This window comes from Triticum urartu, chromosome 4A (assembly GCF_056163025.1).
Source record: "Triticum urartu cultivar PI428250 chromosome 4A, HENAU_Tu73, whole genome shotgun sequence".
NCBI lineage: Eukaryota > Viridiplantae > Streptophyta > Magnoliopsida > Poales > Poaceae > Triticum > Triticum urartu.
In genome coordinates this window covers 534,379,459-534,445,092 of record NC_141876.1, presented here as the reverse complement: position 1 = coordinate 534,445,092, position 65,634 = coordinate 534,379,459, and the positions used below count along the sequence as shown (strand labels likewise).

Genomic DNA, 65,634 nt, shown 5'->3' with positions numbered 1-65,634 from the left:
TTGACGATGACGACATCGAGATCCTCCGCCAGACACGGCGGCTGCCAGGCAGGGACTTAGTGCGGGTCCGCCTCGCGCCGGAGGGAGAGATATCGTCGGCGCCGGAGGAGGGCGAGCGGGTCATATTCCGCTCGCACCTCATGCGCGGCCTGGGACTACCGGCGAGCGGCTTCTTCCGCTCCTTCTTGGAGTTTCACGGGCTCCAGCCGCACCACCTTAATCCGAACACGGTGGTGCTGCTGGCTGCCTTCGCCACCCTGTGCGAAGGCTTCGTCGGCGTTCTCCCCACCATCGAGCTCTGGGGTGAGTTCTTCCAATCCAAACTCGGCATACACGTCGCCGGCATGCCGGCCCAGTGCGGTGCATTCATCGCGATGCGGAGATCAATGGCCGACAATCCATTTCCCACCATCGCACTGATTAAATCGGTGAAGATGTGGCAGCGGTCATATTTTTATGTGAAGAACATCGCCCCAGAAGGCGACTGGGTCAACTTGCCGGCTTACGAAGCCGGCGCGCCGGTTGGAAGGCTCCCCAGCTGGTCACACCGAGCCAAGATGCTGTCTCCCGCTGGTGCCGCCGCCGTCGCGCGACTCCGAGTGCTGACGCAGTCAGAGGGCCTGACTGGGGCCGACTTGCTGGCCGCCTTCGTGGCGCGCCGAGTCCTCCCACTCCAAGGCCGACCTCACCTGATCTGCCAGATGAGCGGTCACCGGGACCCGAGTCGGATGTGCTCCAAGGACATGCCTCACGCGGAGGTGGCGAACACGGTGAACTACATCGTGAACTGCGGTCTCTCAGTGGACTGGCGGTTCGGCAAGGAGCCGTATTCGCGCGCCAACCCCCCGCCTATTGTAAGTCGTCTTCCTTCTTCTTCTGTTTCTTTGCTGCCGAGTCAGACTTGTCAAGTCTGACCGTTTTTGTTTTGAATCAGAATCCTCTCGTCCCTCCTTCGACCGGCACCGCGGGGCCGGCTCATCAGTTTGTCCCCGATCGGGCGGAGAGCGACGTCGACGATCCCGACTTGGGGGCGGCGGCCATGGAAGCCGACGCCGAGGGAGGAGGAGGAGAAGCAGGCGGCTCCAGGCCTTCGGTCACTTTCGCCGACTGGCCTGACGACGAGGCCGAGGGAGAAGAAGTCACCCCGCGTCGTCAGCCAAAAGCCGGCCAGCCAAGCGCGAGTTCCTCCGCCGGCTTGGACGCTCAAGGAGGTGCAAAGAAGCGCCGGGCCGGGCCGAGTACGCTTGGTGGCCGGTCGAAGAAGTTCAAGGGAGCGGCCGCCGCGACCAAGCGGGAAGAGGCGGCCGCAAAAGCCAACCGCTTCCCCAAGGAAGTGAAGAAGCCGTCGCTGGTCTCTGCGTAAGCGCCTCCATCCCTTATCTTTACTTTCTCTTTGTTGATCTTGTCTGAGTTTTTCATATGCTTTTCTCGCCTCAGGGCTCCCCTCACTCTTGAGAGGGTTGCCGCCGCCTCCGTTATGGGGTCGGTGGAGACGTCTGCCACCACTCGGCGGATTGACCCCGCCGCCGACCTTCGGGAGGCGACAGAGCGGAACGCGTGGGAGAAGCACGAGGAGGACGAGGCCGCCCGCCGGGAGAAAGCGGAGGCCGAGAAGGCGGAGGCCTCCGCCCTGAAGAAGCTGGAGGCGGCCGAGGCCGCCGCTGCGGCAAAGCAGCCGGCTAAGGAAGTCGCACCCCGGCGATCGGCGGTGTTCGTCACCCCTTTGAACCCCGCGCCGCCGCCTCCGGAGTTCACAGGGCAGTCAGGGGAAGCCGGCAGCGAGTTCCCGATCATGGAGAGAGGTAGTGGCGACGCCCCCATGCCGGACGTGGTCGCGCCACCACAGCCGCCCCCGCCGCCGTCTAGAAGCGTGCAAGGCAAACAGCCGGCGGATCCACCCTTGCCGCCGACTGAAGACGAGGCCGTGGCAAGGCTACTCCTTCAAGTCGGCTCGCCAACGCGCCGTCGTCTTGAGAAGGCGACCTCGGCGTCACGCCCCTTGGAGACCGGTACTGCCAGCTCGACGATTCCAGACGCCGAAGCGATGAGCACCGCGCCCACTAGGTGGGTGCGAGGAGGCGGCACGGGCCCGCCGAACCAGGCGCTTCTGGATGTCCAGACGAAGCTGCGAGCTGAGAGCGACGCCATCCAAAACTGCACCAAGGCGCACCTAGCGTCGCGGGCCGCCATCCGGGTATGCTTTCTCCTTTGTCCCTATTTTCTTGTTCCTCTCTATGGGGGCGCGCCAGCGCACCCACTGGGTGTAGTCCCCGAGTTTTGGGCCGGCTGCTGAGCAGGCGGCCTGGAACTCCAATTGGTAAGTTCCGGGTACTAACCTTTGTTCTGAAATACTTGTTGCAGGACTATCACAACCTCCGTGTCACCGCCTTCAACCACAATGTTGAAGAGCTGGGCAAGCGGACTGCCGACTTGTCGGAGAGCCGGAGTGAGTCCTTTTCCTTCTTTGCGGGGGCGCGCTGGCGCACCCGCGGGCTGTAGTCCCCGAGATTCGGGCCGACTGCTGAGCAGTTGGGCCGGATCTCCCCGGCGACCTTCTTCGTTGATGACTTAACACCTTCTTTCTTCTTTCTCTTCAGAGGCCAACACTGCTCTTCAACAGCAGCTGGGCGAAGCCAACTCCGCGTTGCGCGCCAAGGGGGAGGAGTGCAGCAAGCTCGCCGCAGAGCGCGATCTGCTGGCCGCACAATTGGCAGAGCAGAAGGAGCTGCTTACGAAGACGCAGAAGGAGGCGGAAGCCGCCCTCCTGGCCGAGTTCGCGAGCGAGCGCTCCTCCTGGACCGACAAGGAGGCAATGCTGGTCTCCGGCTTCCATGAGATCGAGGACCTCGTCGACGGTGAGCTTCTTTGCTTTCCTTCTTCGAGCCGCCGACTATATGTCGAGCCGACTCCTGGTTTTTTTGACTTGTTCTTCATTCTTTCCGTCTTGGCAGACTTCTTCCCCGGCCACTCGCAGGCCGCCATTCAAGCTATCGAGGCCGGCCGCGTGGAGCGGAGGGCGGGTGGCGCGGAGATCGCCGCTGATGCCCCTCGGAGTCTTGACGAGCATATTCTGAGCATTGGGGCTCGCCTGCGGCCGGCCCACCAGATGCTGCCGCGGCTTCAACGTGTCGGCGCCCAAGCGATCGCCGCCCTATGGCCAGACGTGCAGGCTCCGCGCACCCCCAGTCGGACTGCCGACTGGCTGGAGGTCACGGCTGGCCGTCTTGAGGCCTGGAAGGGTTCCTCGGCCCGGGACGGAGCACGCCGAGCCTTGAAATTTGTCAAGGCGTGGTATCCGGGGCTGGACCTAGACCGGCTGGCCACACTCCGGTCAGAGGCCCAACCGGAGCTGGCAGCCGCGGAAGATGCCCTTGTCAAGCGTGCGGCGGCGATCGCCGAGTACACCGACACCAGCATCTTTGTCCCCAAGCGGGCTGAAGACGGCGAGGAGGTGTCGCTGGAGTGGTTGGGGCTGAACCCCGACTACGGCGAGAACTCGGCAGAGGTGATTGGCTCCAGCGTCGAGGAGGAAGACTAGGCGGAGGACGGAAGCGAGACAGAGGCACCGGAAGACGGAGCGGACGGCCAGCCTCAGCTCGACCGTGCCTCCAGCAACGAGCCGTGCCCGCCCGAGCCGACTGCTGCCGGAGGTGATCAAGCCGAGACCGCCCAGCCGGCCGCCCCAACATCCAACACCGTCGTCTCCTCCGATCCTCCAAACCCGTCTGCCGCCCCCTAGGCTGCCACCTTGTCTTTGTTTTATCTGTTCTAATAGTTTTTGAAGAACTCGTTAATCCGCACAATTCCACCCGCGGGGTGTATTTTGAAATTCTGCTCGAAGATTCGGCCAAGGGCCTTTGTTATGTAAATATTCATTCGACTTCTATATTTCTTGCTCATTGTTCTTTTGGCTTTTTCCTTTGCCGTCTTCCCTCAGTTGTCGTCTTTGTCAGTCAGACAGCCGCTCTGCGGACTACTGCTGGATCAAATTCTTGGTCACTTTGGGAAGGCAAGTACTTAGCCGTTTTTAGAGTTGTTTAACAAGTCGGATAGAAGGCGGCAAGCCGACTATTCAAGAGTCGGTTTGTGAAAAAAGGCTGGAAGCCGGCCTTAAGCTATGTTTGTGCTTTGAGTCCTTAGCCATTTTTCATGTTGACGCCCATTCTTTCTTACTCCTTCCCACCAGGCAGTCGCTCTGCGAGCTGCGGCTTCTGGCAGGAGACGGTTTAGACGCCGCACACTACTTGTCCAGCTGCAGGAAGCATTTCATAGCGCACGACGACAAGTCCCCGAGCCGACTAGTCGAACCCGGTGCCAAGCGGCATAACAAAGAGTAATATACTCGAAGGCATATTTCTTATCATATAGATAAAAGAGGGCAGTCCCCGAGCTCTTCTCGGGGGGGCCGAAGTCTTGATACTTTTAATACAAAAGGTAGCGTGATACATACTGCGTTTAACTGTAAAATTTTCGGAGGAGATTTGCATTCCATGGCCGCTCTGTCTCTTTGCCGGAGTCGTCCCTCTTGCGTGCTCGGGGCTTCTGAGCGTCGATCAGGTAGTAGGAATCGTTGCCCAGTACTTTGCTGCTGATGAAGGGGCCTTCCCAAGGCGCCGACAGCTTGTGCTAGCCGGCTATTCACTGGATTAGTCGGAGCACGAGGTCGCCCTCCTGGAAAGATCTCGGCCTGACCTTCCTGTTGTAGTATCTGCGCAGGCTCTGCTGGTAGATGCTGGACCGGCTGAATGCCAACAGCCGGCCCTCTTTCAGCAGGTCAACACCGTCTTGTCGTGCTTCTTCTGCTTGTTCCTCGGTGTACATGGTGACTCGCGGGGAATCGAACTCTATGTCCGTTGGGATGACGGCTTCAGCACCGTAGACGAGGAAGAAAGGCGTGAAGTCGGTTGACTTGTTTGGAGTCGTGCGCAGACTCCAGAGGACGGCTGGCAACTCGTCGAGCCAGCAGCCAGCCGAGCACTCCAGAGGCTCGATCAGTCGGGGCTTGATGCCGGACAGGATGAGGCCGTTTGCTCGCTCCACCTGGCCGTTTGACTATGGATGGGCGAGGGATGCTAAGTCCAGTCGGATGCCCTGTGTCGCACAGAAATGGGCCAAGGCGCCTTTGGCAAAATTCGTGCCGTTGTCGGTGATGATGTTGTGTGGTATGCCGTACCGAATTGTGATGTCGGAGATGAAAGTCACGGCAGTCGGACCGTTCAGTTTCTTGATTGGCTTCGCTTCTATCCACTTGGTGAACTTGTCCACCGCGACAAGTAAGTGAGTTAAGCCACCTCGTGCCGTCTTGAATGGTCCCACCATGTCTAGATCCCAAACTGTGAAAGGCCAGGCAATGGGGATGGTCTTGAGTGCAGAAGCTGGCTGATGCGGCTTGGAGCGGAACTTCTGGCATCCTTTGCATTTTTGGACCAACTCCTTGGCCTCTTCTAAAGCCGTTGGCCAAAAGAAACCGTGTCGGAAAGCTTTGGCGACGAGTGCTCTTGAAGCCTCATGGTGACCGCACTCGCCTTCATGGATGTCTTTGAGAATTACTTGGCCTTGCTCTGGCTCTACGCAGTGCTGGTAGACACCAGTGATGCTGCGCCTGACCAGCTCTCTGTTGACTATGGTGTAGGCTGCCGCTCGGCGTTGTACTTGCCGAGCTAAGGTCTCATCAGTCGGCAGCTCTTTGCTCACCAGAAATTTGAGGATGGGCTGGGCCCATGAGGGTGCTGCTATTTCTTCGACCGCCAGAACTGCGACTTGGACGAGGGCGGCTGGGGCTGGGAGGCGGCGGGCTGGAGTCAACAACCGCTTGCTGGATTAATGAAGTCCCCGGGCCGACTGGCGCAACTCTTGGGCCGAGTTCTGGAGTCTTCGGGCCGGCCGCTGCAGTCCCCGGGCCGGTTTCTGCAGTCCCTGGGCCGGCCTCGACTGTGGCGGCTTTGGAGCCATCTGCCAAAATCCCCGTACCGTCCGCCGGGGCTCTGGAGTCGGATCTGACTTCTTCGGGAGGAGCCGGCACAAAGATGGAGTCTGATTCTGGTGAAGGCTTGACAGACGGCTTGAGGAGGCGTTGAAGGGCGACGCCGGATGGTATTGCTTGGCTGGTAGAGCCGATTCGTGCCAAGGCGTCTGCTTGGTCGTTGTCGTTTCTTGGCACATGAAGGAACTCGCACCCCTCGAAATACCCACTGAGTTGCTGCACGAGGAAACGGTAACTCGCCATGTTTGCATCTTTGGCGTCCCAGTCGCCAGACGACTGCTGGACCACTAAGTCCGAGTCGCCATAACACAGGATCCAGCGAATGCCAAGTTCTTTGGCAAGCCGGAGCCCGTGAATGAGCACCTCGTACTCGGTGACATTGTTGGAGGCGGCAAAATGGATTTGTAGTGCGTATTTGAGCTTGTCGCCTTTAGGAGAAGTGAGGACAATGTCATCTCCCAAACCGGTGCGCATCTTGAAGCCGTCTAAATGCATCCGCCAATGGGTGGAGTCAGGCGCTGAAGGTAGGTACTGGGTCTCGGCCCAGTCGACGAGAAAGTCGGCCAGTGCTTGTGACTTGATGGCGGTGCGGGGCTGGTAGTGGATGGTGTAGGGAGCCAGCTCTATGGCCCATTTGGCCACTCGGCCAGAAGCATCTCGGCTTCCGATGATCTCGGCAAGTGGGGCCGTGCAGACCATAGTGATTGAATGCTCTTAAAAGTAAGGCTTCAATTTCTTGGCGGCAAAGTGCACGCCATAGCACATCTTATGGTAGTGGGGGTAGTTCTGCTTGGAGGCCGACAGTACTTCGCTCAGGTAATATACCGGTCTCTAGATAGGTAGTGCCTTGCCTTCCTCCTTGCGTTCCACTACAATGACTGTGCTGACTACCCGGCTGGTGGCGGCGATGTACATGAGCGTAGGTTCCTTAGGAGTTGGAGCCGCCAGAACGGGTGGAGTAGTCAGCATCCTCTTCAACTGGAGAAAAGCTTCGTCCGCCTTGTGGTTCCACTCGAAAAAATGGTCTTCTTTATGAGCTGGTATAAGGGGAGAGCTTTCTCGCCCAGCCGACTGATGAATCGGCTGATGGACGCCAAACAGCCGGTGAACTTTTGCACGTCCAGCAGTCGGCTGGGTACCTCCATCCTCTCAATGGTCTTGATCTTTACAGGGTTGCACTCTATGCCGCGTTCAGAGACCAGGAAGCCAAGGAGTTGGCCGGCTGGTACTCCGAAGACGCACTTCTCAGGGTTAAGCTTGATCTGGAATCGGCGCAGGTTCTCAAAGGTCTCCTTGAGGTCTTCCAGCAGTGTTCCACGCTTTTCCGTCTTCACCACCACATCGTCCATGTAGACGTGGGCGTTTCTGCCAAGTTGCTTGAGGAGGCACTTCTGAATGCAACGCTGAAAAGTGGAGCCGACATTCCTCAAGCCAAACATCATGGTGAGGTAGCAGAAGGCTCCAAACGGCGTGATGAAGGCGGTCTTCAGTCTGTCAGCCGGGTTCAGCTTGATCTGGTGATATCCTGAATATGCATCCAAAAAGCTGAACAGCTCGCATCCGGCTATGGAGTCTATCACCTAATCAATTCTAGGTAGAGCAAACGGGTCCTTGGGGCAAGCCTTGTTGAGGCTTGTGTAGTTAATACACATTCGCCACTGCTTGTTCTTCTTCAGTACCAGGACCGGGTTGGCTAGCCACTCTAGAAAGAATACTTCCATAATGAAGCCGGCTGCTAGGAGTCGGGCTATCTCTTCTCCGACAACTCTTCTCTTTTCTTCTGATAGGCAGAGCAAGGGCTGCCTGACCGGCTTTGCATCAGATCGGACATGTAACTTGTGCTCGGCAAATTCCGCACCTGGCATGTCTTTGGGGGACCATGCGAAGATGTCCGATTCTCACGGAGGAAATCGACGAGCTCGCCTTCCTATTTGCTGTCGAGGTTTGCGCCTACGACAGCGTACCTCTCTGGGTGCTCCGGATCCAAGGGTATCTTCTTTGTCTCCTTGGCCGGCCTGAACAAACCCTCAGCCTCTGACTCCTTTGGGTTAGGCGACACCTCTAGCTGCTTGCCGGCCATCGCCACAACCCGGTCAAGGAGCCGCTTCTCGGCCGCGATCACCAGGGACTCGGCCAACCGACTACTCTCAGCCGCACAGGCAGACGACTTCCGGTAGTCGCTGGCTACGGTCAGAATCCCCTTGGAACTGGGCATCTTCATTTTAAGGTAGGCATATTGGGGGACTGCCATGAGCTTGGCCAGGGCGGGTCGGCCAAGTAATGCATGGTATGGGCTCTCGAGGTCCACCACCTCAAACCAAACTGACTCTCGGCGGAAGTGATCTTTGTCTCCAAAGAGGACGTCCATCAGGATCTTGCCGATTGGTGAGTAGGAAAGCCCTGGAACAATGCCGTGGAACACAGTCCGGCTGTTCTGAAGCTGTCTTTGCTTGATTCCTAACTTTTCCATGGTGTCCTTGTACATGATGTTGATGCTGCTGCCTCCGTCTATCAGAACTCGCGAGAAACGAGCAGCTCGTCTATCCGTGGCAAAGGTGGCATCCAAGACCAAGGCATAAGAGCCCGGACTCGGCATCACCTCTGGGTGATCAGCCCTGCTCCAGCTGATAGGCTTCTCGGACCAGTGCATGAACTCTGGCGTCTCTGATGCTACTGCATTCACCTCTTGTCGCTGCAGCCGCCTGCTGCGTCGATCATCAGCCACGCTGGTAAATATCATGTAGGCTCCGTGCTCTTCGGGGTACTCGTCTTGTACTGCGCCGACTGGCCTGACAGCCGGCTGCTGGGGTGGAGGCGGAGGCTGCTGCCCAGCAGGCGGGGGAGGTAGGAGGCCGTCTCCTTTGGTGATCCTGGTGAGCCAGTGGCACTTCCGGGTGGTGTGATTCGACGGCTTCGCGCCGCTATGGAACTTGCAAGGACCATCCAGAGTCTGCTCGTATGAGAAAGCCGGCAACCAGTTGAGCTTGCCACCTTTCTGTCGCTTGGGTGGAGGCTGCCCATCCGGCTGCTGGTCTTCAACTGTCGCGACCTGCCGGCTGCGGGGCCTTGCGCTTGTGGTCGTTCTGCTGTTGCCGCCAACTGACGTCTCCTGCCGGAGTTCTAGGAGCCCGAGGGGCCACTTTGCCAGTCGCGCTAACTTGAATCTCCGCCTTCATGGAGGAGTCGGCCGTGGCATACTTGTCTTCTATGATCAGCAGCTCGTCGAGGGTTTCTGGCTCGTCGCAGAGGAGCTTGTGCTTGAGGAGGGTGCCTTCTCTGCACCCGACGGTGAAGTACTCGATAGCCTGCACCTCGTGCACGCCCTCGCAGGAGTTCCGAAGCTTGGCCCAACGTGTGAGGTAGTCGCGAGTCGACTCGTTGGAGCCTTGCATGCACAAGGAAAGCTGACGAGGCTTGGGAGGACGCTTGTACGTGCTTGTGAAGTTGCGGACGAATGCATCGGTGAAGTCGACCCAGCTGTTGATGCTGCGGGTGTCGGGGATATACCCCGCGACGTAAACCGGCCGGAAGTATAACCCGGCCGGACTAGGCGTTTCATTGGTAAACCGCCAGAGGATTGGCGGTTTACGTGATTGGCGGTTTACATGTCTGGCGGTTTACGTGTCTGGCGGTTCACTGGTATGACGATTCACGAGCCTGAAGACTCATTGATGACCCGACGCGTGTTCCGGACGGATGACAAGGCCCAAGGCCCAGCATGCCGGTTTATGTTAATGGTGGGCCGGTTTAAGAGGAAAGGCATGAGGAACATTATCTTACAAGGAGCTAAGACCTGGACTTGTATCCGGTTTCTATTAGAGATAGACTAGTCCTAATCCTAATAGGACTCTACATGTAACCCGCCCCTCCAACATATATAAGGAGGGGCGGGTCTCCCCAAAAGGGACAAGATTCACAAGTTTCACAAGTTGGACAAGTTAGGTTTAGACAATAGCTCTCGAGATAGAGCACTCTTGTAACCGTGATCATCATCATCAATATCAATGAAACAGGATGTAAGCTTTTACCTCCACCGTGAGGGGCTGAACCTGGGTAAAACATCGCGTCTCTCGTCCCGCTCAACCCCTATCAAGCTACCACATAGATGCGTTGGCCTCGCGACTAAGTCCTGACACTAAGGACATCTGCTGTGACAATTCCACGACAGTTGGCGCCTACCATGAGGCTTACGCACGGTGGTGTGGAGATTCTCGGAGGGATCCATCTCAGGGATTGAGAAGTTCGCGATGTATTGGATGAAGAACAGCTGGCGCAGAAGACGTCCGACGAACAGTCAAAAAATTAGGGTTGCAGGTTCAGTGCCCGTTACAAGCGCCATGATAATCCGCCGAGTCTGAGACTAATTGGGGTAGATCAGAACAATTATTGTTGGTAATAGCGCTTGTCAAAGGAAAAGTGAGGCATGCATGTACGCACATATTTTTGATGGGATTAGTAGTACTCCTTGGTCTTGGGCTCCACGATCGGGCATCTGCGCCGCGACTGCCGGCTTCGGCCCTGCCGTCTCCGCCGCAGCACTTCTGAGCCTGCCTGCGCAAAGCCGCCTCCGTCCCGGTCTCTGGCCTGCGCGTCTCCGACCCGGCCTCCGGCTCATATGCCTCCGTGCCTCGTCGACTGCGTCCTTCCTCCTCGTGGCCGCTCCACCGGACGAGCCGCCTTCCACGCGCACCGGTTTACTGCCAGCACCCGCGCCCTTATCCTCTTCTGCCGTGGTTGACCCACCGTGGTCGATCCGTCGTTGCTCCGTCCGAGTCAAACCGACCTGCTGCCGCCTACTCCGAGGCGCCGTCGTTCCTGCGGGCCGAGTCCGCCCGCGAGCCGGCCAACCTCCGCCGTCGCCGCTTCAGCCTTGCTCTGAGTCACCGGGAGGGCTTCGTGCTGAGTCGCTTCAAATCTCCGACCTGCGAGTCACCCTCGCTCCGTTTCTCTGCAAACCGACTCCGAGTCACTAGTCTTGGGGTTGAACCGCCGCCTTGGGCTTGCCTTGACTCGCCGTCGTCACGTGGTCTGGTTGCCTCCGTTGCCGCGTGTCAAACCGTCCTCACCCTCGTCACCTCTGCGGCCGCGGCTGTGCCTTGCCGGCGCGCCTCTGTTGCTGAGCCGATGTCGCCTTCTCACCTCCGCGGCCGAGCCACCGGCGCTCCTCTGCCATGGCCGCTGAGCTGCCTGGGCTTCGCCTCAAGTTGAGAGTGCGCTGTTTGCAGAAAAATTTCAGATCCCAGCTGAGGTGTTACGCTGCTGCTGCATCACGTGAAGGCCAAAAGTTTAGTGCTACTAGTTCAACTTTTGGACTTTTCATCTTTAATTACTACATCTGCTTAGAGCATGATGCCAACAAGACCTCGAAGGAGGCTCTCACGTGGTCACAAGGGACAAGCCATCACATCAAGAGTCAAATGACAGCAAGCATCAAACATGTACTAAGACGGAAACGTGGTCGTTGCAGCGCCGAGAAGTTTGCCTACTGGCCATATTCGGCGGACACATCGTGTAAGAAACAATCTGCCCAAGCCAACAATTACGGAGATGCAAACAGGGCGTGTGATCAACCACGATCAAAGATCCATATTTTTTACATGAGAGCCGGGCGATCCTCTTGCTGCTACCATCGCTCCGTGCACACACTCCGGGCAAGTCAAACCAGCCAGAGGCATGCCATCAACTCATGAAGAGAAGTCAATCCCGTTTCTAACATTAAAAAAAAAGAGGGGTGGATGTGGGTTAAGTCATCATTCACGTTGCTGTTGGGCTCCGTATTCCAGCTAAATTATGGACGTGCAAAGATCATTGGTTATACCGATGCATCAGGTGATATCTTTCCTCTATGTTTTATGTTTTATCAACATGTAAATTCGTCTGAGAATAATTACTTGGGCATGTGATATTTTTTTAACGCAGGACAATCGTTCATTATAAATGAGGCGTTATATTACGGGCAAGGAGCACACGCTAGCAACGTTCTGCACCAGTGTTTTGTCCGTGTCATACCACCCGGTGAATGAACGTGCGCAAGTCGTCGTCCCTGTGGCCCGGTTAACATCAACGCGCCGACCGACTCGCCCGTCCGCACCACCTTACAACGCCACGGACGACTCGCCCGTCCGCCCTCGCCGCCGGTTCATGCATCCGCGCCGGATTACAACGCGGAGGGCAACTTGCTCGTCCGCACCGGTTTACAACGCCGCGGCCGATTCATCCGTCTGCTCGCATGGCCGACTCGTCCGTGATTGATTTCAGTTTCACCGTGGTGATCATCAATTCTATGGTGGATGTTTCTTGGCTAACATATCAGGTGAAATCCATCCATTATATTTTCATATTATATATTGCTTTCTTTAAAAAGAGCAATTACTCTGGCTTCCAAGTTTTCCAATGCAGGACAAATGGTCTATTGCAAAAAGGGATTACTATATCACTGAGCTATTGGATAACCCATGCCGGTCTATATCGCGATCCAGTCCGCATCAATTCGTCAGGACCGTGCGAATTACCCAATAAAGCGTGCACAAAGCTGCCGCCTCTACGGACCCGGTCTACGTTAATTCGTCTGTCCGTGCCGGTTTACAACACCGGTACCGATTTTCCCCGTCCGCACCGGCTTGCAATGCCGTGACATGCGGCTGACTCATCTGTCCGAGCTGCCTCTGATACTGTGGTCGTCTTTGCTGTCCGTCTCTCGTGGCCTGGTCTACATCAACATACCGGGCCGCACCTGTCTGCATGAGCTGTTTATTGGGTATGAACAAGTCACAGCTTGGGTAGCCCGGTTTTCTTTCAAATTGGAGACAAATTATCATCAACCGCCGTTTGCACTGGATGGTTCAATGGGCAAGCGCACAAGTCGCCGCCATTACAGTTTTGATTAACTTCAAATCGCCAGTTGGAAGGAACCATTGGCCGAGTTGCTGACACGGCTCATATGGGATCATTTACAACCCGCCGCAGTCACCTCAACCTTCTATGGATTCACATCGTGCTATCAACACTAATGATATACAAGTTATGCCGGTTTATATCACGGTCAAATATGGAGAATCTCAAGCCAACTCCTCGAGTCACCTTGAGACTTGGGGGCTACAATGATATGACTTAGCAAACGTTGCCGGTTTTCAGTGAAGTTAAGAACCCCAATACGTTGGAGGGAAAGATAACCCGGTCCCGGATTCACATCGTGCTGTCAGAAGATTTCCGGATTAGAAAGTATATGACAGTTACAAAATCCCGGCTCAATGAAAAAGTTTCGGGTCATCAGAAAAGGATTCCGGTTTACAATCTGGTACAAGGGAAATTTGTTCTCCGACAAAGCTCTGAAGCTCTCAAATCCGGTTTAAAAATTTCCGGTTCAAAAAGGAATTAACTTCTCGCAATTTCGAGTTTAAAGGCCGTTAGAAAATTTCCGGCTAAAAATGAAGATTCCGGTTTAAAATCCGATTCAAGGGAAAGATGTCTCCCACAAAGCTTTGAAGCTCTCAATATCCGATTCAAGATCCCGGTTCAAAGAAGAATTTATCTCTTGCAAAAAGTTAAAAATTGCCGAAGAGGACCTGCTGCCACGATGCGCGGTTCAAACATGGATATCCCGCCTTACTGGCCTGACATATTATTGATCACATGGGGGCGTCTGGTTCATAAAGCGGGGTCTCTGTTCTTTTACATCATGCGTGGTTACACGGAGTTGTTCTGTCTTAAAGCGGCCTCCGGTTTACCCCTTGAAAATTTTATAAACATCACTTGGGGGCTTGGTCGTGTCCGAACCGATGCAATACCTCTTGATGGGCGAGAGCCACCAGATCACTTGGGGACTTGGTCAAGTCTGAACCAGTCATGCCTCTTGATCGGCCTAAGGCCACAGAATCACTTGGGGGCTTGGTCGAACCTGAACCATTGCCATGCCACTTGATCGGCATAAATGCCACGGTTTCATTTGGGGACCTGGCTGACTTGAATCATAGCTACACCTATCGGGAGCTTGGTCGTGTCCGACCATGGTAACGCCATCTGATCAGCTCAAATAAGCCTCTTTTTGCAAACGGTTTTGTCATTGCCTTTGCTTCACATTTTTCTTTGAAAGATATTTCTTTCTTTTTATTTCTTTTTTTAAACCGACAAAGTTTTAAGCCGGTTCAAACTGTCAATTGACGGAACACAGTCCATTTTAATCCGGAGGCTATCTGCCCGGTTTGATTTTCTGTTACCATCCTATTATGGAGTAAACCGGTGTTTATCAACCCGGCTCGGCTTTCAACTACAAGTTGTCAGTACACAATCAAGTTATAATCCGGAGATTATCAGCCCGGTCTGGTTTGACTACGAGTCGCCAGTATTATATGTGGTTAAACCGACGTTTATTACAACCCAGCACGGTTTTATCATAAACCGGCATAATATGGAAGGATTTATCAGTACTCAAGATTTGGGTTACCACCCTTACTACAAAAAGTTGGTAAAACCAACAATGTGATTCAATGTCACAGGTGTGATATATTTCATATTTGATTATTCTTAAGTGCAGCCTTGGTTATAAACCCGGGTTATATGTTGCGCATTATGACCCGTCCGGCGGTAAACCGCCAGGACACTTTAAACTTGTTGTATGCAGAAACAGGTTTGTTAAACCGGCCTGGCTTTGGACTATAAGTCGCCAGTATATATATATTTGGATTGCGCCATTGGAATCATGCGCTTATAAATCATTGGATTATATTATTCAAATAGCCAAAACTTGGCTGAATTTTCATTATGATATTGAATGAATAAAGTTTTCACCGGATTATATTATCTTGAATAGCCAACATGGCTGGATTTTTATGGTTATTAATAACCGGTATTATTGAGTTTTCAAAGTCGCTTTAGCGCAATGGCTATTATCTTATTAAAGGATATGATTTATTCTACAATAGAAGGAATAGTCCCGAGTTGCTGCAGGCTTACAACCCGGCACTTGGGGGCTACGTTATTCAAATCAAGATTACATGCAAGTCTAATGTCGCTGCAAGCATGCATCATGACACTTGGGGGCTAATGCAAAGTCAGTTTTACTAGTCTTATTGAAGACCCGACTCATCATATTATAATGAGCCGGCCCTTGGGGGCTACCAATTGCTCCTGTCAACAATTCAAGGTACACAAGTTTTCGTCCATAATATTGAAGGATCCATTGCTCAGTTGGTAAAGCACAAAGCTCTTAACCTTGTGGACGTGGGTTCAAGCCCTACGATGGAAGCTACATTATAAGATGTTATTTTCATTGAAGTATATATCAAGTCCCGGTTCAGTATTATCTTACTAAGCCAGCACTTGGGGCTACATATATGGAGTATTCAGTTTATATGATTGAGATGAACAAACCGGATTTCTTGAAGGTTGAAACACTTATTGGAGCAAGTCTTAAGTTATCACTATGTTCTCCTCTTAAGACTTGGGGGCTACAGGTATTATGCATATAAAGGAGGAACATCTTCATTTTATCAGTTTTGAGCAAATCAGGAAGATCAATTACATGACCCGGTGTCGACAACAATTATGACCCGGCTCCATCAATATTTATAAACCGGCCATTTTGGTAATATTAAACCGGCAAGTTTTACATCTTCAAACTGGCTGAATATCAGATAAGTATTTTCAGATCCATATTTCTTAAACCGGCGCTTTGGGAGCTGACTCAAGTGGATTATTCTTCACAATATTTCTCTGTGAGAAACCAATGTCAGCAAATTGAGTATGAAGCTGGCTTGTTAACCCGGATTTTCTAGAAGGAGGAAATAACAAGGACTTAAGGGTGATCAGCTACCGGTTTACAAGAATTCTTAACCCGGATCATAACCTGTCAAATTTGTTCTTGTGTTTATTTTGCAGCATAAGTTTACCATGAATAAATCCAAGCTAAACTTGGGGGCTAATGTCGGGGATATACCCCGCGGCGTAAACCGGTCGGAAGTATAACCCGGCCGGACTAGGCGTTTCATTGGTAAACCACCAGAGGATTGGCGGTTTACGTGATTGGCGGTTTACATGTCTGGCGGTTTACGTGTCTGGCGGTTCATTGGTATGACGATTCATGAGTCTGAAGACTCATTGGTGACCCGACGCGTGTTCCAGACGGATGACAAGGCCCAAGGCCCAGCATGCCGGTTTATGTTAATGGTGGGCCGGTTTAAGAGGAAAGGCATGAGGAACATTATCTTACAAGGAGCTAAGACCTGGACTTGTATCCGGTTTCTATTAGAGATAGACTAGTCCTAATCCTAATAGGACTCTACATGTAACCCGCCCCTCCAACATATATAAGGAGGGGCGGGTCTCCCCAAAAGGGACAAGATTCACAAGTTCCACAAGTTGGACAAGTTAGGTTTAGACAATAGCTCTCGAGATAGAGCACTCTTGTAACCGTGATCATCATCATCAATATCAATGAAGCAGGATGTAGGCTTTTACCTCCGCCGTGAGGGGCCGAACCTGGGTAAAACATCGCGTCTCTTGTCCCGCTCAACCCCTATCAAGCTACCACATAGATGCGTTAGCCTCGCGACTAAGTCCTGACACTAAGGACATCTGCCGTGACAATTCCACGACAGCGGGGGTTCAGGTTGTTCAACCATGTCCGGGCCGTGCCCTGGAGCATGAGCGGAACGTATTTTACGGCGACACGCTTGTTGCCGTTCGCTATGTTGACAGCCGTGGAGTAGTCAACCAGCCAATCCTCCAGCTTCACGGAGCCGGTGTACTTGGGCGTGTCTCTTGGGAGCGTGAACCCTTTGGAAAAGGGCTCGTCTCGAATGCGGGGCCCGAAACAAGGCGGACCCAACTCGTCTTCTTCTTCTAGCGCCAGGGATCGGTGAAGTCGGTCGATCCGGTGGCGGGCGTCGTTTTCTCCGACTCCCTCTCAGCGGCCAAGGCGGTCGCCGAGAGTCGGATGGTCAACAGGCGGCGGGGAGACTCGCATTTCCTTGCGAGGAGGAGGAGGCGGACAGTCGCCCCGTCGTTCCACTGCTCTCGGGCGGCCGTCTTGGTCGCACTCTATGGTAATGTGAGTCCGACTGTGGCTGACAGCCGGACCCTTGTCTTTCCTTCCTCGGTCGCCGCCAGTCGGCATCCGAGACGTCGCGCCTTGATCTCGGCGTGGAGGCGGGTCGTTGTTTTGTCACTGTGGCGCCTCCGTGCGGCAGCCGGCCTCGTTCTGCGCGGCAGCCGCGTCGAGGAGCCGCTGGACTCGCTCCGTCATCAGGCGGCGCTCTTCGCCCTCGAAGTTGTCCAGCTCGTCCGCTGCCGCCTGGGCGGCTCGAATGTTCTCCGCAGGTGTGGCGTACACAGGGCGATTTGCCCCGAACAGGTTGGCGATGGCCACGCCGCGCTGCTGGACCGCGCCAAGGCGGCTGGGCCCAGCTGGGCCCGGCGAGCCACCCACAGCGCGATCCATCTCACGCTGGTAGGCTTCTGACAAGCGTCTCATGCTAGCCAGCTTCTTCGCGCCTTCGATGAGCTCAAGGCGGCGCGCCTCCAACGTCTCTGCGTCAGCGTCTTCCGGAATGGGCGCAGTCAGGTCTTGCAGTGCCGCGCCAAGTGGGTCATGCGCTCCTCCGCCGGGAGGCTCGTTATGACCGATGACGAGCACCTCGGTGACGGTGCTTCCGTCTCTCTCCGCGCGAGGGAGAGGCTCGTCGTAGACCACCACGTTGGTGGGGAACGCGTTGAGCGACACGGTGTCGGAGTCGACCAGCATCGGGTCGGTGGAGCCTACAGACTCCAAGTCCACGGCAGGCTCGCCGGCGATGTGGACTTGGTCGAGGAGGCCTGCGAGGAGGCTCTCGGGGCCGCCCGTGCCTGCGTTAGATGCAGGTTCGTCGGAGAGGCGAACCTCGCCGACAAGATCGTCCAGGCAGCTGGCTGCGTAGACGATCTCAACACCGTGCAACACGTCAGCGCAAACTCCGTCTGGCGTGCCGGGCTGGCTGCGCTCGCCAGGGAGAAAAAGGGTTCCCGTCCAGAGCAGGTCTCCGGACGACGGTGCACTAGGCCCCACGGTGGGCGCCAAATGTCGGGGGTTGGGTGCGACATATGCCAAAGGATGGTTTATCATGGTGGGGGTGAGTAGAACGTCGCCGGTGCCTGAAAACGGGATAAGGCGAAGACATGCACGCCGGCGAATCTTACCCAGCTTCAGGGCTCTCCGGGGAGATAATACCCCTACTGCTACTCTACGGGGTCTCCGCATGATCACTATGGCAAAGTGTTTACACGGTTGCTCCTCGAGCTGTTTCCTGGAGGTAGGAGAAGGCTAGGCTAGCTCTCTCCTTCCTATACGATCTGGTCTAGTGCTAATGGATTCCAACCCTTTGCATGGATGCCCTAGGGGTTTATATAGGCCTACCCCCTAGGGGTACAATGGTAATCCGGCTGGGCGCGGGCCCAACCGTCAGTCTCTCTGGCCGCCGTCTTATCCGCCGACTCCTGGGGCCCGCTGACTGGTGGGCCCCGCCGGCTGGCTCGGTGTGGAGCCGACAGGCCGCGTCCGCCGCGGGCGGGTCTTGCCGGCTGCAGATTACTGTAGCCGTGCCTCTAATGACGCAAGCTCGGCCATGAGGTCGTGGCGACAGCCCCGCCGTCTGGCGGGCGATCACTGTGGCCACTACTTGTCATGTCTGATTAATGGCGCGTGCCCGTGGGAGGGGCCGGCCGACTTCTGGTGGCCGACTCCCATCCGGGCCGACTGATGGTGCTTTCGCTGTCTTTCGTACGCCTGCCGACTGGTGGGACCCATCATCCCTAGGTCGTACCAGCAGCCGTCGTGGGCACAGGGTTCCGCCCCCTGGGGCTGACGTCAGGGCCGACATGGCAATAGCGTCGCGTCGCGCGGAGATCTCCGCGGGTACGGCGTACTGTAGCCACGCCTGCCCTTGGAAAAGGGGCGGGAGTGGACCTTACTATGGCCACTCCCCGTCCCGTCCCTCTTTATGAGGGCATAGGGGGTTGTTGGCGTCGCGGGCCGACTCCCCAAGGCCGGCTTCTCTGGAAGTCGCCAGTCAGGAGTCGGCTCATCCTGAAGTCGTCCCTAGGACTCGGCCGCGAGTGGGCAGCCGGTCGCCTCGCCGCCGACTCTCAGAAGGCGACTCTTCGTCCTGGGGTCTCGAGGGACACAGTCTGCCTCAATGTCTTGAAAGGTTCTGGGCCTGGGTTAGCCTACCCGTGGCCCATTTCTCCGACAAGCCTCAATATTCATCGGACCACATACATCAGTATGTATGATTTCCAACAAATCTGTTGCTCGCTCCATTGTTCCGGAGAACGGAGTCTTAGTCATCTTGCCCATGAGGCATGGTTCGCAAGCATCAACTGATTCATAATCAAGTGATTCCAAAAGCCCATCAGCATGGATTTTCTTCATGCGCTTTACACCAATATAACCTAAACGGCAGCGCCACAAATAAGTTGCACTATCATTATTAACTTTGCATCTTTTGGCTTCAATATTATGAAAATGTGCATCACCACGATCGAGATCCAACAAACCATTTTCATTGGGTGTATGACCATAGAAGGTTTTATTCAAGTAAACAGAACAACAATTATTCTCTAACTTACATGAATAACCGTATTGCAATAAACATGACCCAATCATATTCATGCTCAACGCAAACACTAATCCCGAAAGTATAGGGAGTGTGCGATGATGATCATATCAATATTGGAACCACTTCCAACACACATCGTCACTTCACCCTTAACTAGTCTCTGTTCATTCTGCAACTCCCGTTTCGATTTACTACTCTTAGCAACTGAACCAGTATCAAATACCGAGGGGTTGCTACGAACACTAGTGAACTAGTAAAATACACATCAATAATCTGTATATCAAATATACCTTTGTTCACTTTGCCATCCTTCTTATCCGCCAAATACTTGGGGCAGTTCCACTTCCAGTGACCAGTCCCTTTGCAGTAGAAGCATTTAGTCTCAGGCATAGGACGAGACTTGGGTTTTTCACTTGAGCAGCAACTTGCTTGCCGTTCTTCTTGAAGTTACCCTTTCTTCCCTTTGTCCCTTTACTTGAAACTAGTGGTTTTGTTTACCATCAACACTTGCTGATTTTCTTGATTTCTACCTTCGTTGATTTCAGCATCACGAAGAGCTTGGGAATCGTTTCCGTTATCCCTTGCATATTATAGTTCGTCACGAAGTTCTACTAACTTGGTGATGGTGACTAGAGAATTTTGTCAATCACTATTTTATCTGGAAGATTAACTCCCACTTGATTCAAGGGATTGTAGTATCCAGACAATCCGAGCACATGCTCACTGCTTGAGCTATTCTCCTCCATCTTTTAGCTATAGAACTTGTTGGAGACTTCATATCTCTCAACTCGGGTATTTGCTTGAAATATTAACTTCAACTCCTGGAACATCTCATATATTCCATGACGTTCAAAACGTTTTTGAAGTCTAGATTCTAAGCCGTTAAGCATGGTGCATTAAACTATCAAGTAGTCATCATATTGAGCTGGCCAAATGTTCAGAATGTCTGCATCTGCTCCTGCAATAGGTCTGTCACCTAGCGGTGCATCAAGGACATAATTTCTTCTGTGCAGCAATGAGGATAATCCTCAGATCACGGATCCAATCCACATCATTGCTACTAACATTTTTCAACTTAGTTTTCTCTAGGAACATATAAAAATTAAACGGGGAGCAACATCGCGAGCTATTGATCTACAACATAGATATGCTAATACTACCAGGACTAAGTTCATGATAAATTAAAGTTCAATTAATCATATTACTTAAGAACTCCCACTTAGATAGACATCCCTCTAATCATCTAAGTGATCACGTGATCCATATCAACTAAACCATGTCCGATCATCACGTCAGATTGAGTAGTTTCAATGGTGAACATCACTATGTTGATCATATCTACTATATGATTCACTTTCGGTCTCCGTGTTTCGAGGCCATATCTGTTATATGCTAGGCTCGTCAAGTTTAACCTGAGTATTCCGCGTGTGCAACTGTTTTGCACCCGTTGTATTTGAACGTAGAGCCTATCACACCCGATCATCACGTGATGTCTTAGCACGAAGAACTTTCACAACGGTGCATACACAGGGAGAACACTTATACCTTGATAATTTAGTGAGAGATTATCATATAAAGCTACCGCCAAACTAAGCAAAATAAGATGTATAAAAGATAAACATCACATGCAATCATAATATGTGACATGATATGGCCATCATCATCTTGTGCCTTTGATCTCCATCTCCAAAGCATCGTCATGATCTCCATCGTCACCGGCATGACACCATGATCTCCATCATCTTGATCTATATCAATGTGTCGTCACATGGTTGTCTCGCCAACAATTGCTCTTGCAACTATTGCTATCGCATAGCGATAAAGTAAAGCAATTATTTGGCGCTTGCATCTTATGCAATAGAGAGATAACCATAAGGCTTTTGCCACTTGCCGATAACTTCAACAAAACATGATCATCTCATACAACAACTTATATCTCATCACGTCTTGACCATATCACATCACAACATGCCCTGCAAAAACAAGTTAGACGTCCTCTACTTTGTTGTTGCAAGTTTTACGTGGCTGCTACGGGCTGAGCAAGAACCGTTCTTACCTACGCATCAAAACCACAACGATAATTTGTCAAGTTGGTGCTGCTTTAACCTTCGCAGGGACCGGGCGTAGCCACACTCGGTTCAACTAAAGTTGGAGAAACTGACACCCGCCAGCCACGTGTGTGCAAAGCACGTCGATAGAACCAGTCTCGCGTAAGCGTACACGTAATGTCGGTTTGGGCCGCTTCATCCAATAATACCGCCGAACCAAAGTATGACATGCTGGTAAGCAGTATGACTTATATCGCCCACAACTCACTTGTGTTCTACTCGTGCATATGACATCTACGCATAAAACCTGGTTCGGATGCCACTGTTGGGGAACGTAGTAATTTCAAAAATTTCCTGCTCACACGCAGGATCATGGTGATGCATAGCAACAAGAGGGGAGAGTGTTGTCTACGTACCCTCGTAGACCGTTCGCGGAAGCGTTATATCAACGCGGTTGATGTAGTCGTACGTCTTCACGATCCGATCGATCCAAGTACTGAAAGCACGGCACCTCCGAGTTCTGCACATGTTCGGCTCGGTGACGTCCTCGCCTTCTCGATCCAGCAAGAGGGGCGAAGTAGTAGATGAGTTCCGGTAGCACGACGGCGTGGTGACGGTGTTGGTGAAGATCAATCTCCGCAGGGCTTTGCCTAAGCACTACGAAAACTATGACGGAGGATAAACTAGAGGGGACTGGGTTGCCGGCACACGGCTTGGTGTTTCTTGATGTGTCTTTGGTGCTAGCCCTGCCCCTCTATTTATATGTTGAGCCCTGGGGTCGAAACTGAAGGAAATATTCCCTAGAGGCAATAATGAAGTTATTATTTATTTCCTTATGTATCATGATAAAAGTTTATTATTCATGCTAGAATTGTATTAACCGAAAACATGATACATGTGTGAATACATAGACAAACAGAGTGTCACTAGTATGCCTCTACTAGACTAGCTTGTTAATCAAAGATGGTTATGTTTCCTAACCATGGACAAAGAGTTGTCATTTGATTAACAGGATCACATCATTAGTTGAATGATCTGATTGACATGACCCATTCCATTAGCTTAGCACCCGATCGTTTAGTATGTTGCTATTGCTTTCTTCATGACTTATACATGTTCCTATGACTATGAGATTATGCAACTCCCGTTTGCCAGAGGAACACTTTGTGTGCTACCAAACGTCACAACGTAACTGGGTGATTATAAAGGAGCTCTACAGGTGTCTCCAAAGGTACATGTTGGGTTGGCATATTTCGAGATTAGGATTTGTCACTCCGATTGTCGGAGAGGTATCTCTGGGCCCTCTCGGTAATGCACATCACTTAAGCCTTGCAAGCATTGCAACTAATGAGTTAGTTGCGGGATGATGTATTACAGAACGAGTAAAGAGACTTGCCGGTAACGAGATTGAACTAGGTATGGGATACCGATGATCGAATCTCGGGCAAGTAACATACCGATGACAAAGGGAACAACGTATGTTGTTATGCGGTCTGACTGATAAAAGATCTTCGTAGAATATATAGGAGCCAATATGAGCATCCAGTTTCCGCTATTGGTTATTGACCGGAGACGTGTCTCGGTCATGTCTACATTGTTCTCGAACCCGTAGGGTCTGCACGCTTAAGGTTACGATGACAATTATATTATGAGTTTATGCACTTTGATGTACCGAAGGTTGTTCGGAGTCCCGGATGTGATCACGGACATGATGAGGAGTCTCTAAATGGTTGAGACATAAAGATTGATATATTGGAAGCCTATGTTTGGATATCGGAAGTGTTCCGGGTGAAATCGGGATTTTACCGGAGTACCGGGAGGTTACCGGAACCCCCGGGAGGTATATGGGCCTTAGTGGGCCTCAGTGGAAGAAGAGAAGAGGCAGCCAGGTCTGGGCCGTGCGCCCCTCCACCCCTAGTCCGAATAGGACAAGGAGAGAGGGGGCCGGCGCCCCCATCCTTCTCTATCTCTCTCTTTTCCCACCTCACGAATCCTATTCCAACTAGGAAAGGGGGGAGTCCTACTCCCAGAGGGAGTAGGACTCCTCCTGGCGCGCCTCTCCTGGCCGGCCGGCCCCCCTCCCTTGAACCTTTATATACGGAGGCAGGGGCACCCCCTAGAGACAAGTTGATCCACGTGATCATATTCTTAGCCGTGTGCGGTGCCCCCTTCCACCATAGTCCTCGATAATATTGTAGCGGTGCTTAGGCGAAGCCCTGCGACGGTAGTACATCAAGATCATCACCACGCCGTCGTGCTGACGGAACTCTTCCCCGACACTTTGCTGGATCGGAGTCCGGGGATCGTCATCGAGCTGAACGTGTGCTAGAACTCGGAGGTGCCGTAGTTTCGGTGCTTGATCGGTCGGACCGTGGAGACGTACGACTACATCAACCAAACGCTTCCGTTGTCGATCTACAAGGGTACGTAGATCATACTCTCCCCTCTCGTTGCTATGCATCACCATGATCTTGCCTGAGCGTAGGAATTTTTTTGAAATTACTACGAAACCCAACAGTGGCATCCGAGCCTAGGTTTTATATGTTGATGTTATATGCACGAGTAGAACACAAGTGAGTTGTGGGCGATATAAGTCATACTGCTTACCAGCATGTCATACTTTGGTTCGGCGGTATTGTTGGACGAAGCGGCCCGGACCGACATTACGCGTACGCTTACGTGAGACTGGTTCTCCCGACGTGCTTTGCACATAGGTGGCTTGCGGGTGACAGTTTCTCCAACTTTAGTTGAACCGAGTGTGGCTACGCCCGGTCTTTGCGAAGGTTAAAACAGCACCAACTTGACAAACTATCGTTGTGGTTTTGATGCGTAGGTAAGATTGGTTCTTGCTTAAGCCCGTAGCAGCCACGTAAAACATGCAACAACAAAGTAGAGGACGTCTAACTTGTTTTTGCAGGGCATGTTGTGATGTGATATGGTCAAGACATGATGCTAAATTTTATTGTATGAGATGATCATGTTTTGTAACCGAGTTATCGGCAACTGGCAGGAGCCATATGGTTGTCGCTTTATTGTATGCAATGCAATCGCGCTGTAATGCTTTACTTTATCACTAAGCGGTAGCGATAGTCGTGGAAGCATAAGATTGGCGAGACGACAACGATGCTACGATGGAGATCAAGGTGTCGCGCCGGTGACGATGGTGATCATGACGGTGCTTCGGAGATGGAGATCACAAGCACAAGATGATGATGGCCATATCATATCACTTATATTGATTTCATGTGACGTTTATCTTTTATGCATCTTATCTTGCTTTGATTGACGGTAGCATTATAAGATGATCTCTCACTAAATTATCAAGAAGTGTTCTCCCTGAGTATGCACCGTTGCGAAAGTTCTTCGTGCTGAGACACCACGTGATGATCGGGTGTGATAGGCTCTACGTTCAAATACAACGGGTGCAAAACAGTTGCACACGCGGAATACTCAGGTTATACTTGACGAGCCAAGCATATACAGATATGGCCTCGGAACACGAAGACCGAAAGGTCGAGCGTGAATCATATAGTAGATATGATCAACATAGTGATGTTCACCAATGAAACTACTCCATCTCACGTGATGATCAGACATGGTTTAGTTGATTTGGATCACGTAATCACTTAGAGGATTAGAGGGATGTCTATCTAAGTGGGAGTTCTTTAAGTAATATGATTAATTGAACCTAAATTTATCATGAACTTAGTACCTGATAGTATCTTGCTTGTTTATGTATGATTGTAGATAAATGGCCCGTGCTGTTGTTCCGTTGAATTTTAATGCGTTCCTTGAGAAAGCAAAGTTGAAAGATGATGGTAGCAATTACACGGAGTGGGTCCGTAACTTGAGGATTATCCTCATTGCTGCACAGAAGAATTACATCCTGGAAGCACTGCTGGGTGCCAGGCCTGCTGCTGGAGCAACACCAGATGTTGTGAACGTCTGGCAGAGCAAAGCTGATGACTACTCGATAGTTCAGTGTGCCATGCTTTACGGCTTAGAACCGGGACTTCAACGACGTTTTGAACGTCATGGAGCATATGAGATGTTCCAGGAGTTGAAGTTAATATTTCAAGCAAATGCCCGGATTGAGAGATATGAAGTCTCCAATAAGTTCTATAGCTGCAAGATGGAGGAGAACAGTTCTGTCAGTGAGCATATACTCAAAATGTCTGGGTATAATAATCACTTGATTCAAATGGGAGTTAATCTTCCAGATGATTGCGTCATTGACAGAATTCTCCAATCACTGCCACCAAGCTACAAGAGCTTCGTGATGAACTATAATATGCAAGGGACGAATAAGACTATTCCCGAGCTCTTCGTAATGCTGAAAACTGCGGAGGTAGAAATCAAAAAGGAGCATCAAGTGTTGATGGTCAACAAGACCACTAGTTTCAAGAAAAAGGGCAAAGGGAAGAAGAAGGGGAACTTCAAGAAGAACAGCAAGCAAGTTGATGCTTAAGAGAAGAAACCCAAGTCTGGACCTAAGCCTGAAACTGAGTGCTTCTACTGCAAGCAGACTGGTCACTGGAAGCGGAACTGCCCCAAGTATTTGGTGGATAAGAAGGATGGCAAGGTGAACAAAGGTATATGTGATATACATGTTATTGATGTGTACCTTACTAATGCTCGCAGTAGCACCTGGGTATTTGATACTGGTTCTGTTGCTAATATTTGCAACTCAAAACAGGGACTACGGATTAAGCGAAGATTGGCTAAGGACGAGGTGACGATGCGCGTGGGAAACGGTTCCAAAGTCGATGTGATCGCAGTCGGCACACTACCTCTACATCTACCTTCGGGATTAATATTAGACCTAAATAATTGTTATTTGGTGCCAGCGTTAAGCATGAACATTATATCTGGATCTTGTTTGATGCGAGACGGTTATTCATTTAAATCAGAGAATAATGGTTGTTCTATTTATATGAGTAATATCTTTTATGGTCATGCACCCTTGAAGAGTGGTCTATTCTTATTGAATCTCGATAGTAGTAACACACATATTCATAATGTTGAAGCCAAAAGATGCAGAGTTGATAATGATAGTGCAACTTATTTGTGGCACTGCCGTTTAGGTCATATCGGTGTAAAGCGTATGAAGAAACTCCATACTGATGGACTTTTGAAACCACTTGATTATGAATCACTTGGTACTTGCGAACCGTGCCTCATGGGCAAGATGACTAAAACGCCGTTCTCCGGTACTATGGAGAGAGCAACAGATTTGTTGGAAATCATACATACAGATGTATGTGGTCCGATGAATATTGAGGCTCGTGGCGGATATCGTTATTTTCTCACCTTCACAGATGACTTAAGCAGATATGGGTATATCTACTTAATGAAACATAAGTCTGAGACATTTGAAAAGTTCAAAGAATTTCAGAGTGAAGTTGAAAATCATCGTAACAAGAAAATAAAGTTTCTACGATCTGATCATGGAGGAGAATATTTGAGTTACCAGTTTGGTGTACATTTGAAACAATGCGGAATAGTTTCGCAACTCACGCCACCTGGAACACCACAGCGTAATGGTGTGTCCGAACGTCGTAATCGTACTTTACTAGATATGGTGCGATCTATGATGTTTCTTACTGATTTACCGCTATCGTTTTGGGATTATGCTTTGGAGACGGCCGCATTCACGTTAAATAGGGCACCATTAAAATCCGTTGAGACGACGCCTTATGAACTATGGTTTGGCAAGAAACCAAAGTTGTCGTTTTTGAAAGTTTGGGGCTGCGATGCTTATGTGAAAAAGTTTCAACCTGATAAGCTCAAACCCAAATCGGAGAAATGTGTCTTCATAGGATATCCAAAGGAGACTATTGGATACACCTTCTATCACAGATCCGATGGCAAGACTTTTGTTGCTAAGTTCGGAAACTTTCTAGAGAAGGAGTTTCTCTCGAAAGAAGTGAGTGGGAGGAAAGTAGAACTTGACGAGGTAACTGTACCTGCTCCCTTATTGGAAAGTAGTGCATCACAGAAAACTGTTTCTGTGACACCTACACCAATTAGTGAGGAAACTAATGATAATGATCATGAAACTTCAGAACAAGATACTACTGAACCTCGTAGATCAACCAGAGTGAGATCCGCACCAGAGTGGTACGGTAATCCTGTTCTGGAAGTCATGCTACTAGATCATGATGAACCTACGAACTATGAAGAAGCGATGGTGAGCCCAGATTCCGCAAAATGGCTTGAAGCCATGAAATCTGAGATGGGATCCATGTATGAGAACAAAGTGTGGACTTTGGTTGACTTGCCCAATGATCGGCAAGCAATTGAGAATAAATGGATCTTCAAGAAGAAGACTGACGCCGACGGTAATATTACTGTCTACAAAGCTCGACTTGTCGCAAAAGGGTTTCGGCAAGTTCAAGGGATTGACTACGATGAGACCTTCTCACCCGTAGCGATGCTTAAGTCTGTCTGAATCATGTTAGCAATTACCGCATTTTATGATTATGAAATTTGGCAGATGGATGTCAAAACTGCATTCCTGAATGGATTTCTGGAAGAAGAGTTGTATATGATGCAACCGAAAGGTTTTGTCGATCCAAAGGGAGCTAACAAAGTGTGCAAGCTCCAGCGATCCATTTATGGACTGGTGCAAGCCTCTCGGAGTTGGAATAAACGCTTTGATAGTGTGATAAAAGCATTTGGTTTTATACAGACTTTTGGAGAAGTCTGTATTTACAAGAAAGTGAGTGGGAGCTCTATATCATTTCTGATATTATATGTGGATGACATATTACTGATCGAAAATGATATAGAATTTTTGGATAGCATAAAGGGATACTTGAATAAGAGTTTTTCAATGAAAGACCTCGGTGAAGCTGCTTACATATTAGGCATAAAGATCTATAGAGATAGATCAAGACGTTTAATTGGACTTTCACAAAGCACATACCTTGACAAGATTTTGAAGAAGTTCAAAATGGATCAAGCAAAGAAAGGGTTCTTGCCTGTGTTGCAAGGTGTGAAGTTGAGTCAGACTCAATGCCCGACCACTGCAGAAGATAGAGAGAAAATGAAAGATGTTCCCTATGCTTCAGCCATAGGCTCTATAATGTATGCAATGTTGTGTACCAGACCTGATGTGTGCCTTGCTATAAGTCTAGCAGGGAGGTACCAAAGTAATCCAGGAGTGGATCACTGGACAGCGGTCAAGAACATCCTGAAGTACCTGAAAAGGACTAAGGATATGTTTCTCGTATATGGAGGTGACAAAGAGCTCATCGTAAACAGTTACGTTGATGCAAGCTTTGACACTGATCCGGACGATTCTAAATCGCAAACCGGATACGTGTTTACATTAAACGGTGGAGCTGTTAGTTGGTGCAGTTCTAAACAAAGCGTCGTGGCGGGATCTACGTGTGAAGCGGAATACATAGCTGCTTCGGAAGCAGCAAATGAAGGAGTCTGGATGAAGGAGTTCATATCCGATCTAGGTGTCATACCTAGTGCATCGGGTCCAATGAAAATCTTTTGTGACAATACTGGTGCAATTGCCTTGGCGAAGGAATCCAGATTTCACAAGAGAACCAAGCACATCAAGAGACGCTTCAATTCCATCCGGGATCTAGTCCAGGTGGGAGACATAGAGATTTGCAAGATACATATGGATCTGAATGTTGCAGACCCGTTGACTAAGCCTCTTCCACGAGCAAAACATGATCAGCACCAAGGCTCCATGGGTGTTAGAATCATTACTCTGTAATCTAGATTATTGACTCTAGTGCAAGTGGGAGACTGAAGGAAATATGCCCCAGAGGAAATAATAAAGTTATTATTTATTTCCTTATATATCATGATAAAAGTTTATTATTCATGCTAGAATCGTATTAACCGGAAACATGATACATGTGTGAATACATAGATAAACAGAGTGTCACTAGTATGCCTCTACTAGACTAGCTTGTTAATCAAAGATGGTTATGTTTCCTAACCATGGACAAAGAGTTGTCATTTGATTAACAGGATCACATCATTAGTTGAATGATCTGATTGACATGACCCATTCCATTAGCTTAGCACCCGATCGTTTAGTATGTTGCTATTGCTTTCTTCATGACTTATACATGTTCCTATGACTATGAGATTATGCAACTCCCGTTTGCCAGAGGAACACTTTGTGTGCTACCAAACGTCACAACGTAACTGGGTGATTATAAAGGAGCTCTACAGGTGTCTCCAAAGGTACATGTTGGGTTGGCGTATTTCGAGATTAGGATTTGTCACTCCGATTGTCGGAGAGGTATCTCTGGGCCCTCTCGGTAATGCACATAACTTAAGCCTTGCAAGCATTGCAACTAATGAGTTAGTTGCGGGATGATATATTACAGAACGAGTAAAGAGACTTGCCGGTAACGAGATTGAACTAGGTATGGGATACCGACGATCGAATCTCGGGCAAGTAACATACCGATGACAAAGGGAACAACGTATGTTGTTATGCGGTCTGACCGATAAAAGATCTTCGTAGAATATGTAGGAGCCAATATGAGCATCCAGGTTCCGCTATTGGTTATTGACCGGAGACGTGTCTCGGTCATGTCTACATTGTTCTTGAACCCGTAGGGTCCGCACGCTTAAGGTTACGATGGCAATTATATTATGAGTTTATGCACTTTGATGTACCGAAGGTTGTTCGGAGTCCCGGATGTGATCACGGACATGACGAGGAGTCTCGAAATGGTCGAGACATAAAGATTGATATATTGGAAGCCTATGTTTGGATATCGGAAGTGTTCCGGGTGAAATCGGGATTTTACCGGAGTACCGGGAGGTTACCGGAACCCCCCGGGAGGTATATGGGCCTTAGTGGGCCTCAGTGGAAGAAGAGAAGAGGCAGCCAGGGCTGGGCCGCGCGCCCTCCACCCCTAGTCCGAATAGGACAAGGAGAGAGGGGGCCGGCGCCCCCCTCCTTCTCTCTCTCTCTCTTTCCCACCTCACGAATCCTATTCCAACTAGGAAAGGGGGGGAGTCCTACTCCCAGAGGGAGTAGGACTCCTCCTGGCGCGCCTCTCCTGGCCGGCCGGCCCCCCTCCCTTGAACCTTTATATACGAAGGCAGGGGCACCCCCTAGAGACAAGTTGATCCACGTGATCATATTCTTAGCCGTGTGCGGCGCCCCCTTCCACCATAGTCCTCGATAATATTGTAGCGGTGCTTAGGCGAAGCCCTGCGACGGTAGTACATCAAGATCGTCACCACGCCGTCATGCTGACGGAACTCTTCCCCGACACTTTGCTGGATCGGAGTCCGGGGATCGTCATCGAGCTGAACGTGTGCTAGAACTCGGAGGTGCCGTAGTTTCGGTGCTTGATCGGTCGGACCGTAGAGACGTACGACTACATCAGCCAAACGCTTCCGTTGTCGATCTACAAGGGTACGTAGATCATACTCTCCCCTCTCGTTGCTATGCATCACCATGATCTTGCGTGAGCGTAGGATTTTTTTTGAAATTACTACGAAACCCAACAGAAACTTGGAGCAAAAGCCTCCTCAAAGTCGGTTTTACCCGAAAGGCAAGAGTCCCACTCGGACTCCAGGACCAAACGCCACAATCCTTGGCGTCTGGCCTAGGGCCAGACGCCAGGGTCTCCGGCGTTTGGCCCCCCTGGCCTCCGCAAAACTCCTTTTGCACCGACTTATAGCCCCATGGGTCTGACCCCTTGGCCAAACCATATCATCCAATATATGAATCTTTACCTCCGGACCATTCCGAAGCTCCTCGTCATGTCCGTGATCTCATCCGGGACTCCGAACAACATTCGGTCACCAACATACATAACTCATATAATACTATATCGTCAACGAACGTTAAGCGTGCGGACCCTACGGGTTCGAGAACTATGTAGACATGACCGAGGCACCTCTCTGGTCAATAACCAATAGCGGGACCTGGATGCCCATATTGGCTCCTACATATTCTACGAAGATCTTTATTGGTCAAACCGCATAACAACATACGTTTGTTCCCTTTGTCATCGGTATGTTACTTGCCCGAGATTCGATCGTCGGTATCTCAATACCTAGTTCAATCTCGTTACCGGCAAGTCTCTTTACTCGTTCCGTAATACATCATCCCGCAACTAACTCATTAGTTGCAATGCTTGCAAGGCTTATAGTGATGTGCATTACCGAGTGGGCCCAGAGATACCTCTCCGACAATCGGAATGACAAATCCTAATCTTGAAATACGCCAACCCAACAAGTACCTTCGGAGACACCTGTAGAGCACCTTTATAATCACCCAGTTACGTTGTGACGTTTGGTGGCACACAAAGTGTTCCTCCGGTAAACGAGAGTTGCATAATCTCATAGTCATAGGAACATGTATAAGTCATGAAGAAAGCAATAGCAACAAACTAAACGATCAAGTGCTAAGCTAACGAAATGGGTCAAGTCAATCACATCATTCTCCTAATGATGTGATCCCGTTAATCAAATGACAACTCATGTCTATGGTTAGGAAACATAACCATCTTTGATCAACGAGCTAGTCAAGTAGAGGCATACTAGTGACATACTGTTTATCTATGTATTCACACATGTATTATGTTTCCGGTTAATACAATTCTAGCATGAATAATAAACATTTATCATGATATAAGGAAATAAATAATAACTTTATTATTGCCTCTAGGGCATATTTCCTTCACCCTTGAGTTTGTGGTAATTTATTTTATAATCTTCTCCAAAAATTGTCACGTAGACTGCTTAGAAACCGAAGCAGTTCCAAGGAAGAATTTAGGTTTTTGAGAGAGAACAGGTCGGTTTTAAAGATGAAACGATGGTTATTTTGTCTGTTTTTCTTGTTTTTTTCTCTGCACTCAACATAGCAAGTTACCCCGGTGCTATATTGAAGTATTAAGTAACCGTAGACTTGTTATATTGAAGTATTAAGTAATCATAGACTTATAGTCGATGTTTCCTTGTCTAAAACTTCTTTATCTCAGAATGGACAGGTAAGAACTTCCTTGTCTAAAAAGACAACCGACCAAACTACTTAGTGATACAAAACAAACAAGAATGAGAGTGTTCCTAAGAAACAACAATTGAAAGTGTTCATGCACCAATAAGAACAATTGAGCAATATACTATAAAAGTCAAATGACCTAGAGCGTTCAGTCTCCTGACGTCTCCAGTCTGTAGCTTATGCAAGAATCGAGCGCCAATTTAGCAATTTGGGAAGAACATGAAGTGGAAATTGATTAGAACTAAATGCAGTTTGTTTGTTTTGTTCGTTGGTTGCTTGACGTGCGTTGTATTATGTCTGATAGCTTTATTTATAAGGTCGGGCGTATAATTTTTCTCTAAAACGAAACCAAAGGCGGTACAAACGGGGTTGCTTAGCTTTTCTTGTGCGTTCCCCGTCTGCGCACACCCAACCAAAATAAAACCAAATCCGTAGACAATGTCATCGCTGCTAGCAAGCGAGGCAGCGCCGCCACGACAAACCACCATGGCGCCACAAACTGAGATAAGAACTTACTCATGATACAACAACTGAGATAAGGAAATCATCGACATTCTCAAGAGAATGACAATATACTGATATTTTTATTTAATCGCGAAGAATATACTGATATATTTAGCCTACGCTTGCAAATATTAAACCTAGATTAATAGAACAACTTTCAATCTGACCAACAGCTATAACAAGGACACTATGAGCAAACATGTGACGTGTTCAAAGACAAAGAAACCATCCGTTTAGGGTGTGGCTACATGCAAGTCGCGTTAGTTTTAAATTTGGGTCAGTCGACCATTCTAGACCATTGGATGAAGATCGTGCGACGCATGGCCCTTCTTCTTCCTCAACTCTTCTTCCCAGACCACCACACGGGCCGCCGGCCGAACCACCTATGACCATCACACACGGCCAGGGGCGCTCCTGTGCAGTCTCGTCGCCCCACCCTCCCTGAAACCGCTCTAGACCTGCCCACGTCCTTTTATTTCTCCGGCGAAGCCTTACCACGGCCCCATCCTAAATCCTAAGATAGATAATGGGATAGCCCTTCGGCGAGGCCCTTCTTCTTCTTCTTCCTTCTCTCCGTCTCACTCCGGTGAACTCTCAAAATCGACTGACCTCAATTTAAAGTTCAGTTGACTGTCAGTTAGCTATCGTGTCCGTTTATGTACAACGTTGTGAGTTGTGACGGGTTCACAGACAAAGATCAGAGAAAATAAGGCGGCGCCGCACGTGAACGTCGATTCGCGCGCTGCGTTGCGGCATGTTCTCGGCGCTGCCTCCACGCCAGGACCCGGGCCACGTGCCGGCGTTGTAACTGAGTGTGAAGGCCCTCCCATGTGCTCTCGCCGTGTGAAGCCGCGGTCGCTGGTGCCGCTGCACCGCAGGGACGCGAACTGGGCCGCGTTGTCCGGCGTCGCTGCTTAGGAAGATGGAGCCACGCCAGAAGTCGTAATCGAGATCGTCGTCGACGCCGAGGGTGCCTTTGGGTCCTGAGGACGAATGCATCTTCGAAGCCGAAGTTGCCGTCGTGCGAGCCGCGGACGCGCATGGAGCGTCGGACACCGTTATTGTGGATTTGCTGGATGTCGCTGGTCGAGCCCGCTAGCTGGAGCGCCACCGCCGATGCCGGCGATGAAATTGTGCCTCCGCCGCAGATTACGTGCTGTCGAGTCGATGAGACGCCGTGCCGCCGGACCAGCAGTCGAGCGATGCGGCCGCTGCGCGCGTGCCACCGAGCGCAGGCCATAGGTCGCTCCCGCCATTGTCTTTTGGAAGTGCTTCTTGTAGCGATTCGGTCGGGCAAACATGAACGGAAACAGTTTGATCATTGCCTCGCATGCAAGCAATTGGATGCTATTCCATCGGTTGATTGATTTTAACGCTCCCCAAGCCGTGAACGTGTGCCTCTGGCGCCGCATGCGACGGGCCGTCGGCGACGGGGATTCACCTTCCCTTCGTGTGATGCCCAGTCGCTCTCGGTCTCGGTAGATGTAACGGGATTGAAAAACAAATGACAATTAACCCTCTCTTTTCATTACTGATGATGATGATCTAGTACATATATATGAATGGGGTCTGTCTATGTTACAGCTAGATGTGAGATAATATCTCATATCTAAGTAGTAAATGCACACGTGCAACGCACGTTAATATTTAGGAATATATTAATTGCATGTGAATATTAGGTATGTGTTAATCTGTAATTAGTGCAATATCTGATATAATATTAATTGCACGTTAAACATGTTTAACGCTCGCCATTGGAGCAGTCTAGGTCGTTGGATTAACTTAGTTCGATGGCCGAGATCAATTGGATCTGCACCTTTGGGTCTTTTTATATTAGTATATAGATGATGTCAACGCCACCTTCTTATTGTTTATCTTGTTTGTCTGATTTTGATTTGTCATAAAGCCTGAAACAAACGAAACAGTCTTGCGCTCACGTCCGCCTCGGTGGGCCGGCCCCTATACGTTCGACAGCTCACAGCTCTTAGTGTGTACTAGCAGGAGGCTAGCTTTTTACGGTGTGCAACAGCCAGCCGAAGATTCCTTCTTGCTACATGTGTCTCTTCCTGTGCGTGCATGGTAGATCGATAGATCATATTAGATTGGATGGCGACGCAAGGAGAAGCAGCAAGCACCTTGGTAAGTTGTGTTGCGTCACAACTCGAAGCTAGTGATCAATTTTTTCCAGGAAGATCTAGTGATCAGATGTATGTCAGTGAAAATAAAGTAGCTCTACCATCAATTTGTTGGATTTTGCATTATATTGCCATCTATTTAGCGGTGTGTCTCTGATCCCTAGCTTCTAGTAGGCTATAAATGATTTGTTTTTTTGCCCTTTTGTTTTTGCTTTTCCGTTCCACTCTATATTTTATGCATTAATTTTCAATAAAAGACAAAGTTTGATAAAAAATTCAGAAACATGTTCACGAATTTGCGGTTATATACATTTAATTTCTAAAATATACAATGAACTTTTTTAGATACAATGAACATTCTAAAATACAGTGAACTTTTTTAAAATATACACTCGCTAACAACACAAAAGGTCCAACCTACTATGAGCGAATAGTGAGCGACCGCTAAGCTTAGTGATTGTATCAGCGCCTCCCCCCCCCCCCCCCGCCCCACCCCTGAGTTCCTTATTGTAGGTATTAGCGGGCCTTACTGTTTTATTAGCGACATGCAATTGGGACAAAGGGTCAAGTCATGCAACTGCAAGTCCATCCTTGATTGCATGTTAAAGGTGGACATGCAATTGGGTAGGGTTCGGGCAAGTTGCATCTAGGGTGAAAACAAAACAACACCCTTTCGAGTTTCAAGTCGAGGGTGGACATGCAATTGGGCCGACAGAAACCCCTAGTTTCAGGTCGAGGGTCTAATTGCAACTACTATGAAACAAGAACAAAAAACACCCCCCCGAGTCGCGAGTTGAGGGTGGACTTGCAACTAGGGCAACTACAAAACAACACCCTCCCGAGTTGCGTGTACATGGTTGACTTGCAACTAGGGCAATTACAAACTACATCGCTCGAGTTGCAAGTCGGGGCTGGACTTGCAATTGGAGTGAAAACAAAGAACACCCTCCCCGAGTTGTGAGTACATGGTTGAGTTGCAACTGGGGCGATTACAAACTACATCTCTCGAGTCACAAGTCAGGGGTGGACTTGCAACTGGGGTGAAAACAAAACAACACCCTCCCAAGTTGCAGACGAGAGGAGGCTTGCAACTGGGCCGACAGAAATCCCTAGTTGCAGGTCAAGGGTCTAATTGCAACTACTATGAAACAAGAAAAAAACACACACCCCCGAGTTGCGAGTCGAGGGTGGACTTGTAACTAGGGCAACTACAAAACTACACCCCCCCGAGTTGCGAGAACATGGTTGACTTGCAACTAGGGTGATTACAAACTACATCCCTCGAGTTGCAAGTCAGGGGTGGACTTGCAACTGGGGTGAAAACAAAACAACACCCTCCCGAGTAGCGAGACGGGGGTGGACTTGCAACTGGGCCGACAGAAACCCCTAGTTGCATGTCAAGGGTCTAATTGCAACTACCATGAAACAAGAACAAAAAACAACAACCCTCGAGTTGCGAGTCAAGAGTGGACTTGCAACTAGGGCAACTACACAACTACACCCTCCCGAGTTGCGAGTACATGGTTGACTTGCAACTAGGGCGATTACAAACTACACCCCTCGAGTTGAAAGTCGGGTTGGACTTGTAACAGGGGTGAAAACAAACAAGAAAGAACACCCTCCCGAGTTGCGAGTACATGGTTGACTTGCAATTGGGGTGATTACCAACTACATACCTCGAGTTGCAAGTCAGGGGTGGACTTGCAACTGGGGTGAAAACAAAACAACACCCTCCTGAGTTGCGAGTCGAGGGTGGACTTGCAACTGGACCGACAGAAACCCCTAGTTGCATGTCGAGGGTCTAATTGCAACTACTCTAAAACAAGAACAAAAAACACCCCCCCCGAGTTGCTAGTTGATGGCGGACTTGCAACTAGGGCAACTACAAAACTACACCCTCCCGTGAGTCGGGGGTGGACTTGTAACTAGGACAACAACATACTACGAGCTCAGTTGCGAGTCGAGAGTGGACTCGCAACTAAGATGAAAAACAAAATAGAGGCCCAGTTGCGAGTTGATGATGGACTTGCAACAACAACAACAACAACAACAACAAACTATGGGCCTTACCCGCAAAAAAACTATGGGCCTAGTTAGAGTCGGGGGTGAACTTATAACTTTGACAACAACAAAAGTATGAACCTAGTTGCGAGTCGAAGATGGACCTGCAATTAGGAAAACTATGAAACAGTGCACCCAGTTGCGAGTAAATGGTCGACCTGCAACTGGGATGAAACAAACTATGGACCTAGTTGCGAGTCAAAGGTGGACTTGCAACTGGAGTGTAAAATAAAAGACATGTCTAGTTGCGAGTCGAGGGTGGACTTGCAATAGGGAGCACTATGAGGCCAGTTGCGAGTCAAAGGTGGAGTTGCAACTGAGACAGCTGCGAAACTACGAACCCAGTTGCGAGTCAAGGGTCGACATGCAACTGGGATCAAAGAAACTACAATCCCAGTTGCGGTCAAGGCTGAACTTGCAACTAAGATGAAAGACAAAACGCATGCTAAGTTGCGAGTCAAGGGTGGGCTTCCAACGAGGATAAAACAAATTGTCGGCCTAGCTAGTTGTGAATCAATGTTGGACTTGTAACTGGGACAACTGTACACTACTATGATATGAGTTGCGAGTCAACGGTGAGTTTGTAACTGGCACAACTACAAACTGTGAGCTTAATTGCGAGTCAAGGGTAGACTTGCAACCGGGATAAAAAACAACCACATGCCCAATTACGAGTCAGTGGTGAGCTTGCAACTGGGACAACTACACAAAACTACAATACGAGTTGTGAGTAGAGGGTGGATTTGCAACTATAACAATTACAAACTATGAGCCGAGTGACAAGCAAAAGATGGACTTGCAACCAGGATGAAAAACAAAATATGGACCCAGTTATGAGCCTGAAGGTGGACTTTCAACCAGGATGAAAAACAAAATATGGACCTAGTTATGAGTCTGAAGGTAGACTTGCAACCGGGACAAGTGCATAACCTACCTCTTTGACTTCTACGACATTGCCAAATGACATGGGCACACAAGAACGCGTGCAGAAAAATGCCCAATAACAAAACATATGTACAACATGGATGGGACGACAAACGAACAAAAAGGAACAACGCAGTAGAGGAATACATCGGCCGACATGCAAGATCAAAATTTGCACTAAATTACAACAGCAAGATCCGATGGACAACAACTCAGATGAAACATTGCTAATTTTATCTTGATAAAGCTTAGAAGAAATCAGAGACAATGTGAAAATGAACAGAGAAGGTAACAACCGTGATAGATCTTCGCTTTTCTTGTCTCTTCTAATTCTACGCCGTGGCCTAGAAACAACGTAGCGAAATGGCTTGTCAGCACGACACGATAATGGGCCGTATAGTGTGAAGCCAAACTGACCAACAAAAGGATGTGCGACAAACAAAACATCGACCAACAAGGCGGGGATAGCGCTTGCATAAAAATTGAAAAAAACTAAATCAACGGGTAAAAAACTTAGATGAGACATCATCAAAAATCATCTAGATGTGATTTTGCAATTTAGTATAAAATTTTCGACTGAACAAATGGAGGAAAAAAGCCTCAACGCGCACGAGACAGAACAAATTACATGAATCGTACACCAATTAATCATGTGGAGAGAATTAGCAAATAGTCGATCTGATTTGTACAAAAAAATGAAAAAATTATACAGTTTTCTTTTAGAAAATCAAGAACAACTCACATTTTTTTAAGGTGGTCGAACAACTCACATGGACGTGAAATGATCAGGGGACAAAGAAAAAAAAAGGCCCAAACACTGACACAGGGAACACATGCCAACAAACAACGACTAAGGACATAATGGGCCCAAGAAACGCAACAGCGATGTGAGCACAACGGATACGGCAACTACACGAGCACATTTCCCTCAAAAGAAAAAAAAACTACGCGAGCACATAATGGACGCGGCAAACTAGAGGAATCAAGGGCTTGCATGAAAAAAAGACTGCAGATCGAACGGTGAGGGCCTTAGATGTGAGACACCAACAAAAAAGGTTGGAAGCTTCTCCCAAAACTAGTAAAAAAGCCCTTCATGGGTCAGCTCATTCATACATGTACGCTCCCGGAAGACAAAAAACCAAACAATTGGCAGGTGGCAGGAAACTATATAAGGACATAGAACGACTAGACAAACTTTCCTCCGTGAAAGAAAAAACAATTCTCGGTTTCCCTGGCTGAAAGCCCACAAAGAACAAAAACGGGAGACCCACAAAAAACAAAAAAGCCCACAACGGGCAGGCGGGACAAGAGGCCACAGCTGCCATGTGCGGTGTCTAAACAACAAAAAAAGCCCACAACGGGCAGGCGGGACCTACACAGGACACGGGATGTCGCGCGCGACACCGCTAAATCCTATTCGGCGCCCTCTGCGCCCGCTACAGTACTAATTACAAACGAGCGCATACCCCCCTTCACCGTTGGGCCGGCCCATCTAGCTTTTCTCTCTGTATTTATCACACCGCAAAAAAGTCTGCTAGTAGCAAGAATCGAACCGGTGCCGTCCTGCTAAATAGTAAGCTGCAGTAACCACCCCGCCATCACCAACAAGATATGCTAACTTTCATATATTTATCTCTTTTCTTCTTTCTTTTCTTCTTCTGTTTTCGTTTTTTTTATTTTTTATTTTTCCTGTTCTTCTTCCTAGGTTCGATGAACTTTTCCAAATTCGCGAAACCCTTCTTCAAAATCGATGAAATTTTATCAAATTCAATGAACTTTTATTCAAATTCGTTGAACACTTTTCAAATTCAGTGAACTTTCTTCCAAACTCGATGAACTTTTTTCAAGATTGGTGAACTTTTTTCAAAATCGATGAACTATTTTTCAAAATCAATGAACTATTTTTCAAAATCAATGAACTATTTTTCAAAATCAATGAACTATTTTTCAAATCGATGAACTTTTTTGAAAAGTGGTGAACTTTTTTGAAAAGTGGTGAACTTTTTATTCAAAACATTGAACTTTTTCCAAATTTCATGAACTTTTTCCAATATTTGATGATCTTTTTTAAAAATTGATGAACTTTTTTCAAATTGGGGTATTCTTTTTCAAAATTAATGATTTTTTTTCGAAAAGTCAACACAGTCAACTATGAATTGGTGAAAAGTTGAACGGTCAACTGAATTGAACGATCAACGCATCTGTTGAATCTAACAAGAGAATTTTCTGTTTGTTGAGCTATCGAAAGAAAGGATCGATCCAGCTAAATGGGCCGGCCCATCTGAGCTGGGACGTGAGCGCCAGCATGCAAAAGCGGCGCATAAGGCGCCAACGAGGAGGACTCCCGCGACACCAGCGACCAAGCGAGCGGAACAAGCTGCACGAATCTTAAACAGAAAATAAGATCAGACGGCTCTAAAGTTAGATGTGAGATAACTATTTCACATCTAGATATGAAATAGCAAATCTGATATGAATGATGCATCCAAAAAGAGAAGCGTCATTACCCTAAAAAAACGGAAATGTTAACGCCCACACGTGTGGGCGTTCACCACCCCGACCACACGCAAGCATCACCGTTGGCAGGTGTGTGCACGAATCTTGGAACAAACCAGGTGGTTTTTTGTGCCACGTAGGATGAGGCGCGTGTGCGAGTAGGTTCGCCCGCACGTTGGTTGCCACCCTGCGGTCAGCGGTTGCCATCTGAGTCGTGCAGTGGAACTGCAATGCGCCCGCACGCCACGCTTCAACTGCGGTTGACGTCGCACGCCTCTGCCCCCTCCCCCTCACGCTCCCATTTACTCTTCTGCACCGCAGTTACTGGCAGAACCCACTCGCATTTCCAACTATCGAAGGAGAAGGAGAGGGGAGAAGGCGACGGTGAAGGCGGAAGAATCGACGGTGCTCGGGACCGTCGGTGGTGCTCGCCGGAACGGAGCAGCTCGCCGGAGCGCCTGCGGGTTGAAGGTACTGCTCGATGCACCCCTCGCAATCCCTTCCTGCATTTCCTCCCCTTCCCTCCCTGTTCAATTCCTCGATCGAGATTTGTAGAGATTCAGGCGATTCGTCAATGCGTCGGCGTTCCCGCCGGCGCCGAAGTCGTCTGCTAGACGTTTTTGGTTGCATTGGCCAGTTTTGTCATGGCCGCGGCGGCGGCATCGTCGGCGTGGTTCTGCTTGTTCGGAGGCACGCACTAGTTTTTGCATATGGATTGAGCAGGTGTCTTCCGGGTAGTTTTTGATGCGCGTTGGTTCGATTTTGTGTTTTGCAGTGAGTTCGTGGGAGAATTTCGAGGGTGAATTTGAAGTCGAAGTAGTTGCCATTGAACCCTAGATCTAGTTAGTTTGGTTTTTGAAAATGCAGAATGAGGCGAACTTGATAGTTACATTAACTATCATGATTGCGCGACCACTTACTCCCTGAACATATTTGATAGTTGCCACAAACGTGTTTCCCCTTGCGGCAACAAATTACTGAAAACGACTGTGTTAGTTGCCACATGTTAGCTTTCGCACATGGCAACTAATTTTGCTGAAGTAATGCGATACTTGCCACACACACGCTCTTCCATGTGGCAACTAATTCTGCTAAACTAATGTGATATTTACCAAACACACGCTCTTTTTTCCGTGTGGCAACTAAGATTGCTGAATTCCTGTGTTAGGTGCCACAACCATTCTATTTTCATTGCGGCTAGTGTGTTTTCTGAATGTTATGTGACAGCAACCACGGTGTGACAGTTGCCACAATTGGTAGTCAGTGGGCATTGTGTGTTTTCTGAATGTTATGTGACAGCAACCACGGTGTGACAGTTGCCATAATCGGTAGTCAGTGGGCATTCAAGAGCCAAGTGCACTGGATGGCAACCACTGCGCACTTAAAGTGTGCTTGTTGCCATCTAGGTAGTATATTCATATGGCAAATAGAGTACGAACACACTACCTGTTGCCATTCTGCATATAAGACAGTGTGGCAAATAGAGTGTGAACAGACTGCCTGCTGCCATTTCTGCATATAAGACAGTGTGGCAAACTGTCTGCACAATGTGGCAACCGAATTTGCATATCAAATGTTTCAGATGCCATACGTATGCGTTGCATGCGGCAAGTGTTTTTGCTGACCCCCTTGCATTTACATTTTCCACCATGACAATTTGGTATGTTCTCATCTCAGCAGAATGGCTCGTGGCGATCGTCAAAACGATGATGATGATTTCATGGATCCACCACAGCGTAATCGGGCAACTGGGCGGAGAAAAGAGGGTGATGAGGTAAATGTTCACCCCCCCTTCTTCCTGATGTATGTTAATGGTTGACACCTTTGAGCCCGCAATCGTCTGGCACGAACTAAAATTTCATTACATTGCAAAATGCGGCAACAACTGATATCCTGTTTTTGTTTGTAAAAACATGGCAACAACTGATCACTTTATATCTGTTTTTTTGCAGAAGAAGAAACATATTCACAACAGAGCCTCCCAAGAACGACTGACTGCGTTGACTGACAAATTCAGCGACGATCAGAAGGGGGCTGCTGCTGAGATGGGTATGCAGTCTATGATGGCTGTCCGGTGCACGAACCTTGTCAACCCTGTATGCGATTGGCTTGGTGAGATCTACGACCCCGCCTCTAGAGAATTCGTGATTCCGGGACGCGAAAGACTACCGCTGAATGAGGAATCCGTGTTCTGCACGTTGGGTGTGCCCCGTGGACATATCAAAGTCCCGTACGAGGTCAACAACGAGATCGAGGAAGCGCTGTTCCCCCGTTTGTTTCCTGGGTTGGAATCCATGCCGAACACGACTGCAGTGGCAGATTCGTTGGAGGCCATGACGACGCACGGAGATGTTTTCAAGATGAAGCTACTCATGTACCTCATCTCAGCCGTTTTCATGCCGACCACTTCTCTTCGCCCAAGCAACAAATGCTTCCCCATCCTGGTGAATGATCTATCTTTACTACATTATTTTTCCTTCAATTTTTTTGCTCCGATGTCATGTGCAAGCTAGTCACCGACAGTTTTCTTTGTTGTTTTTTCCATTGGAATTCTGACGCGGCAACTCCTTGTCCTGAATTTTATGCGGTGCAGGCGAAACTGAAAGATGTGAAGAACATGAACTGGTGTAAGTTCATTGCCGACTTCCTGCATGATGCATTTGCAAGCAAGGTGTACCAGAAGGGTTGTCGACTGCATTTAATGGTATTTTTTTACCGGTCCTTTATGTGAACACTATTTTTAACACATCTTTATTCATGCATGTCAACATGATCATAACAAGATGGCAACTGCCATGTTGATTATGTGGCAACTGCCATCATACTGTGATGGCAACTGCCAACATGACAACATGGCAACTGCCATCATACTATGATGGCAACTGCCATCACTCTATGATGGCAACTAGCACATGCAGATGACATATTCTTCGTAAAATACCATATATTTTATCCTGTTATTTGTCGCAAAATACCATGACCGCAAGTGATATTTCTTTCTTTTTAAAATTGTTGTACATCAGCTCATGTACGTCGACTGCCTTGATCTGTCCACCGTGGACTTCACTGGGACAGGAGGCCCGCCGCCTGCGCACAAGTTTGCTGTTTCTGCGTGGACTATCGATGCTGTCAAGGCTGTGCTTGCTGCAGACAGGGTAACTGATAGCAAATATGGTAAACTGCAGGTTAGTTCTACTTTTTTTTTGCAACACATGAACTGCTAGTTAGTGTTCATCATTCTCTCTCTTATATCGTTGCTACTTTTTTTTCTTTCTCCCCAGATGATGGCCAAGCATTCTATAGACTACAGCGTGTTTGGGGGGCCTCAAAACTTTGAAAAGTGGATGGACGTGCACTCATCTCCGTCTTGTCCTTCAGAGGTAATCAAAAGATCTACATATATGGTTTGCCGTGGAGTATTTTTCGATGTCGTGCAAGTGATTGCAATATGGGGTTGTCATTGATGCCTCTTTGTTTTGTGTACAGGCGAGGGCACCTGTTGAGCAGCTAATAGGGCAGTTTGCATCTGGAATGACTGGCTTGCTCGAGAAGTTGGTTGAGGGGTGGACGTCCCTCAGTGGCTCTGACGGCGACGCGGTTGCGAGGCAATTCACTTCATTCGTCCCAAAACGTACACACCGGCCAACCGGTTGCCGTGGCCGGTATGACTACAATAGTTCCCAGGAGCCCGCTGACACACAAGATGAACTAGGTGGAGACGCTGGTCTCAGCAAGGATGACGATGATGTCATGGATAATGTGCAAGAGGACACCGATGATGATGAACACGCTGAAGTTCGCGCAGGTGGTAACAAGGGTAAGGATGCAACAGATGTCCCCCAACCGGATAAAGTCAAACAACACACGGCTGTGAGAGGCGAAGGGGTTTTGCCATCAAAGAGGGGGATGGCTCCAGAGGGTGCTGGGCAAGTTTCTGCTGGCAAGAGGTCTAGGACCGACCCTGTAGCTGCCAGGAAGAGGTTCGACTTTCATCTTAGCCTTTTGCTTTGTCTATTTTCTTCGAACAGACTCATCCTCTTTTTTGCACTTGTGTTCTGTCAAACGCGGCAACGAGATTGCTGACTGACAATTGCCACCTCTTTTTTTTGACCTCCATCTCATACGTGCAGCGAGCCGACAGCTGGTGGACGAGCAATTACGAAGAAACAGGCGTCAACGCCAACCCGTGTTTCTGCTCGGTTGAACAAAGGTGCCCCCATTGCCGGTGATACCACTTCCACCAGGACATCTCCTCGCATGACGACAACAAACACCGGGGATCCTGTCGTGTTGCCAGACCTGAGGAAGGCAGTCAGGAAGTAGGTTTCTTCATCCGCTTTCATTGACATAGCGCTATATTTTTTGATTTTCCAATGCATTCGTTTAGCTTGTCACATTGTCTTCTGTCATCGCCCCCCCACGTGGCAACCGCTGTTTTACCAAATGATATTTTATTTACTTTCTAAACGTGTGGCAACTTCTATTTTTGTTTTTCACATGGCAAGTGGAATGTTGGCCAAATGGTAACTTTAATGTACCTTATGGCAACTGCCATCTTTTTACCATTGTCTTGTGAGCTCATCCCACGCCTAGGTTTGAAATTGCATTCATGGCAGATCAGACATTTTTATCATTCTTTCAAGGTTGCTAACATGGCAACTGCTGCTGGATGGCAACTGCTAGTTATGACACATGGCAACTGACGTTCCCCTTACATGGCAACTGCCAGCTTTTCCACCTGTTTTTCCATTTTCTTAAGATTTCTACCAAGGCAAACATAATTTTGTTTCATTTCTAAATACCTTTTTCATGCGCTTCATTTTTTTTGCAGGGTGAAGAAGACTACTACGCGTGGGTCCAAGCATATCAGTAAGGACCCGCTCGAACGCATGCATTCAAAGTTGTCAACAGGGGGCAACTCAGATGTATAGGAGGCACCAGTCGACAATACTACTGCTGCACCGTTGACCGCTCCCACCAACTCTGATGCAAGTGGCAGACCATCTCCGCCGGCTGCAGATGTGCAGCCTACAACAACAGGCATCCGTACATTGGGGAGTGACGAGTCGGTATCTGCCAGGACAGCTGAAATACTGCCAACCCTTCTGGCAATGAAGGATGCTGCTGTGAGTCATGCCACCCCATCAGCAAGCGTTGAAGTGGACGCTCCCGAGATGAACCTAGGCAAGGAAGATTCCCGCTCATTTGACACTGATTCCAAGCGCGTGCGCGGTGGCACTCCTGTGTCCACGACGGAAGCGGTCGAGGCGGCAGTTCACAAGGACATGCCATCTACAGGTGAGAGTCCTGGCACAACAGCTCCAGCTCCTGGCGGTGCAGATACTGCTAAGCCGACTGTTTCGCGTGTTGGTCTACCACCTAGGCGTCGTAGCCCCCGCAAGCAACCAACAGACATACCGAACGCACCGACAATAGCCAGGAGCAGGAGAGACGAGTCTGGTTTTGTTCCTGCGTCCACACTGTTCCCGCCACCTGCCAAAAGCAATGTGACGGAGAAACCTGAAGACCGGAGCACAACAGATGCAGGTGTCAAGCCGGGCACGAGCGACGCAGGTGAACACCCAGAGCAGACTGTGCCTTTTCCTGCAGTGGAAATCCCCAGCATAAATCTGCGCACTTCCAGGCTCCCAGTCAACGTCGGTGTCCCCTACAGCCCAAACAAGAAGATTGTCATGAAAGCTACAGTTGATACCACTGACAACACGCCCCGCCCTGCAAATAAGGACGATCATTCTGCAGCGGCCGATTCAGATATGTTTGTTGATCTTTCACCCTTGGATTCTGCCCCGCAAGTCGTTCGTGGTCCGGCCAGCAGGAATGAGAGGCACCCAATGGCCTTTACCCCACCGAGTTTCAACCTTGGCATCAGTCAAGATCAACCGGTTGTGCAAGATCCTATGCCAGTTGCCTTTGCATTCCCAGGAGGCATGCTTGCAATGATGGCGCAGCCAATGGTCGAGGGCAGGAAGGCTGTCAAGTTCGCAGAGCCGATTGTGGCAGGTACACTTGCCATGTCCATATGATTTTTCTTGCACACGTCTGTGTAGTTTCACTGTTGTCCCAATCATATTTTTTGTTTTGGGGGGTTCTCACTTGTGATGGCAACTGACATGCGATGACATGGCAACTGGATTTGATGCACCGTGTCACCTACTTTTTTTTTCTGCCATGCTGCATTTTACATTTGGGCAACCATGTGGCAACTGAAGTTGATTCAATATGGCAACCGTAGTCTCCGTAACATGGCAAACACAGTGCATCACACATGGAAACTGGAATTGATTCAACACCATGTCACCTGCATTTTTTTTGTTTCCATGCTGCATTTTTTCATAAAGCAATCACATGGCAAGTGCAGTTGACACAACATGGCAACTGTAGTTGCTGTGACATGGCAACTACATTCCAACTAGATGGCAACTACATTCCAACTACATGGCAACTGTAGTTGCTATGACATGGTCACTACAGCTGGACCACACATGGCAACTGCCCCACTTTTTTCTACCTACAGCTCACATCATGCACCCCATCTTTTCTCACAATCCACCTGCTTTTGATTTCCTAGGTATCCTAACCCACTTTTTTTATCACTGCAGCCACACCCGAGGAGATTTCACCGTCTCTTGAAGAAACTTACCACATGCTTGAGGAGGCAGCATTGCAGAGGAAGTCCTCACGAGGGCAAGGGCAATCAAGTTCCAACGTGCCTGCAGACACGGTATCTGAGGATACCATTAGGAGTGCCACTCCTGGTTCTGTGAGGCAGCAGAGGGTAGTGCATCCACCTCCCGCGAAAGACTACGAGCTCGAATTCAGGGCCACTAAAGAACAGACCCAGCTGTACGATATCGTCAAGCGGTTTGGAAATGCGAGGTCCAGCGGCAAGCACATGAAGGAGCTGAAAGCGTAAACGACCACACCCCATAACATCTCATTTTGCTTTGCTCCTTTTTTACCATTCACATCCTTCGTACTTTCTATGTTATATTGTTTTAGTTCTTTCATAATTTTTTTTACTTAGTAGGCATGATCCTTCCATGTTATATTGTTTTCATACAGCTCATGTTTGGACAGAACCAAAGTCATTCAATGCGGAGCGACGTACGTCGACCTTGGTGATCTTGCTGAGTCCGTGAGGCCAAACGGCAAAATGTCGACGAACGTAGTTGCATGCGGGATTGACTACATCAACAACCACACCGATGTGTGCGCCGACAAGACAATCATGCATTACAGTGTGACCTGCAAAATATGGGACGGTGACTTCCACCACAAAATCCTGAGGAAGAACTTTGCCCAACACAGTGATTTCAAGCTCACAATGAAGAAATATGTGAGTACTCCTTCAATGTCTGCACTTTTTTTTCACAAGGTGTGCTTTTTGTTGCCATCATCTGCAGTTGTGTTTTACGTGGCAGCTGTTTTCATGTGGCAACAGCTGCCGTGCACACTGACTTATTTGATTTTTGCATGCCGCGCAAACTATGTGGTAACTTGACAGTAAAATACATGGCATACTTTTGTTCACACATGGACGGCAACTTTATTTCAACTACCCCCACCCATAACCAGAGTTTTTCTACGTGATTCTAATTCCTTTGTCCCTCTGCTGTTCTTTACGCGAACGCTGATTCTCATTTTCCTCACTTTTTTAAATGCAGGTCATGTTCCCCATGTTCCAGGAGCTTTCACCACATGACCCACACGACAAGTGTGGTCACCACTACGTGATCTGTCTTGACCTGAAGAACCAACATGTTGAGGTGCTTGATTCAATCCGTTCAGAAGATGATGCAGACCTCACCACGCATGCTGAATTCTTCATTAAGAACCTCAAAGAGACATGGCACCGTCACTATGAACACTCAAAGGTCCAGATTAGTCATTTCCCGACTGAGTATGTGTCAACTACAAAGCAAGGGAACACGTAATTCCTTCCTCCCTTTTCGTCTGCCATTTTACATCAATCCAATTCCTGTTTTGTTTGTCAGATCTGAAATTTAAGTCTATCTTTTGTTACGTCTGAGCTCTTTGCGTGGTCACGTTACTCTTTTCCTCGTGCAGGACGGACTGTGGCTTTCACGCGCTGGAGTACCTTGCGAAGTGGGAAGGCAGAATTGTCCCCGCTATCACAGCTGCAACGGTCGTTGAGCTCCGGAAAATCCACACATGGAACTGGTTGACGAATGAAGATTTCAACAAGCGGTCGGGAGCACGCGAGTTTGTGCAGGAAGCTGTCAAGAAAGTCACCAAGAAGTACAAGTGATCACGTGGCGTTACAGACCGGACGCACACCTTACATTCTGTTGCCGAGGAATGTAAGGTATTATCTCGTTGTTTATCGTTGAAAACTATGTTTGTGTGCTATGTTGTGGCTACAACCCCTCATAGGCTACTATGTAGTGGTGGTGTGCGAGTGACATTTGAATAGTTTCATGTAATATATGTGTGGACGTGAACCTACTTTTAGGCGTAATTATTACAATGGTTTCGTCGTTTCTAGCACCGGTTTGATGCTTTGAACGCGTCTACGATGTTTTAAAAACGATGGCCAATGTAGTTCATCAGACATGGGTAGTGGAAGTCATTGTCGTTTTACATTTTTGGCTGTTTTGCTTCTTCATTTTCATCGGTAACTGCATGGGGGTAGGTTGATCATGCAGCCACAACGTTTTTGCTGGGGTTTATGCATGTTACGCTGTTTTCCAACTTGTTTCCCATACACTTGCACACAACACACTACGTGCCCGTAAACCGCGTCGTTTTTGTCATGTGAATACATGCCATGCAGAGTCATCAGGAATACCATGGCATATGTCCAGTACATCTAACATGGCAGATATAGTACAAACAACATGGCAGCTCCAGCATAATTAACATGGCAACTACAGCACAACTAAGATGGCAGATCCAGTACAATTAACATGGCAGATCCACTACAACTAGCATGGCATATTCAGTACAAAACAGCATGGCATATTTAGCATAAATTAGCATGGCATGTTTAGTATCAAAAATCATGGCAGACTAACTACACATAACATGGCAAATTAAATGCATACATCATGGCAGATTAAGTACCCATAACATGGCAACTGCATTTAACCATTCAATGAATTTTCCCTTGCACTTCTGATGCCCCTGAAGAGTTATTCCCCCAATTGTTTTAAAAAAGAATTCTCAACATCTAGGGTACAAAACAAAATGTCCACAACGCCACAATATTTGCTCATGGATTGGCCGCCCCTTTCTTCGTTTTCTTGTGTTTTGCTTGGATCTCCAATCCTGACTTGTACCTTATCTCTCTTGGACGACCCTTTGTGATGGAACGGGATGGGTTCCTGACCTGGGTCTGTGTGCTTGCTGTTCCAGATCCTATCTCCGAGTTTTCAGACGACGGCCCCGTGGATGAAGGCACGCTTGATGTGCGGGGGAACCGGTGTAAGGCTTCCTCGGCTTTCCTCTTCTTGATCTCATTAAGCTCTCTTTTTAGTGCTTTCCTGTGTTTTTCTACGACTCTCGCTGTGTCATCACTCTTGCACGCTTCATCAATTAGCTCAGCATAGTTCTTTGTCAGCACAACGTGCCTCACGGCTTCCATGGTTGACTCTGGTCTCTCGTCATGCACAGTCAGAACTGCGTGTGTTGTTTGCGGCGCCAACGCATCGTCAGCATCCCAAGTCCATCGCCGCCTTATGAAATGTCGAGGCATCTGTGTCACAACGTTCACGTCCATTACTTTTAGTATGTGACAGCACACAATGCCGTCTCGTTCGAACTTGCAGCATTGGCAGTAGAACTCGCCTTCGCCTATCGAGGCTGTGACGAAGTAGTTCCTTCCTTTGTCCGGGTCTTCAGGTTCTGAATCTGACATGCCCAAAATAGAACACACCTTGAACGTACGTTCGTCCACCTGGAAAGCCGTGAACATGCTGGCACGCTTTATTTCTTCCTGGAATCTGCATTTTTTGTGTGTTTTCTGTTAAACTATTGTGGGCTTTTTTCTTGTAGCACCTTATGTTGTCATGGAAAATAGATATACATTTTGTTTGGCAAACATAATTCATTGAACATGGCAAATATAGTATGTTGAACATGGCAAATGCAGTACGCTATACATGGCAAATGCAGTACAATAGACATGGCAACTGCATTTTCAACAAACATGGCAGATGCATCTTATTTAAACATGGCAACTGCATTTTGTTAAACATGGCAACTAGAGTTTATTAAACATGGCAATTGCATTTCAGCAAACATGGCAGTTGCATTTTAGTAAACATGGCAATTGCATTTCAATAGACATGACAACAACATAACATTTTCCATTTGACACTAGCATTTGCACACCAACATGTCCAGTGGAAGTACATTGCATTAAACATGGCAACTGCATTTCATTGAACATTGAAACTGCATCCGGGTAAGCATGAAAAACAGAATTTCTATTGAATATGACAACTGCATCTGCGTAAGCATGGCAAACAGTACTTTATTAAACATGGCAACCGCAAAATCATGGCAACTGCATCGCACTCTATAAGGCACATACTGACTTGGTGCTTTTTCTGCAAATAAGACTGTAATGCAACTGACTTACTTGTTAAAGATCTTGTTGGTGTATATCTTGCTCATTTGCCTCTCCATCGGTAAGTACGTTAGCAATTTTGGCTGCTTTAGCGCGGTGTTCGCTTCTTGCTGCAGCTCAGATCCCAGAATTTTTTGTTGCAAAGCTGTGTACTGCTTGGCAAACTGTAGCAATGAGTTGCCAGGACTGACGTACCGCTTCAAAACAGCATTGAATCCCTCGCTGCGCCGCGTAGTCTGCAGAAAGGGGAAGAAGCACTGCATGAAGTAGGCCGGCACCCAGTACATTCGCTTCTCCCACAGGCTTACAAGAGTCTCGTTGTCTTGGACTTGATGTGTTTCAGTCATGGCCATCCAGCTCCTTTCAAACTCCTCCACCGTCAAGCTATGGTCCACGCACAGTTCGAATGCCTTGTGTAGCTCTGGACGGTCAGCAAAGAACGGTCCTAGCGTCTCCTCAGCCTTCTTTATAATGTGCCACCTACAGTGCCTGTGCACTGCCAACGGAAAGACCTCCTCTATGCCTGCACGCATGCTGAAATCCTGGTCCGTTATTATGTTCATCGGAGCAAGTCCATCCATGCACTCCAAGAAGGTCTTGAACAGCCAAACGTACCCATCCGTGTATTCGTTCCGGACGAGCCCGCAGCCGAACTGCAACGACTGATTGTGGTTATTTATCCCTATGAACGGAGCGCACGGCATCTTGTACATGTTGGTGAGGTACGTCGCGTCGAATGAAATGCAATCTCGGAAATGTTTGTAGGCTCTCCTTGCAGCACCATCCACCCAATACATGTTCCTGACACGGTCCTCATCGTCCAACCTTATCCTGTAGAAGAAATCTGCATCTTCTTTGGCTTTCTCATCGAAGTAGGCAATTGTGGCCTCTATTTCTGCCAACTTGCTCTCTCTACGGCACCTTGCTCGTAGGTTTGTGACGTCAGCTGGTATGTACGGCATGCTACTCAGAGTCCCCTTTTTGCTGTGGATGAGAGATAGTATCTGCACCATTCTCGATGGACCGATGTTACAATCATGTAGCAGCTTTACAAATTGCCTTTCGACGGGGGTGAACCCTCTGTGGGCGGTCAGAAATTTCACCAGGTCGAACTTCTTTATCAGTTGGTGGTTGTGCTCGTCAAAATACTCATTGACCACCCACTGTGCTCCATCTATGTTTAGCTTACACCGGACAGGGCACTCAGTCTTCTGAATGATACCTCTCTTTCGTTCCGGAATGACAGGCGCATCGCCTTTCCCCTTCTTGTTCCTGCGTGCCTTGTGGCACCTCATCTCACCTCTGCTGTACTCGTTAGTTTTCTTAATTTTCCTACGATACTCGGTGTTGACCGCAAACCCATGGAACTTTGCATATGTCTGGTAGTATTCCTTTGCTGCTTCGAATGACTCAAATCTCTGCCCAATGTACGGTGGCTGAGGCACCACGATCTCTGATTGCCCACCATCTTCATCCCCTTGCGCGTCGTCGTCAGTTTCATCGTTCACTTCAGTATGGGCGGCAGTCCCATCTACCTGAGAGTTGCCAGTGCTTGTGTTCAAAGGGGTGCTTGCCGGCATTGCTGGAATGATTGCCATTCCCGACTCTGACTCGAAATTGTTTGCGGCATGTTTGTCTGCTGTCTGGTGGAACGCGTCTTCCGTGCGCTCAGAGCTCCCCGCAGTAGATGTGCCGGCGCCGCTGTGCATTGTAGTTGTAGGTTTTGTAACAGGGAAAAACAGGTACGAGACTAAGAATTTTGTGTTGGATAACATGTGGATCGCAACGGATCACACCATCTTCGAGTGATTTTCCATGACATCTTTTACAGACAGCAAGCCGTCAGTCTGTGGGTGGTCATTTTTATGGCAGCTGTAGGTGTGCAGACATGGCACATACTGTTCAACAAACATGGGAACCATTGTTTTGCCTACAAATAACTACAAATAGCAAATGTACCGCTGTTTTTTGTGGTTCAGATATTTTCCCTCTACCTTGTTGTGCTGTATTTGACCATCGTGTGTGGTCTGTTACACCATAATGACGTGATCCACCAGGAATTTGCGAAGCTTGCCAGGAGACGTTTGCTGGGTCACCGCCAGCGTAATAGCCTGCAATCATAGTAGTGGTTGGTCAAATCACGGCAAACGCATTTCGTGCTAGCACGGCAACTGCAGTTGCCCTTATGTGGCAAATGCATTTTTGCTTGCATGGCAACTGAAGTTGCATCGGTAAGGCAATCGCAGTTTGTTATTAGATGGCAATTGCAGTTGTCATGAAATGGCAACTGCAGCTTTTCCTACATGGCAACTGCAGGTGTGCAGAGATGGCAAATGTTGTTTTTAATACATGGCAACCGTAGAAGACCAGTCATGGAAATTTTTGTAGTTGTCAACTATGCTCCTTGTGCTGACTGAGCATCCGCATCTTCACTATGTTTATGGACTCACCTGTGTACGACGTCGATGGCAGGTACATGGGTGCTGCCCGATTCCACGTGCTGCACGAAGGCTCTGCATTTTACACCCGTGATAACTCGTGAGTCCTTTTGCCATCTTTTTTTCATGTTCATTTTTCATGTCCACAACATTATGTGCTCTTTTTTCGTTTTTGCATTACCTTGATTAGCCATACTAGCTAGTTGGAGTTGGCTGCCCGTACATTTGTCAGCGTTAGCGCCTTGTGACTGCACTTGCCACGGGGCCCCCCTAAGAGTGTTCTGGTCATAAGAACCTGCAAGACAAATGACAGTGCACGACATAAGTATTATGTCATGTCCATCGTCGCGAAGATGGCAAATGTTTCTCTTCATTTTTTAGCACGCATCGTACCTACGCCTGCATACTGTTCTAGCAGCGGCAGCAACGGCCCTGCAGAGATGAGCTGACTGTACTCTGATGCATCGAAAGGTGGCGGCGTTTCTGGCCTTTGAGAACCCCAATCATCTGCACCATCTTCGTGATTCATTCTTTTACGTGTCTCGCTTCTGTTCTGATGTGCTCTCAATCACTGGATGAACAAGAAGGCATCAACAATCCAATTTTTTTTTTTATCATTGTGCTGCTTGCATGTAGAAGTTAACACGTCAGTGCTATCACATTTTCATGCGTTGGCAACCAACATATCATGGCTAGTAGGACATGCACATCCACTATCCTTTTCTAAAATCTGGTGCTAGCTATCCGTTTGATTCGATGGCATCAGGCTCTACAATAGGATGGCAAGCAATAAGTTGACATGGTGGCAGTTGACGACAATGCCAGGTGGCAACTGACGTTATACACCAATGGCAATTAATTTTCACACCCCCCATTATTCCAAATTTATCAATTCTCTCTCCCTTTTTATGGATTCCTGCACATCCATTCATTCACCAACTAGGAGCATCAACCTACTGAGAACTCACGATTATCTCTAGCGTACTACATGGCAGATCTAGTGTATTCTGCTTGGCAACTGCGAAGTCACACAACGTATGTAGTGTTTTAACCCTGTAGGATGGATCTAGTGGGGGTTGGGGGGGGGTGGGATGGGGTGGGGGAAGATAAGGGGTGTGGTTTGCGGTGGGAGCGCCCTACAGATCCTCCCTGGTTGCCATGGCAATCAGAGATGGCCGGCGACGGAGGTCGGGGTTCGACAGGCGGGGGGCGAGGGCGCAGACGAGAGAGGGGACGGATCGGAGGCCGGGAACGGCTGGGTCGTGCGGGCAGCGGCTCCTCTGGCCCGGACGAGGCAGTGCGGGCGGGGTTGCCACGCACCGGACGTGCGGGCGCGCTTTTGTGCGCGCGGACGGGGTCGTGCGGGGCGGTTCCCGTCCTTGCCACACGACGTGTGCGGGTGGGTTGCTCTCCACGCCACACGTGTGGCAGTTATCGGCTTTAAAAAAAAAAGAAGAGAAGCGTCTGTTCGACGAGGGAGGGGGGACGCGATGGGAACGAAGTGGGGACTTATCTACTCCTACTTAATTACATTTAATTAATTGCTAACAACGTGCACTGTCCTTACGAAATGATCGACTGATGATCTATACCATCTCCTCCCCATCCAACGCGTTGCCGCCGCTCCCCCCCTGCTCTACCGGTGCTCCGCCGCCGCTCTCGCTCTTCCCTTCCGCTGCGCCGCTGCCGCTCCCGCCCTGCCCTCCCAGTGCTCCCCCGCCGCTCCCGCCCTGCCTTCCCGGTGCTCCGCCGCTGCTCTCCCCCTGCCCTTCCGGTGCGCCGCTGGCCGATCCGCCGCCGCTGCCGCTGCTGCTGAAGCTAAACGAAGCGAGCTCTTGCTGCTGGACATCGCTGGCGAAGGATCCGTCTTCGGCCACCGAAGAGTGGTGGCTGCCGCCACCGCTGCCGCCGCCGCCGAGCTGCTGCAGCCACTGCAGCAAGTGCTCCTGCGGCGGCGGCGGATCTTGCTGCTGCTGCTGGTGGTGGTCTTGCTGCTGCTGCTGCTGCCGAGGCGGTGGCTTACGAATGCAGCATCGCCAGATGCACGCCGCCACGGCGGCCGTGACCGCCGCCGCGAAAACCCCGATGGCGAACGACCCCGTGAAACCCAGCTGGGCACCGAGGCGGTGGTCGGCGTCGACGACGTCGCCTGAACTCCCCCACGGAGCGTGCGCGGCCATCCTCTCGATCTTCATCAGTTCGTCAGGAATGCGTCCCTAGCGGCGATCTTTAACTGGACTGCTGCTGCAAGTATGCCTTCCTTCAGCAGGTTTGGCTCTGGCTCCCTCCCGGCGCTCCGCCGCCATCCCATTGATCGTATTTATGTGATAACTACGCTCTCTATTTCTACTTTGAGCATCCTCTTGTACTAATTGTCTTTTGCACACCGAGAATATTGCCGTTTAAGATGAACGACGCTAACTAGTGGTACATTTTTGCCTTCTCCATTTGCTTCAGAGCATGGCTGTTGAAGGTAAACGCAGGAAAGTGCTGCAGCTATAGCTAAGAATGCACATAAGTTTGGCATGACTTTAGTATTGTCAAGGATAACAAAGGCTAGCAAGGAACTGCAACGGTAATTGATGCAGAAGTGTTCCTATGAAGCTGTCCCCTGTTAGGTTCATTTATTTTGCAAAGAGATACTATCAACAAATATTTGTGATATTTATTCTGGAAAAGGCTTACCAGGAACTAGATCAAATGTGCATGAGCATATTTTGATAGTTTTTCGCAAAACCTTGAAATATTTTTGCTCTCAGAACTTTCCAGGTTTGAAAACGAACTGCCATAGTTTACTGATCAGTTGCAAGTGTATTTGGACACTCTTATATCTGTGTAACATTTGAATGTATAGTACAATACTACAATTAATTATTGTCCAGTTATCGATGTTTCTTTTTTGAAACCGAGGCAAAAGATTTGCCTCATTCATTAAATAAGAGAGAAGTGTTTTAGAGTGTTACAAGTGACCCGTATGCCCGGCATGGCAACTACTCGCGCACAAGAATACACCCCAATTTTTTAGCTCCCGCGATAATCCAAAGCTTGACGTCGTTGATGATAGCACAGAGAAGGACCGGAGGCGGTGCGCTCTTGTGTCGGAAGACCCGAGCATTACGCTCGTTCCAGATCGTCCAAGAAACTAGCATTGTAAGTGAGGCCAGGGCTCGTCTTGCATATCGATGTTTACATTATATAGGATTGAAAAACAAACCTCAAGTTTGGTTATCCTGTATTCCTGGTTTGTTAAGTCATACATGCTTGATGCTTCTGCTTACATCTGCTTAGTATAGTGGAGTAATAAGCAACGGGTTCTGTTTGTAGGCCTTGGTCCATTGATACCAAAATTTGTGTTAGTATATAAAAACTTTGGATATCGTTGAGGCTACAACCATTCTGTGTATGGCTTTGGCTGAGGTGAGTTTGTTTTCTTGTTGTTCAACCTTCTTTACTTCTGCCTTTTGCCAAACTTTATTGTTCGATCTGTATGCAGAGATCGAGGAGTGCTATTTTGTTAGAGTTGTGTCAAATATTGTGTACACGGTAGGTTACAGTTGGACTAGGAGTTGTATTGTGTTTACATAGGATGTGGAGTTGTGTCCTAATAGGACACTTGTATCCTAGGCCTCTCATATATAGCGGGGGTAGACACACGATATAACCTATGCCAACATAATAGCACCGGAACGCAGGGGAAGCCGGCGACATGTGCCGGTGTCCAGGGCGACCGGGTGCGGTATTGTAGCGGTGTCACGGGGAGGAGCGCCCGTAGTCAGGCTCCGGGGATGTAGCCATATCGGCGAACCTCGTTAACAAATCTCGGTGTCGTGCTCGTGTGATTGCTTGGTCCTTAAATGATTAACGGTATGCCTCGGATTTATTCTAATAAATGGTATCATGAGCAAGGTTACGAAGAGGCTGTTGTGTTGAGCCGAGTTGGTTCGTTGATTTAGTTCGTCATGGGAGACGATCGTGTATCAGCGGACGAAAGCGGCGGTCGAAAAAATCGATGGAAACAGCGGGGCGTAATGCGTGCAAGCTGCGGCGGTTTGTTCAGAGTCTCGACAAGGTGCGATCGAAATCAGCGGCGTCAGGAAAGTCGTGCGGCGGTCGGTCGACGGATTGATGGTGCGAGCGTACTCTAGGCGGGCGCTGAGATCGCTGGCGCTTGGTGGCTCATTGGGCAGGCAAGCCCAGGCGGGGCTGGCCGTAGCGATCCGTGCAGGTGGGCAGGGCAAGGCGTGCAACGCGAGCAGGTTCAGTTAGCCGGTGAAGCACGCAGGAAGCGCAACAAAGCAGCGAAACGAGTTTTGTTTGTAAAAAAAAAAAGGACCGGGTCCTTGTGTGACACGGACGGAGGCAGATCAATCGGCAAGGAAAAAGTCTATCAAGGGATATGCGTACATCAGGAAGGCTAAGGATTTGACAAAGCAAATAGCTAGCATTGAGAGTTCAGCCTAGGAGCTACACCACGTGAAGACCAACATTGTTTTGGTTGAATCGCTACTAGTACTGGGAGGTGACCACGTTAGGTTTGCTTATGTACTTTGGCATAGTGGAAAGAAGCTCGGTTAATTTTTGCAAGGTCAGCCATACAAAGAATCATGATGCTATTGGGCATCGGGTTTGAGGTGGAGAAGTTCATCCGAACTAAAAACCTTGGGTTATGACAGACACGGATGAAATTTTTGTTGACACAACAGAGATGTTTGAAGGCGTTGCGGAAAGTCAATTCAGTTAAGATGGAATTATCATGTGATGGATGGAAATTCTTGAAAGACGATTTGGGAGCCTCGAGCGTGTCATGCAGTCGAACAAGTTCGGCTGGGTCGGACTGGACAGTCTGATGGATCGACGTGAGTCGGTTGGTACAGAAGACGGTGATGGGATCGGCGACGACGACATAGGAGCGTGATGCCGATGATGACCAATTTCTAGACGTGGAAACACGTGGCACATGCCCGATGGCTTGTGTGGCTTCGACAAGATTATGATGCGGGGTTGATTCAAGGTGATGACACACGGAGCTTGAAGTCGACGGGGCGCGGGGTGGCACGTACAACCACCATGGAGTCATGTTGAAGGTGGAGCTGGAGTCTGGAGGACTTCACTCGGTGCTGATTGAGGGGCTACGACGTAAGTGCACAGAGAGTCGAAGCCTATTCAGCGCGAAAAGTGAGGGACACGTAATTCGGATTGGACCCAGTGGTCTGATGGAAACGTGAAACTAGTCATCGGTCGGTGTTGATCAGTGGTACTCTGCAGTGGGGGTTGAGTGGTGTGGTTTCGCGACTCTTGAGACTCGACCGGGACAGCGGAGGCTCGACGTGGTAATAGCGGCGAGGCGTGCGGTACGCACGGGGCATGGAGACAGGCCAAGGCTCTGATGGTCATACATGTGGTGAGACAACTGCGAATTTGACTCGGGATGATTACAAGCAATGGTGAAATTCCTCCAAATTCAGACAGACGGTCAAGAAAGGAGCGGTGATATTGAGTTCAGGTAACTCTTATGTGTGACACCCAATATGTGAGTTGTTCAATTTCACGCAGGTCAGTGATCAGTGTGTGATGTGTTGAACGAAGCTCTGGAAGTTGGGAGAATACACTAGAGTAAAGAGGAACTTAATTTTGCTCGAGTGTTGACAGTGGTCAAGAAAAGAAGGGACTACAAGTTGCAGGTGGAGTCACATGGAGTCTTTGGAGTAGCAACGATACTCATGGGATAAGCTCAAGTCCAATGTACATGGAAGTTTGACGCATGGACAAATCCAGGGTGGTGGAGAATATTCGCCAAGGTGGAGTTTGTTAGAGTTGTGTCGAATATTGTGTACACGGTAGGTTACAGTTGGACTAGGAGTTGTATTGTGTTTACATAGGATGTGGAGTTGTGTCCTAATAGGACACTTGTATCCTAGGCCTCTCATATATAGCGGGGGTAGACACACGATGTAACCTATGCCAACATAATAGCACCGGAACGCAGGGGAAGCCGACGACATGTGCCCGTGTCCAGGGCGAACGGGTGCGGTATTGTAGCGGTGTCATGGGGAGGAGCGCCCGTAGTCAGGCCCCGGGATGTAGCCATATCGGTGAACCTCGTTAACAAATCTCGATGTCGTGCTCGTGTGATTGCTTGGTCCTCGGATGATCAATGGTATGCCTCGAATTTATTCTAACATATTTTACCATGGATTATTTCTGTTGAAGTGTTCCTTTCCTCCCCCTCTTGGTTCCTTAAAATGATAGTATCTATGTTTGGATTAATTCTAGCGTGATGATAAGGGTTTCTAATTTGTGTTTGTAGTCTCCAGTCACCACACACTAACGTGAGTGTGAGGACTGATTTCTCTTCTACTTCCCACAAAGTGTTGGCTTCCCATTCTTGTTTCAATCGTGTTCTCTATTTTCTGTTTTGAGGGAAAAGATAGCATATCATTCATGAAGAGTTGCACCAAAGTTGCCAAACGGTAGTGGGTTTTGCCAGGTCACGTCCAAACCGTGTACCTATGAATCCAAACCGTGTACCTATGAATGTTTTGCTAATCTGCAAGGTCTTAGACTGCCTCCCCATGCATCTCTCCAAGCTCAAAGGTTTGCTCGTCCCGAGTTAATGTTCACTTTCAGGCAGCGCACCTCCGGTTTTTCCCATGAACTTTTCCGCACAGGCACTGGGATGTGCTCGAACTGAAGCATGATGTCTCTGAAGACCTTGCATTTTCGAAAATAGTTTCCTTTTCTCGCCTATCTGTTGCACATCTGCACCTCCAGAGATGATATAATTTTGCAGGAACTAGACTGAACTAGTAATTGAGCTATCCCTGTAACGTCGATGACGCCATTTCGAAGATGCCATACAACGGTAGTCAGAATATTTCTACTCCCGTGTGAAATTTATACAAACACTGTTCCTTTTAGGCTTTAACCAAAAAAAAAAAAAACAATAGGAGCTAGTCAGAGGATCTCCAACCTGAACTCCCACTTGTCCCCATATCTTTCGCCAACAGCCCGAACACGGCCGAACAGAAAATTGCCAATCAACCGGACCCCCAAATCTATGTCTCACCATATGCCATATTACATCAAAAAGCTCGTGAGGATGTGTTTGTTTCTGCACCATGCTCAGTGCGGTTTCGTATGATTCACTGAGAAACAAAAGTAGCAGTATTGCTCATATAGGATTTACACAAAAGGAAAATATACAGGAGCTCCTGGGTGCCCCTATACGAATATTAAATGTTAAAAATACCCAAAAAAAATCTGAAATTTGGGGATATCAAACCTGGGTTATCAATCTACTCCCGTGTGAAATTTCATGAAAAAATACCAGAAAACGAATACGTGGCAAAGGAAATACTGTTCTGTCCAAATAGTTATTTTCCTATACATAGGGAATTTTTGTCTTTTTGCCATGAATACATTTCCTAGTATTTTTTCACGAAATTTCACACGGGGGTAGATCGGGAACCCAGATATGATATCCCAAAATCTCAATTTTTTTCTTCAATTTTCTAGGTATTTTTTTGAATTTAATGTTTGTATATGGGTGTGGAGCACCCGGGTGGTACAAATCTGCTTCCTTACACAAAAAGAGTACTAGACCTGCAGGGTTCGATAGTACACATGATTCTAGTAATTAAACACAACAAACTATTTAAAACATTAGCTCGGCCAACTATTTTTTGCCATTGATCTTTGGGGATGCCCACAAGACAGACAACCTTGTATGTACAGTAAAAGATCGAGGAGTGCTATTTTGCCATGGATTATTTCTGTTGAAGTGTTCCCTTCCTCCCCCTCTGGTTCCTTAAAATGATACTATCTATGTTTGGACTAATTCTAGCGTGATGAAAAGGGTTTCTAAATTGTGTTTCCAGTCTCCAGTCACCACACACTAGCGTGAGTGCGAGGACTGAATTTTCATCTACTTCCCACAAAGTGTTGGCTTCCCATTCTTGTTTCAATCGTGTTCTCTATTTTCTGTTTTGAGGGAAGAGATAGCATATCATTCATAAAGACTTGCACCATTACAGTACAGTTGCACCAAAATTGCCAAGCGGTAGTGGGTTTTGCCAGGTCACGTCCGCACCGTTTACCTGTGAATATTTTGCTAATTTATGCGCTACTCTATTGTTGTCTTTGCCAGTCTTAGACTGCCTTGGTGCCTCCCTATGCACCTCTCGAGTTAACGCTCACTTTCAGGCCGCCCACCTCCGGTTTTTCCCATGAAATTTTCCGCACAGGCACTGGGCTTACCTGAAGCATGATGTCTCTGAAGACCTTGCATTTTTAGGGAAAAGGCGACTGCCCGACTTTATAGATGAAGTCACAAGTTTACAATAACCACATACGACGAAGTTCAGAAGAACGCGCGATGGCCACACCGCATACATAGAGATGATAACAAGTTCAAATACTGGCACGCAGGTCACAACCCAGGGGCCAACCTAAGAGAAGAAACTAGCACCAAATAGAGCTACTGGTCCGCCGATTGAACCCTCGGAGATAAGGAGATCGCCGTAGCTTTGACATGAGAGATCAATTCGTCAGTAGCATCCACATCACTGCTCTTAACCAGAGGCTTCCACTACTGCATAAAAACAAATGATTTGAAAATAGCGCCAACCGCTTTGGAGGGGAACACATGTTCGATCGTGAATTTGTTGCGGGTAGATACCTCGAGACTGTAGCAAAACCAAACCAAAACAAGCGTCTCAATTGACCAGAAAGACTACCAGCGAGGGATAGCAGATGAGCAAAACGAGTGGGCTCCCAATTAACCCCAAGCCAAGACCGAGTACAATTCCACAGCAAAATCGCAAAGTCACGGGTGAATAAAATATGGTCAACTTCTTACCTACTCCCTCCGTACCAAAATACTTGTAGACGGGGGAACTTATATTAGTTTCCCCAGCTACAAGTATTTCGTTACAGAGGTAGTAGAACACAAAGAACAAGTAGAAGGAGCTCTAGAATTACGCTTCCTAATTTGATCATCAACAAGAAGTTTGCCCCTGACCGCCTGCCAAAAAAAGATCTTAATTTTAAGGGGAATATGAGCTCTCCAAACAACTGTAAACCTATTAGACAGGGTACCAGAAATAAGCCTTCGGTACAAGAGATTTAGCCGAAAAGGAGCTCGAAGAAGATAAAGACCAAACAACATAATCTGCAACATCCAAGAACGACGGGAACATGGCAGCAAAATGATGCCACATATCCAACTCTGCAGGAGCAAGGGAACGTCAAAAGGCCAAATCCCAACATGAGCTAGCGAGTTGATGAATAGTGATGTTTGGATCCCCACAGAAAGAAAACAAAACAGGGAAACCGATAGGCAAAGGGGCATCCCCATGCCACCAGTCAGTCAAGCCAAAAGCGAACATATTTTCCATCATTAGCCACAAACTTCACATTATCATATAAAACCTCCCTGACCTTCACAAGCGATCGCCAAAATTGGGAACCATTGGAAGCAGAGGCCAAGAGAGGGCTCCAGACCGAAAAATACTTAGCTTCAATGATACGGAACCAGAGGGTCTCTGGCTCCATGTTGAGAATGCGCCACCACCATTTGACCAACAAGCAGATATTCATAACAGAAGTATTGATAATGCCTAGGCCACCAAGGCACTTTGGACAACAAATAACCGATTTTTTTATTAATAATAAATGATAAACCAATTATTCCATAACTGGTAAAGGTAACTTGAGATTTTGAAAAATGGGAAGGACGCTATGAGCAACAGCTCGCTATTGCAAACCATGTCCAGGTCTGGACGCTAGTGTTAGCGGCGTCCAATGCATGATTGAACCAACCCAGCCCAGGAACCCCTGAATCGGCTGTCCCCAACCTAATCCGCTTGCCTGTCCAAAGAAATGTCAATTGGTGGATCATAATGACGAGCAGCCGGTGAGACAGTGTCTTAGCTGTGATGATCGGCGTTGTTGGCTGTAACATCCCGATCGCAGTATCGACACGTGAACGTCGCAATCTTGCTATGGATATGGTCGGAGCAACACATATTTGGAAGAGATGTGGTGGCTAGATGTTGTTCACCCGCGGGTGGTCTCCGCACGGGAGGAAAGGGAGGACCCGAAGACGAGGGAAAGGCTGGCGGCGGAGGCCTCCGACGAGGCGTACATGGCAGAGCTCCGCCACCTCTACCCAGAGCAAGTCGAGGCGGAGCTAAAGATGCTCTTAGCTCTCTTCCTCCCAAATCTCCCCTCTCTAGTATTTCCTCTCCTGTAATCAGATCTGATACTTGAGTGAATCAATACGAGAGAACAGTAATCCCTTGTGTTTGATGGAGTAGTGACTGGGTTTGTAACATCATCCGAGCTTGCTTACCGCGCAACAAGGAGGAGGAGCAATGATAGCCAGCAAACAAGGTTTTACAGCTCATGCAACTCCATAATCAACTGGAAACGACTCCATTCAGTTTAACTACAACACTGGCCGAACCACAGAACTAGACATTGTTGGCAATAACGTTCAGACATGGGCGTTGTTCCTAATGGCGTCCAGGTCCGGACGCCGTTGTTTATAGCGTCCTTCCTATTTTTAAAATTTTCACATCTTTTTTACTAGTTTTGGAATTACCGAATTATTAATTATTAATTATAAAAAAGATCGGGACAAATAATATTCCATTTAACCAATCGATCACTACAAAGAAAAGACACATCCGTGACATTTTGGGCCAAACGAATTTTTTTCTGTCATGCTTATGACACTTCTATGACGATAATTGTGATAAGACCCAGTATCATCATAGATGTGGTGGGGTCCTACTTCCATGATAAAAAATCATGACAGAAAATGAGCTTTTCGTCCTGGGCGGGCCAGAGACGCAGCTGCATGACATTTTTTGTGCCGTCCATGACGGAAAAAACCGTGGCAGAAGCGAGGGCGAGGAAAATATCGGGGAGTTCCCGGTTACGCTGGTCGGTGGGTGGTCGGGGGCCGAGCGATGCACGTTTCTCTCGTACGTGCGTGCGAGGCGTTGGGCTCTAACTGAACCCGAGCGAGGCATTGGGCTCTAACTGAACCCGAGCGATTGCACTGCAGGCCACACGTTATTGAACCCAAGCGATCGATCGATCCCTTGCTGTTAACTGAACCCGAGTGATTCCTTTGCTACTGCTGCTAACTGAAGCCGATCGAACACTGCTGCCTCCTTCCCTTGATGAACAGTGAGCGTTGTTGAGGAGGTATGGATGAACAGTTTTCGGTGGGGGGTTGGATGAACAAGACCCCGTGGTAGTAGAGGCCGTTGCCGCTGGATGAACAGTGTTAGGAATAAATCACAACTCATCGTCGTGACTAGGGTGTGTCTCCCGATGGCGCGTGAGTCCATGCTTGTGTTCGTGTCTATCGTATAGGTTTAGCCCAGGTCGAGTCGGAGGTTGTTGATGATTTGTTGTAGGCTAGCCGCGTCGTGCGTGACCGGAGCCTGCAGATCAATCAGCTAAATGTGGCGTGCATGTAGTTAGCTGGTTGTTAGCTACATGGACGGCCGGGTCGTGTGTGCGTGGTGAGTTAGTTAGTGGGTGAGCCGGCTGTACGTGCTAGTGGTGGCCGGGGCTTGCGTGCGTGCGTGTGCTAGCATGTGTGGGCAGCCCGGTATAAAAAGCCCCTCCCTCTGTATTGATCCCAGCCGGTCTGTTGCCGGGTCACGGTGTCGGTATGAGCCGTGTGTAGCCATGTAGCCACTGTAAGGAAGAAAAGGATTGGGGCGTTCGTGCGCCGGCAGGAAAATCTTGTGTCCACTGTTCTTCTTCTTCCACCTCCGTTCGAGTGAGAGGAGAGGTAGCTAGAGGGCTGCCGTTCCAACAATTG

General features: G+C 48.7%; 1 protein-coding gene and 2 long non-coding RNA genes across 3 annotated transcripts; 2 read left to right on the top strand and 1 right to left on the bottom strand.

The window, feature by feature from the left end:
• Positions 1-43,144: 43,144 nt before the first annotated feature.
• On the top strand, positions 43,145-43,921 carry LOC147976460 (uncharacterized). The gene is made up of 3 exons (XR_015602144.1): positions 43,145-43,186; positions 43,336-43,446; positions 43,766-43,921. It is a non-coding gene; the product is annotated as an uncharacterized LOC147976460 (long non-coding RNA).
• Positions 43,922-51,362: 7,441 nt separating this feature from the next.
• Positions 51,363-54,952, bottom strand: LOC147976459 (protein FAR1-RELATED SEQUENCE 5-like). Its single transcript, XM_087520866.1, has 6 exons — positions 54,933-54,952; positions 54,186-54,340; positions 53,974-54,087; positions 53,805-53,867; positions 53,349-53,465; positions 51,363-53,077 (listed from the first exon to the last, which is right to left on the bottom strand). Exons 1-6 carry the CDS (start codon positions 54,950-54,952, stop codon positions 51,363-51,365), a joined length of 2,184 nt encoding a protein of 727 aa, XP_087376992.1.
• A 418-nt stretch (positions 54,953-55,370) lies between these two features.
• Positions 55,371-57,186, top strand: LOC147976458 (uncharacterized). The gene is made up of 2 exons (XR_015602143.1): positions 55,371-56,061; positions 56,250-57,186. It is a non-coding gene; the product is annotated as an uncharacterized LOC147976458 (long non-coding RNA).
• Positions 57,187-65,634: the final 8,448 nt, after the last annotated feature.

What these genes read in the sequence shown, in the direction of transcription:
- LOC147976459 (XM_087520866.1), bottom strand. Translation starts at nt 54,952, where the DNA reads ATGGCAACCAGGGAGGATCT. An exon ending in AGCTAGTATGGCTAATCAAG is followed by an intron (nt 53,868 to 53,973) that starts GTAATGCAAAAA and finishes TGTAAAATGCAG; the next exon opens with AGCCTTCGTGCAGCACGTGG. An exon ending in GTCAAATACAGCACAACAAG is followed by an intron (nt 53,078 to 53,348) that starts GTAGAGGGAAAA and finishes TCCCTGTTACAA; the next exon opens with AACCTACAACTACAATGCAC.